Here is a 72,089-nt window from a genome sequence, read left to right as displayed (position 1 = left end):
CTTTGGAATATTGCTAGTGTCTGTACAAACCTGGTCATTCAGATTATAGTTTAGTAGAGTTAATGCAGTATACCTAAATATTTCCAAAATTGCTAGTAAATCTCTATTAAGACCTCCCCAGGCTTGTCTTCTAACCAGTTCCAATGTTCAAGTCCAAGCTATTTTAAAAATGCCTATATATTGTCAGTGGAATCTGATTTTTTTTTAATTCCTTAGGAGGCCTCATTTACATGACTTCCTTGCTACAAAATTGATAATTCTTGATCTTAAGTGCAGAAGTGCAAAAACAGTTCTTACCAAGGAGATAATACTCTGTTGATAGATCTATGGCAACTGAAGAAAACAATACACTGTCCACTTTAAAGCCACTCACACAGCTCCTGATGCTTCATCCTTTCTTTAGAACAACAACAAACAAAAGCCAGGTGACTTGATCTTTTTCTTGAGCAGGTCATTCACTTCTTAAACTTCCTAAGGTGAAATCCAGCCTGTTGGAATGGGATACATATTCGGTTTACATGCTACTTAGTCCTGCTTAAGTCCCACTTGTGTTTAGGAACATAAGTGACTCAGTTTTTGCACATGCCTTGTGCAGCCCACCAGAAGTAAGCAGTGGTTAGAGATCATAGATAGTGATCTCTGTCCTAATACAGGCAAAAATTCACAGAATATGTACTGAGGAGTTTTTTCCTCTCCTGAAATTTATGGCTCCTCCTTATGTCTGACCCAAGTACATCATGTTATTTCAGGCTTCAGCAAAACTCCTTCTCCTTCCTCCTCCTTCCTCACTTCCACCAGGCTCACAAATTGTCCCCACTCCATATAAATGCAGTAGGGCAGCCAATGCTGGTAAAATTCATTTGGCTAATACCAATCTTGAAAGCTGAAAGCTGGAAACCTACTTTAAAATTAACAGAATTGAAATTTTCTCACAGCTTATCTGATTTGATCACACAACTTAGCAGCGCAGACTGTATAACCAAGATACAATATATCCCTAGCGAATTTCTACTGGCTTACCCATTTCGCAAATCAAGTACAGTGTGATCCAGTAAAGATATCAATTAGCTTATTTTGATAATTTTTTAAAAAGTTAAAATGACCGAATGTTTTCGGCAGCTTGACCTAAGCATAAACAGAAATTTTTCTGACAAACTTTGAGGAGTGCACAAAAATATATCATAGGGCTAAGATTCAATGGAAAACCAGAGCATAAATATATGCACTAGAGAAAGAAAAGAGTCTGGAAAAAAACTGCATTTTTTGAATACTTACCAGTTGAGTCCTGCTCCAAGAGTCAAGTCCAAATGCTTCTGGAACAATAGGCTAGGGCTAAAACCCATTTTGCAGTTGCTACAGTTTTGCTTGTAGTTGTTTGAGGTCCTTTTTTAAAATCTCCTTATGCACATAAAAGAATCACGTGACTCCTTTCCTAAATTTCATATTTGTAGTGAAATAGTTTGACATAGAGACTCACAGAGAAGCAGAGATATGACTAATACAATTTCTGTTTGTTTGTTTTTCACATTTTTCAAAACTTACCTGGATTGTTTGGATGCTACCTTGTATAACTGAGTAAGCTTACATTTTTCCAGGTCATTCATAAGTTTTACTGTAAAAGAGAAAGTTAATGTCATTGCAATAACCAAGACAGGAGAGGAGAAAAAAAATATGCAAAATCTTGTCTCCACACAGCTTAAACTCTATAGAGGAACTTCTCAGGGGAGAATAATTAGTTTTTTTAGTAAATTTCATGTCAGTTGGAATTTTGAACTGTATTCCAATGATAACTTATTCATTCATTGGAGTTTATTTAAGCTTTTGCAGTTTTTCTGATGGATGGACTTGGAAACTGCCATGACACTTTTCAGCATCATGTTACAGCTAAACCAGAAAGATGATGTGGGCACTATTTTATCAGCTCTGCACTTTTCTGTATTTTCACTTTCATTTCCTCTAAGTATCAAACAGTTATATTGGCTTGGTGTGAGACACACAAACATTTTAGCCAGTAGCAATCAGGAGTAACAAAGTCATCTGGGCCCTTCAGACTACCCGACTCGAATCCCCAGGTGACCAGGAGTTAGCTCACAGCATGAAACCAAAGCAAGATTTGAGTTCAGTCCCAGTGGACCTTCAGAGAAACACCTCTGGAATGTTAAAGGCAGCAAAAAAAGTGGAAGAAGGGCAGGCAGATTTGCCACTTCAGGGAGGGACACATTACTCCGTTGTTTTCAAGGATGGCAGACAGGATACTCTAGTTTTTGGCTGTCCTGTGGTCTGACATCTCATTGGCAGCAGCAAGTCATGGGGCTTGCTTCTGGAGTGCATCTGCTGGTTTCATTTCATTCAAAAAACATCAGGTTCACGCATTCCAGGATGACTCTGCAGCAAGAACCGCAACGTGAATAGTGAGAGTGATCAGGAGATTCCCATCAAAAGCACACGTCTACAACACTAAAATCCATCTGAGTTCATTTCCTAGGGTTTTCAGTTAGACCTTGGAAAATTCCACAGGAGGGAATAAAATGATCTAAAACAATAGTCTCTCTCTCCTTCACTCACTGAAGCTGTACAGGGAAGGCTAACGATAGAATTAGGCATTATTCTACTCTTCCCGTCTCAAGGAGTTGCACAATAGAAAGAAAAATCTGTGTTACAACTGTACTGAGGATTGGTTCTAGCACTAAATATTTTCTCAGGGATCTTCAGGAACTGACATGGTTGTGAAAATATGCTCTCTGCCTAGTTAACTTTTTCCTTCTGTTCCTGAGCAAGCTCACCTGTCTGACTGAAGAAAAAGTTCATTCAGTTCACCATCATCCCTCATGTCTTTTTCTTTTTCCTTTCATACCCACCATTGCTCTAGCTTACATTTGATATACTGTCTGAGATACAGTAAACAAAATTCTAGCCAATACATCAGTGGATAAAAGTTGGAATAACTAAAAAAAAATAATTTTGAAACAACAGATTTGCAAATCATCGTGTGCCTTATGCACTTCTATCCTTTCCTGAGCCTGTTTTTTTCCACTGCAGGACCTTTTAAGAGAAGACTATCTCTTACCCTCTATTTACAGAATCAGCCCTTATGGTCACTGGAACATCCAAGGACTACCACATTTTAAACAATAAGCAAAACAATAATGCACAAAAGAGAAGAATGTGTCTATCAGACAGAATTATTTAGTTCTTCTATCTCTATTGCATAAATTTAATCAGATATGACCAAAATTTTTCATTCAAGTTTTCATTGCCAAGAAAACTTTGGTAGATCATTTTGACCCAGACAAAACAATTACAGAATTGTCTGAACTATAAATATTCCTGTTTCTTTCTTTAACCTTGGCTTGCATTTCATTTTCCTCTGCTTAAGCAATACTATTTCATTCTAAAAGGTTTAAGGGGAGTGAATAAAAAAATTAATAAATAAAACAAATAAAAGATAGATACATAACAGAACCCCTCTACGGTTTATCTAACCTTCCCTAGTCATGAGAAAAAAGTTCTGAGGTCTTACAAGGGTTATACCCCTTGGGCAGATTTCCAAAGATTGTGAAGATTGAGACTACAGAGTTAACATGAATTAATAGCTAGTGTTCTGCAATCCCTTCAAAATATGATGTGTTTGTGTGCTTATGAAGCAACTTGGGAGGTTAATGAGTAGAAGTACGTACTCCACATAATCATTTAAATTAATTATATTTGCAAAAAAAATTAACACATTGTCTGCATCTTTGTCTTTGGGCATCTAATAAAATATGTTAAATGTTTCCTGATTACTATTATCCACTTATGTCTAAATAATATCAAACACTAGGTATTCCATGACACCTTTTTCTAACAGATTTTTCTGTTACCCAATTCCCTACATCCCCAATCCCACCTGCAGAGTTCTTTGGTTACAGGTCCATAACCTGAGGCCAGGTGATTTATCTGCCAGTGCTCATATTAAGCACTTCTCTTGCCATATCAAATGTTGAGACACCTTGTGAAACCATGAGTGTCACTGATAGGTAGGAACTATCTCACAGCAATTAAGCATGACAGAACTGTCCTAGGCCACAAGTTCATAAAATCATATATTCAGTACTTACTAACAATGTAAATATATACAGCTACAAAATTAGTCATATTTTACAGTGGGAAGAGGCTATTACAAAGACTTTTTGCACTCTTAAAGACACAGACCACTGATGTGCAGCTGCACCTGGTTGCTGTGGAGTCCTTGGTTCATGCTCAACCCTTTCAGAAACTGTGTGGGATACAGAGTGGTTCCTCTGTCCATTTAAACAGTGCTGCTGGGCTGAAGTTTCATTTCGGAGTATGTACCAGTAAGAGCAGAGATGAGTGCCATGAAAATGAGGAAACAATATTATGATTTTTTAAACAAAACACTAGTGTTTCTCCATTACAGAACTTCTTGAAAGAGAAAGATGAAGCCTCCTCTACCAGCACAGCATGAATCAATGTCAAAACTTCTCTGAAAAAGCTGAAGGTCATTTCCAGTGGGATGCCAGCAAAGATGAAGCTCCATTTCAGTACAGCATCCCAGTTAATTCCCTAGTGAAGAAGCAGCAGAAATTCATGCAGTAGGATGACTGCTGTCCTGCTGGAAGGTAAAACTTGGTATTAAAAAAGCAGAGGGAGTGGAGGGAGGAGGCGGGGAAATAGCTGTAGGGAACACATTCTGGCTCTAATTCCTATGGGGGATTAAGCATTTTATGTTCTGGTTTCTGACAAAGACAGCATGAATGCAATTGTAACTGATCTGTATGGTTTAAAGAAACCTTTCACACAGTCTACAGTTCTGAACCACCTGGTCTGGCAGGCAGGACTGCTTTTTTGCTTCACTAAAAGACCACCAAACCTGGTATGAACCACAAATTATCTCAAATTTTACAAAAGATGCAGCCCTGCCAAGACTTTCAGACTAGAGAAATTCAGAATAACATTTGTGTGCATCTGAATATCAATTTCTCAGGACCCTGTGTGGCCTGCCTCCTTCCTTCCCTTCCTCTGTCTCCCTCCCTCTCTCCTAGAGGTTTAGCTGACCGCAGGCAGGGCTGTTGCCCCCAGCAAAAGCTGCTGCGAGGGAAGAACTGGAAAACGCCCTGGCCAGGGCTGTATAACCTTTATTTGGAGGCTGCCTCAGATGAGGCTCCTACTCTCAACCTCACCACTGTTTTCCTGCAGTCATGTCTGACCCTGGCTCCCCCCAGCAGGCCCATATCCTGACCCCCACCTGCCGGCCCATGTCCTGGCCCATTCTCAGCCCATCACCATCTCTAGGGAGGTGACTTCATGCCTGGTGTTCCCAGCTGCCCTGCTCCTTGCTGGGGGATAGGATGGACCCTGGCTCCTTGGTCATGCCCCAATGGACCCCCATGGTCAGGCCCACATCCCTCAGGGACTGCAGAATCACAGAATACGCCGAGTTGGAAGGGACCCACAAGGATCATTGAGGGCAATTCCTAGCCCTGCACTCATTCCCAAATCTCTGAGCCCTGGCCCTGAGCACAGGGCCCAGCCTTTAGCTCCTAACAAAAATTTGGACGACAAGCATTAGGACTGCAAGATAACCATGAATTTTTTAAGACGGGATTTAGCTTTTGAAGAGTCTCACTTTTATGAAGAAATCTAGCCTAACAAATTTTGAGGAGAGTAGCATTAAAAAAACATGTCCCTTTCATCAAGTTGCACAATACCTGAGCTACCAGTAAAAATGAAAATAATATCCTGTACACACTGTCATTGGCTATGGGATTTAAAATACTAAAAGTAATCCCATTATTATAGCCCTGACCTCAGTAAACATTTGTTGTACACCAGAAAGAACCCAGAACAACTAGTATCAATATGCATTCAGAAATAACAACAGCCTTAAAGCATTCTTATGGGCAAAACTGCCTCATTATTTACTTTACAAGCTTCAGGACTAGGATTTCTGAAGCTCTTTTTCAGTCCACTTTTAAAGTGAGAACGCACCCCATCTTTCCTGCAGGACTTCCCTATTTTTCAAGGCCTCATCACCTTACGCTTGTACATAATGGAGCTGTTTAAATGTGGCAATAGGAGGTCTAATGAAATATTACCACTCCATTTCTTCAAGGACTCCTTTGGATTCTTGTGTCATTTATCCTTCTCTGAATCATAGTGTTTACTTTGGACTCTTCTTCTGGAATCCATCTTCAGTGTGCCTGATTGATTTGATGAATCACTGAGCTGCCAGTGACCTTTGACCCCACTCAAGAACAGAAATGTTTCCCTGAGGCTGGCAGCCTGTGCTCTCTCTTGGCACTGCTCCAGGTTTTCTCTGAGGAGCAGCTCTTTGATGACACGTAGTCTGCTTGGAGGAGGCCTATTGACATCACTGGAATTGGCTTCCCTTGCACACTGGGGGTAGGAGATACAATTCAAGGAGATTTGAAAGGCACAGGAGGATGGGGGAGGGGATGGTCTTCTGCGAGTCACTGATCAAATGGTTTGTTTCTTCTCCAGAGTCAGAAACAGTTCTCTTCGAAGCGGTGCAAGGGATTTGAGGCCATTGGCCTGCGTGCAGCTGGGACTCCAGCTGAGTTGCTGTTGTCTGCTTAGTAACAACAATTTTTCTCAGTTAGAAACTTCAGAAAACAGCATGTGTTTGGAGAGGCAGGACAATGCTGTTGCTGTTGCAAAGTACGGGGTATCCTCATCTCCCTACTCTGATTGCAGTGGAAGCTGAGAGCTCTCAGCACTTTGTTGGCAGTGATCATCACCTCGTGATTAGGTCCATGGACAATTAAGGCTTTCAGATATTCCACACAGAAGTGATGAAGAGTTGCAAACATGAGGTTCTGATTCTCACTACTGTTATGAAGTGTAACTATTGAAACATTTATTTCCACTTCCAGTATTTGTCCATATGTGTTCTCCACTATGGGTATGAGGACACAGTGTGGGATTGCAATTTGAAATCTTTGGCAAGCAGGATCTGCTGGGGACATTCCTATTTCTCATATGTCCACCTCCTGTGATGCCAAAAGTGTCAAGGGCAGTTCAGGTATAATAGCAGTTTCTTCTCAGCATTCATGTTCTCCCCGGATAATCACTGGTATTTTAGTCAGTAGGTGCAATAATCTTAGCTTAACAGTGCTAATTAGGTAGCTGCTCCCTGAAAGTTCTTTAATCAGATTTAGTTTGTAGTCAGAAATCAAATGAGATTCCTCCTTTGGGATAAGCTGTTCTACGTTGGGATTGCTGGATTGAAACAATGCCCATCTTTTAAGACAGAATCACTTCTTGCTTGAAGAATGCAGTATTTTACCAAGAAGGGCCTCAGAAACTGCACAAGTATTTAAAGATGCTTTTTTCCTTTCTTTTTTTTCTTTCTTTTTTAATTTTCCCACACCCTTCCCTATTCAGTCCAACTAATCCCATCTGAAATCTCAGAGTTCAGAGTAACAGTTCCTCCACAGTTCTGTGTTCCCAGGATTCATACTCACTCCCCCTGGTCCAGGAGGCTCTGCTCACCCTTATCATTTTTATCCTGAAGGAATTATCACTCTTGAAGGGTGTGTTTTTAGGACAATGGTAACTGAATATGCAATCTAGATGAAAGAGGTCTCTTCAATCAACTTTTGCTAAAGAAATCTAATTGTTTTATTCAATCTTGTCCCAAAGGGCCTCTGCGCACAGAAATATGGACTTCAGGAAATGCAAGAGACCTAGTCAGCATCTGTAGCCATGTCCTTACCTAATTATCCACGTGGAGACTAGAATAACTGCTAGCATTGTTTACAGAGATCAGTGGCTTTGTTAAGTTCATTAACACTATATGCTTTTGTTTCTTTAACCTATGTCCGTGCTGGTCCAGAATGAAATGCGCAGCACTAAGTTCACAGTGGCAAAGGACATCCAGATTTTGAAAGAACAAGCTACTCCTGCTCTCAAATGGGTTGACCATTCCTCTAGTACACATGTAACAGCGGACAGACAGCCTGATACAGACAAGTGGAAAAGCAACCAACTGTCTAAACAGAAAGTAGGTTGCACAAAATTTGGGCAGAATTGTAGAGAAAAGCACCTTACATGAGAGATGATCACAAACTAAACTTTTGAAAAAAATAAAAACTTCATACTGGATATTTATAAACTGGAGTGTGTTTTTGCAAGACACATGATGCAATCCTTCTGCTCTGCTTGTAATCAGATTTGAGTCCCATGCATGTTAGAAATACAGAACACCTGAAAACAGTGCAGTGAAAAACAAGAAAAGTATTTTGAACCCTATAATGTGTAACTTATGAGAAGAGATTGATACTGTCTTGCCTGGGAGGAAGGGATTTAGAAAAAAAATAGGTTAGCTTTCATAAACCATATTTCTGACTTACCTTTTACTTATAGTAGGAAAAATCAAAGACAATGTATTAGAAGCCAAAAATCCAGGACGTTATTTCACTGCCAACTATAATTACAGTAAAAGATCAGTCAGGGGAATATTAACAGAGGTATATAAAATGAGAAATTAGGAAATATGTTCAGCTCCTTTGTGCTTATTTCCTTTTGTAGAATGAAATGAATGAAGAGTCACTGTGTGCTTCAACAATTTATGTACCAGTGAGAAGTGGAAAAATTCAGCTAGGACAATCAGGCAAAAAAAGTGCTAATCTGGGATAAAAAAGTTTCTTATCCAACTAAATTGTCTAAGTTTAAATGTATGTAAATACTGGAATAGACACAGAGTCAAACAGGATTAGTTTCCTTAGTTCTGGATTAAAATGCTTTGTCAAGGCATGAACCAAAGTTGAATTGATCAAAATATTTGAAGGTTCTGGGGATGCAAAAATCAGTCAACAATTACACAATTCCATATATTTACGGTTGGTTGATTCATTGGTTGGAGTGTGGTGTACATGTTTTCTTCTGTATGTCAAGAAGGAAGATAAAAATACCATGATCTTCTAAGAGGCTATGAAGAGCAAAAGTGGCATGAAACACGTTATAAAGTCTGCCAGGGAACTACCATACTGTTTTACTATTTCAAACTATTTTTTGTTGAAATATAAGTAGCAGGGCATTGAATGGCATGATTTTTTTTTCCCTAAGTCTTTCCTAGATGCATACCTGTTACTTTTATCCATTTTACCATAGACAACAATGTATGTGTCCAACAACATGGAGGAAGACAATTAGTCTAAAAGATCTTACCTGCTAGAGGACAAACTAAACTCATTTCTCTTGCCTTTTCAAATCCTGACTAAGACTTCACATTAGATGCTAATGAGAAAAAACAAAAACTGGTATTTTTGAAAACTGTGTTTTGTTCTCAGTTCCTCAATGACCTTCTGTGGAAATCTGGAGAAACCCCCTTCCAGTCTATTACATCATTCTCCATCTGTCCTTCCCTCCACTTATGGCTTCCATACAGGCTTGCACCTGTGTACCACACAGGCCACTTAACAGGTTTTCCAGGACAACAAAATGCATCTTAAACTGTGCTTGTGCAGTACTTAGCAAGTTATCCATGAAGTTTGATTAGAGCTTTCAGTACTGATACAGAACAAATAACGACAACTTGGCTTTGTTTGTTTCAAATTCATGTAAATGGGCCACTCATGAGGGGTCTCCAGGGACACAAGCAAGTCCATGGGCACTAGAACTAGTGACTCACTTCTAGTCCATTTATGTTTTGTAACTGAATTTTGCTCCATGACATTTATTCTTCTAATACATGAAAGAGATTAGAGATCTGCTAATTATAAGAAAAGATTTCAGTGTTTTTGTGACTTACTAGTAAAAAGAGAATCCACATGGAAATCTTAATCAATCGTATTGGCGCAAATCTTATTTACTTAATAAACTTTTGAAATGTCTGTCGAATTCAGCTCTGTCAAGTCAATTAAAACTGGCCAATTAATGTAAAACTTCTGTTAGTCATTTACTAGCAGATGATAGACAGATGGTTGGACCAGCTTCATTTCTTTGAGAAACCAAGATTAGTAAAAACCCTACTTTGAGTACTAGTTAATTTTTCACTGTCAGTACCTTATCTTCCTTCAGGATCTATGTAATTTGATAGTCTGTATGTGATACCAAATACGGGTTAAATATAAGATAACTGTACAGCCTCACACATATCCCTGTTTCAAAGTCAGATCTAAGTCCAAACCTGAAATCCCAACCTACTTACAGATATTCTTATTCAGTCTAATTTGCTAATTTGCTTTGCCACTAACAAGGAAGCACCTGAATCCTGTGCTTCTAGCAGTCTATATAGGAGTTCATTTATTTTTCCATCATTTGCTATAAAATCATGTAGTGGCTGAGGTGGGAATGGACTGCTGGAAAACATCTAGCCCAAACCCCCTTCTCCAAGCAGAGCCAGCTGGAACAGTTGCTCAAAACTGACTTTTGGTTTAGTGATGAGGTTCTCATATCCAAGCAATGACCTATATATCACAGCACCATTACTTAATGTTTAGGAGAGGACTTGTATCTATTCCAATATTGTTAACATCTCTAAAAGTAGCAATCTCAAGTGAACGCAGCTGCTATGATCCAAAATCACAGTCATTTGGGTCCTTCTGTCCGGTCAGAGTCTTTTTGCTTAAGCTCAGAAATAGGTCATTATTGAGTAATTCTATTTAAATGCGCCAGTGCAGCGATGTGAATAAAGCAAAGATCACCTTGGATGAAGTCAGTCCAGTGAACACAGGTAATGATTGCTTCTGAATCAGCATGTTCAATCAAACACTTGCTCCCATTTGCCTGGATAAAATTAAGCGCACCTTGAAAAACCTTTATGGAATGATTTTTGTTATGTGCCACTAAGAGTGTGTAAGAGAAATGTTCTCACTTAAAGGCCATACCAGAAAAATATAGAATATCTATAGTGTTATATTCACTTATGAGTGAAACAGGAATGATGATTTCCTTCCGCATCCTGAAGAATAGGTTTTATAAATGCATACCACTTTTGTCTTGGACTTGAACTTTTTAGCTTTACTTGTCTTATTTTATACATCTAAATTAAAATAAAAATTTTGTTCTAAGAATGCCTGTTTTTCTTTACTAACTGAGAACAAAGCATAGGTGTAGATATCCTGTTAAGCCTGTTGACACCTGTTAAGCTAGGCGTAGATATCTACTCAGATGGTTAAATACCATTTCTGGTTGGGTTTCATGGATAGTATTCTTGTTTTTTTTTTCTCCCATTTATTTACCATAATATCCTATGTCTCACACATGTGGAAATGGACCTTTTATTACAGTTATATCTGCAAATGGGGCATTTTGATACATAGACCAAATGGAATGGCCAATCCTTTATGGCCAGTATTCCTTTGGGAAATATAATTTAACAGTTGCCCTCGGCTCATCATTAACAATCTCAAACAATTTCTGTTTTGATCTTGAAAAACCTTTGGTATTTCTTAGTTATGAACATGAGTCAGTGGCCTTCAATCTCCCGAAAATATTAAGAAAACAGAAAAAGAGAAAAATCTCCCCAGCAAAAGGAATGTAAGTGAAAAATGCCACCTCTGTAAACTCAGTCTGAGGAAGATCTGTATTTTATGCATACATCAAACTCTTCAGCCTCCCTTTGCACAAGTGAAGCAAGAATTTGGCCCTCTGGTTTTACAATTATTTAATAAAAAATACACAGCTGTGAAGAAAGCCTAGCAGCTGGCTTCTGATGCACACCGTACTGCAGTTCCCCAGGGTATCCTGCCAGGCATCTTAGGTGGCTCAGATAGTGGCTGATGGTCTGTGCAGACTAAACCCTACATTTCTGCAAGTACTGACTATGACTTGAGCAGAGTATTTTTCTTCCCCTGCCTACCTTTTTCGTATGGTTGTCAGTCCCTATAAAATTTTGTGTGATTTTATTGTTGCTGCTTTCCCTGCACTCATTTCTCTAAGCCACATCTGGAATGTTACATCTCCCTCTGACAGATGTTCTGCTGGCTTTTCAATAGCTTCAGTAAAGTGATATTGGCATAGATACTGTAAAAAAGTGGAGGCCCCTTTGCAGCACAAATCATCACAATATGTCTCCATCTGCCACTGAGCCTTTAAGTATAGTACTGATATTTTTGTCCAAGACTATTTTGAGTTAGCAGCTATGCTTTTGTTAACAGGAATTGTGACAGAACTTCATTTTTCATTGTGATTTGCATTCAAAGCCCTGTGCACACGAGCATTTACTTTGTCTATATACAGGTTTGTCTATATGAAAGTGTACTTACAAATTGATACTTACAAATTAATATCCTTGACCCATTAACTAGCAGAAAGCCTCTATTAATAAACTTTATTAATAGAGTGTCCAAAAGTTTTGTGTCTCACAGTTGAACCACACAAATTCAGATGCACTCCCCTCTCCTCCTCACCACACAATATTTCTGTCTCATCACAAGGGTCAGATTTTTCCCTTCCTCCCCTGGCAGTATCTCTGGCACACATGAGCCTCCTTAACACTTTCTGAATAAGAAAAGAGCTCTCTTTGACAGTTGAATGGTTCTCTTTATAGTATACAAAATGTGTTTCATTTAGTATGAAAAGAAGGAGGATTAATTTTTGCAATGTGCCCCCTGAAGTGAAGTATCATCGATGGAAGAGAATGAAAACAAACTTTAGATGAATCAGGTGACAGATACATTTGGCATTCAAAGTTATGTACAAAACAAGTTTTTAAAAACAATTCCTTTGGCTTAATACACTTCAGGAAATTAATATTTAACCTGAAGAAAATTTAGAAATCCCTAAGAGCCCCCATCAGGAACTGCTGTTTGACGTTGTCGGACCTGGTAAATAGCTGCACAGATTCCTCCCATCAGCCTTTTTGTCTTCGTTTTTCTCTGGTTTCATTCTCAGTACCTCTTGGACTGTGATGGTGGGAGACTGACTCCCACAACCTTGGCATTGCTATGCTCTTCTGAGTGCTGTGGCAGGTAAAATGGGGAGGATATTCTACTTTTCCTGTAGGTTATCCCTGGTTATATCAGGAAATTAAAATGCTCTGAGAGCGTTTCCTTTTAAATTAATAACTCTTTCCACAACTTCAGTTTTATTTGACATTTCAAATGCAAAACACTTTCAACATAAGAAGTGTCAGGCTTTTTGCCAAAAGATTATTTATGTACTTCTAAATTATGAAGCAGTGTATGAAAAACTAGTAGTCCTAATAAGGCAAATTGACAACATTAGCTTATCCCACATGGACATATCTATGCAGTGTTTAATGAGCAGTAGAAAAGGTAAAGATGTCTCAGATACTTCCATTTCTTACTTATTATTCACAGTGAAATATTTACAGTTCCTTGCAAAAATTAATCCTTCTTCTTGAGAAATACAAGTTCAGGATCTTGAATTGTTTTGACATCACAGCCCAAAGGTTTTCTAAGCCACTTTTCAGTGTTAAAACTTTTCAACAATGTGAAAACACAACATTCATTTATTTTGAAAATATAGAAATTACTGCAGTAGTTTTTCAAGTAATCTTTTATTTCTGAAAGTACTGCAAAATCTATAGTGGCTCTCCTCTGTTTTGGGATGCGAGCATGACCTAAGAAGTTGATGTGAAGTAACAGCTGATATGAAATAGGTTGTGATTTACCAAAAGCAGTGTTAAATTGCAATATTTCATGCTCTCTTGGGAGAAAACAACACAGGGAGGAAAGTATGTATGTAATTATGGAGCTAACAATGCACACTTTTTGAGAAATAGTTGCCATCACATTATGAACTCGTTCTGCACAGGAATGAAAATGCACAGCTATCCTTCCAGTGTTACAACACTACAATGTTGTGCACTGGAGTTTTTTTAAGAACGCTTTCTAATCATTATTTCATGCTCTAGGACATACAGGAGCATTATTAAACCCCAGTTCACAGAAGAAAAAAGCCACACTGGCTTTTTCCAGAATATTCCAGAAATAAGTAAGTAAGACTGTTTAATTTTAGTATATATACATCATTAAGAAAAAAAATGAATCTTAAGTGCAGTATTCAGGTGTTAAATCTGGAACTACATTGTACACAGATGCATTGCCATAAGGATAGGGGAAAATATTTTTAGTATAGGTAACACAGCAGCCATGGAGCCAATCTCCAAACCCCAGAGCTCAGGGGCTTAGCATATATTCCCCCTCTTCTCTGTAGGTGACTGCACACAAGGTAGCTGCAGGCAGGATTTCTTACTATGGCTATTTCTTTGGCTGTCACAATACATTGAGTGGATTCGTGCCACAGGTGTGAGGTTCTGTTTCAATAACTCAGTTGTACTATCTCTCTCACCAGAAGGCAGTCGACGCCTTCTGGAAGAGAACTGGAAGAAAACAGTTCTTCCTCTCTGCAGAAAAGTGAAATGGTTCTGAATAGAACCTTCCTTCCCAGAACATGTGATTTCCATAAAAACTTAACCAGACTTCAGGTCTTCCATGTAATTAGAATGATTGTTAATAACAAAAATCATCTTCTCATTTTTATTCACAAAAAGTTACCATAGATGGAAACAGAAAAAAACCCTAATAACTGAAAAGATTTTACATGAAAGACCCTTCAATCACTACAAAAAAGTGGATATTATCCACATGTATTCAAATGTAATATATTAAATATTTTCCCCCTTTGAAAATGTTCCATAAATATTATTTGTCTTACTAAACTCAGATAATATATTAAATATCAGGATCATTTGTTAAAGTAGGCATTAGTTCTGAAACATTTTTCTGTACTCAAAAGAAGATATGTTTGAAATTCTGTGCCTTCCAGTGTATAGGTCTCATTCAAGTTAGCAGAAGAGCATTCTTTTGATCTACCTCTCCAGCACAATACTCCATGGTTGGATGAATAATTAGAACTTTCAGAGGTAAACAAGGGAATACGGAAGCATTCAAATAAGACTGCCTGTCTTAATTATTCTTAAAGGGAGATTAAATCATTTTTAGAGGAAATTCCAAACAGGAAATAACAAGAGCTGATTTTTTTTTTCATATTGCTGCCATAATGACTTGTGCCTGTTTCAAAATGGATGGTCTTGTGATAAAGACATTGACCAAGTGTTCAGAAGCCCTCTGCTTCATTTCTCTTCAGCCACAGCTTCCCTTTCCCTCATGTTTAAGAGTGGGAGCATATTATCTTCTCACACCACAGCGATGGCTGACGCTAGACATGAAGAACAATAGGTTTCTTGATTGTCCAGTGATGACAATACATTTTCTATGCAAGGTTGGGCAATCTTCCTATCTGTAATCATGAATGGCTTAATTTCTTTCCATTTAATGAATAATACTGATTTTAGGTCTATTTCAAGCTCAGATACCAGTCTGTGGTGGAGGCACCAAGTAAGCTGATACAATAATTTATCACTGTTGACCATTTTAATATTGTTGATTAAACCAAGAAAACTATAAAATCTTCAACCAAAAGCAAGAAATTAGATCCTATAGATTGATTTGGAACTATATAAATACCAACCATTTCAGTCCCCTCCATGTACAACTGAGTGTGCTTCCTTCTCAAATAAGTGGGAGCTTTATATTGACATATTAATGAAAAATCTGGAAGAGAAGTGACTCTTTACTTCTGTCTTTCTTTTAATGACTTAAAAAGAAGATTTTCAAAGAAGAAAAAGAACAAAAAAAGAATGTGGTTTCTTGCCATTTTACTGCTTGCGTATGCTCCATTTAACTGAAAATAGTGCAAATCTTAACAATGTTCTGGTTTTCTTCCTGTTCCTTTACAAATATTGGAACTTTTCTCTTTAAATGGAGAACTGCTGTTCTCTAGAACAGTAATTGCCAATATCTTTGGAACTTAATCTCACTTGAGAAAGCAAGTGATCTTCCAAGTGTCACTGGTTTCAGCTTGAGACACTGTTGCCATTTCTTCAGGCTTACTGCATGTAGTAAAACCCACTGGATTACATCCACAGCCAGTTGGGTGGTCCTTCACTTCTGACTGCAAAATTCTAGACACTGCAGCCGAATCTTCATAAATCAGGACAGACTAATTTGCTTGGGCTTCATGTTCCAACTCTTAAGTACTCCAGTTTCACCACGAAGGAATGTCTTAGCAACGTCTTTCTACTGGAGGTTGTTGCTACTTACAAGAAGGCAGCAGAGCAACTCCAGGAAGAAAACTAGATTGAATGATCAATCAGAAGAGTATCTGAGAGAAATCTGCCTTGCACGAAATTGAAAACATTGTTTCATTTCCTTCACATGTATAAAAAAGCATTGGTCAAAAAATATCCATTGCAGCTGCTGACAGTGCCTGCAGCTTGCCATCCTCTCCCTTCTTTTTTCTGTCATCATTATTTAAAGAGAGAAAATCAGCTTACAAAGGGGGTGTCAAAACTATATCTGCTAGAAGTTACCAAAAGACTAGGTAATCTCAATGACTAAAAACAATCTGTAAATTACAAGATACCTTATTACAGCTGTTCCTAAGATCTGAAGTGTGATTTGCAATGCAGCCCTCCAGCTTCCATAGACTGGTGCATTTAGCAGTGCTGAAAAGAGTCCAGGAATGTAAGTAGGTGTCTGAAAAGAAAATCACAGAATCAAAGAATATGCTGAGTTGGAAGGGACCCACAAGGATTGAGTCCAACCCTTAGCCCTGCACAGGACCTTCCCTAAGAGTCACATCATGTGACTGACAGAATCATCCAAACACTTCTTGAACTCTGTTAGGCTTGACAGAGTCACAGTGCTGTGACCACTTCCCTGGGGAGCCTGTTTCAGCCCTCAACCACCCTCTGAGTGAAGAACCTCTTTCTAATATACAACCTAAATATCCCCTGACACAACTGTGGGTTGTGTCCCTTGTGTTCTTTCACTGGTCACCACAGAGAAGAGATCAGTGCCTGCCTCTCCTCTTCCCCTCACAAGGAAGTTGTAGACTGTGATGATTCACTTGCTTCTAAAGGAGCAACACCAAACATATTCACATTTAGCTCTAAAAATATCAAGAAGAACAGATAATGATCAACAACAATTGACAGAAGAAAAGGTTATGAAAGATCTGTCCAACTCATCTGCACAAGAGCTAGACTGAGACTTGGAGAAGGTCATAAACATGGCCTGTATCAGAACAGAATTTCAACAACATAGCAGCTGATCTTTTTATCAAGCAGAGTAAATTCTTCTACCTTTAATGTGCTGCATGAACCCATTATAGACATATGCACATGAGCAGTAAAAGCAAAGTAGAATATTATTTTTCTAACATACAGTTTTATAATGAAATATATACTATTCATTCCTTTCCAAAGTCTGTGAGAAATAAAGCCTGTCAATGAAATTAAACAGTAACAGATCTGAAATCAGTAAAAGGAAATTTGTGCCGTGTGTAGTATATAATCAATCTCTAGAGTTCTCAATAGCTGGAGAAGTGGGATTAAATATCTGAGATATTTATATGAATAAAAATATTTGCAGTTATATGAGTGTAAAAAAGGTCACGCAGGCACAAAGGCAGAACCCACCCATTAACTGCTGGGGCTAAGAATGATTTTTCCCTTCTAGGAGTGTTAATGTATCATTTTTAATGATAAATATTTGACACCTTCCTCTTGTGAATTTGGTACTGGTAGGTTTCAAGAAGAAGGATAATGGATTAGAAGAACCTTTGTTTTCATCAGCTCCAGGTTTCTTTTTCTTCGAAGTCTCCCTTCCTGATCTACAGGGGTGGTCTTCTCCACAATGGAAACAGTGTGGTGCCAAGTTATTACATAGTTATATATTTTCTTCAAATGGCTTTAGAGAGCAGATGTTCTCATACAAACATTATAGCTCTTCCTCTATGGAAGTCCGCAGGACAAGCCGAACCCTGAATCTCATCCAGCTATCACTCAACTCCATAGTAAAACTCCCAGTGAGCTGACCAAGATGAAGGTTTGGCCCACTGACTGTGACAGTCTGTTCAGCTCCTGCCCCCATTGTGTAGCTAGCAAGCAGCAGACACAGATATCAGATACAATACTTGGGTAGAATTTTTTCCTTCCTTTCTGGAAGAAATTATGGCAGATGCATTACTCTTATAATGGACAAATTCTTAAATGCTGTGAGTTCTGCTTAACTTTTCAGAAGTCAGTGATTTATTCAAAGTTTATCCAAAACACCCATATTTTAAAAATTGTCAAGAAGTCTCATCAGAACTTAACTTCCGGGGGATTTCAGTATTTCAGTATTTCCTGGTTTTATGGCTGGCCCAGAAACAGTAAGATATGTAAAACATATCAAAAGCATTTTAAAGGAGAAGAAATTTACCACTGACCTTTAGTAGATGGGAGCCTGATGCCCAGGGAAATGAAAAAAATGAAAAAAGTTTTGCCTAGTGTCACTCATGACTGAGTGGCAGAATCCACACCTGCTCTACTCAGTTTCCCCTTGTGAGAAAAAACAGCCTGTCCTCAGCGATTTCAGACCTTCTTCTTCCATATCCGTATCTCTCTGGTAACCAGAAGTGCAGACGTCGCAAAATGTTTAAATATGTATTTTTCCCAGATTATACAAATACTCCTAAGTATCTTCAAAAGACTTAAAGTAGTTAGAAGAACCTGCACTCCTGGCAGCAGGGAGGTACCTGGTGAGTGGAGCATGAGGACAGAGGGCAGAAGGTACACAAAACTTCTGTTTTTCTGAGAGACCCTGTACTAGTACTGAAGTGCTGCTATTATATTTCCACACATTTCCAGTCATTTTATGTCCCTGTGTTTAGTTTTGTGGGGTTTTGTTTGGTTGCCATCAAGAGATATTTTCCCTTAGAATCATAATTAAGTGTCCACGCTCATAACTCTCTTGCAGATTCATACCAGAGTTTTAAAAAAATTGTTGAGAAAGTGGATAAAAAAGTTCTTGATCACTCTGTGAATAACGTCAATCATTGATGATCTTGCACCTCTTTACACGAATGAACATTTGTTTTGGTTTAAAGGATTCATAAAAAATTGTACTGAAGACTACATGGCTTTCTTGTATAATGTTCCAAGTACTCATACAGGAACAAAAAGCCAAGGAAACCAAATAGCTGGGATATTTGTAAGGCCAAGAAAAGTTAGAACTTGTGTCCATACCTCAAAATTTGCATTTTGACATGCTGGGCATCCTTAATTTTCCTAATTGCATTCAAATTCCCCTCCCTGCAAGCAGTTTATACATGTAGGAAAGATCTCTCGTGCTAAGATTTTTTTCTTATATTTTATTCTGTTTGGTTTATAATGACTCACTCATTCCTGAAAATCTCCAGCAGGAAGGCAATCCCCACTCACACCAATGAATCCCAATGACTCAGATGGGACCCTCAGAAGCAGCAATTACAGAAGGAGATATATTTGTTCAAACACATCAGCCAAGACAAATACAGAGAAGCAGGATCAATATTTCTCAGTAACAATGCTATAAATAAAATTTGTGATAGTTTGCCAGATAAAGACTTCATGGGGAATGATGTCTTGTCAGAGATACTGAGAAACCTGCTGCTTACAACTTAGAAGACACTGGTGATTTGTAACAAAGCAACAGATTTACTGGTTTGCTTGAAATGAACTGGCTTACAGCAAGGCAGGAGGCTTAAGTGAGGGCTTTGGAGAATGGCATATTTTCTTTAAAGAAACATTTTAACTATAAAAAAGGTAAAGAGATTTTGGTTTATAAAACCTTTTTACAGTTTATTTCCTATTATTAATTTCTTAATATATATATATATATATAAAAAATGAGGATCTGACTAAATGAAACAGGACGTTAATTGATAAAGTTCCGTCCATGTAAACAAATAAATAATTATTTACAATCTTTGGCAAAACAAAAGGAAATTTCATCACTCTCACTCTCTGACACACTCACAAGGAAAAAAAAGAAATAAAAAAAAATCATAAATAATTTACATAGAATAGGAAAATTATGATACAGTCCAAATATTAACATCTTCATCCCCACACTGATGTCTTTCTCTGACAAAACAAAAAACCCTACACAGCTATTACTCATTACATTTAATGAAGTCACCCTACCTTCTGCTTGGAACTTGGGGATGCCACTTGAAACACCAAAAGAAACTGAAATATTTAAAAACCTCATGAAGAAGATTTGGGGGAAAAAAGCCCAACTCAACCAAAACCAAATATAAAATTAAAAAAAAATTGATAATATGAATACTACAAAATGTGCAATAAAGCCAGCAACTGTTGATTCCTTTCTAATGAATGCAGCAACAAAATCTATTTCAAGGGAGAAAAAGTTGATTCAACATTTAGCTCACTGTGCCGTAGAAGAAGGCAGAGGTACTGTATTCTTCCATTACTTAACTCATCTATGAATAAAATTACACCAGCGTGCGTTTCTTTTTGTGAACAAAGCTCGTACAACTTAAAACAAAACAAAACAAAAATGTTAAACATGTCTATACTATTGTATATCTGAGTAAATGTTGTATCTGTTTAGAATAAACACTGGTATCCCTTCAGCATTATTTAAGAAGTTCTATGTACAGCAGACATAGGTAACAATACAAAAATATTAAAATCAGGGTAACTGGATATATATTAAGGTTCCATTTGTAAATTCCTTATTATTCATTTAACTTTAAAGTATACATGACTATAAACCATGAAATTATACTTAAGTGTAGGCCATGCTTTGACAATATCTACATATTGTGATATGCTTTCAAAAATAGCTTTAAAATATCATTATTTGTGAATGTATTACTGATGCATTATATGACATGCTTTAAAATAAATTATCAGAGAAGGTAGCTCCATGTGATAATCATAATAAATACTAACAAAATATTTATAAATGGAACCTTAAATTCATGTTACCAAATTAAGTAATAGTGGTGTTGCCACCTTTTCAAAAACCCACATCAGGATTCAGGATGTCAAAGTGCTTTTTGCAGCAGAGGTGGAAAAGTGGTTCTGGTTCATTTTGCTCCACATAGTCATGGTATGTTCTTTATTACAAGGCAATGCAGAATATAATGAAAACAGAGCAACTGAAAGTAACTTTTTGAAAGTCAAACAATAGTGATAGCTTTGGATATTTAAATGAATCACTCTTCCCTTTCAAATGAGAGTTTCTTGTTCAATTCCATTTGGCCTGAATTAAGCCTCTACTAGAGAATGCTCTGAGTTACAAATTTGACAATTCTACCACCTGTAATTTTAACGGATGTTATTAAGAGTATCCTCATCAGTTAAACCCCTTTTTAAATCAAGAAATGTTTAAAATTGATCTTTACTGTAACATCCAAAGCAATTTTCACTGTTGGTGTGGCCCGCCATTACTTTGCTGAAATTACACCCAGAGGCTTTGTGTTACTAAAGTCCAGTCCAGAGTAGAGCAAGGAAGTGTCAACCATACACCCAAAAAATTAGAACACATTTTTCCTCACTTAAACACAATGACTGATAATTATCACCCCCCCTCTTTTTCTCCATATATATAAATACATTAAGTAATTACATTTTTATATGTAAACGTCATTCTTTTAAAAAGACACATAAACAAACAAACAGGTTTTGCTAAGTTTTCACTCTACAAAAGTGTTCTAATGTATCAATCTGCTTTTGCTTCAGTGGCGGGTTGGACGTTCACGTTTAGGTTTCATTAGTCCTGGCTGTGAGAAGGCACTTGGGTGGAGGGATGGCTGAAGCACTCCTGGCAGCAGGGAGGTACCTGGTGAGTGGAGCATGAGGACAGAGGGCAGAAGGTACACAAGTAGAAACTGGGAGTACAAGGATGTACTGAGGTGTCTAGGTTGCATAGCATCTACAGTACTTTGCTGGTAATGCAGCAACCATTGCTCAAGCATCTGAAAGAAATGGAAAAAAAAATATTAATTGTGGTTGGGCTTTTTTTTTGGTTAGGAAGTCATTCACACAAGAACAGAGCTCCAGCATGGTACGCTATAGAGATGCAGCACAATACTTTCTGTTCTAAATTTTCCTACAGATGGGAGGACGTTTATATAAAAATACATATATGCCTATATATATAGAAAGAGAGACACACACACATGTATGTGCAGCTATGTATCTAAATGTATATAAAAATAATATATAAGAAAACCTGGGAAAGCATTTTCTGAATTCCAAAACATTTCAGACAAGGCACTAGAGATAGACGTGCTCATTAAAGATATCTGCTCTCTCCTTTATGCCTCTTGAAAAAGGGGTAATCCAGAAGTAGCACTCTGCCTGCAGAACACACTGAAATAAAATACAGAGGACAGTGCATATGCAGAGAGAATTCTAAGCACCGTTCTCTCTCAGAGATTTTTACCTCATTTTTTCCATGTGGATAGTATTAAACATCTGGGTTTTACTATTCAAATTGAGTTTACTATAAGGGCAAGGGGTATTTATGCCATTTCAACAAATCAAGGTTTATGCCACGCTATGATATTACAGACTGCCTTCAGTAACTGGAGGATACTTTTCATTTCCACATTTTGTGTTTGCTCATCAAGTTATTAAAGGCTTCACCATTTTCCAGACATTTTCTGTAACTAACCTCTGCATTCATACTTGAGGTCAGAGAAATAGACCATCTCTTGAGAGAAGACAAAAAGACCTAATCGTCCACCAGCAAAGGTTGTGTCATAGATTGGTCCAGAATCCACCATGACTTGTTTCCCTTCATACACTAAAACTCTGTAAAGAACATATTTTAAATTAGACAAGGAGGATAACGCAGTGTCTAGTGTAAGAGCTGGTAACAGTCCCTAAGAACTGAAACAGAATTAATTTTAACAAAGCACCAGAAAACCCAACTTAATTGTAGAAATCACTTCTTATCTCTCTCACACACCCACCTGGCTGGCAGCCATAACACATTTATCAGAAAGAGTGGGCTGTTCCAGGAGTAATTTTATGCACACCATCTGCAAAATATTTCCCAGTTCTTTATTTAGAACATTCGTGTCTCCTGGAATGAACTATGTCATGTACTAGAATTCACTGATAAGCCCTTGTCCCTGTGAACTCAGAGGTTAGCACACGGCCTTGTCACATCACTGAGCAAAGCTGTCTTTACAGCTGTGTGAATGCCTGATTTATTTATCTTTAGTGCAAGGGCCAACATCAGAAATTGGAAGAACCATTCCTTTAGAGTCAAACAAAACATTAATTGAAGACATGCTGAATCTCATTTTCAGACATTTTAAGAGCTTAATGAAAGCTGGACGGATTTGGATACAAATAGCTAGACTAATAATAAATTGGAAAAGAAGGAGAATTTGATTTTTTTTCCTCTCTCTCTTTTTCTTTTTAGCATTTCGGGCATCCTCCCTAGAGACAAAAGACCTCTAAAGACATCTCTTCATTTCCTTCTCTATCAGAGAGACTGCATTTCTTTGAACTTGGATTCTCCACTTTTCATGGGAGACGTTGAAACTGTCAAGGTTCTTAGGCTCTCAGCCTCTTGGGCCAAATGAAGTTACTCTGTAGTTTGTTAATTAGAGCAGTCTCTGGAGGGAGGGATTATGATCCTGCTTCAGTACATTAGTTATACACAGCAAAATGCCTTCGTATAAGGATGAAAACACTTGAGCAGCTTCTTATAACTCAGGGGTTAGGGATAGATTTCTGCTTAGGTAAAAATATATTCCCAGCACTTGCTCTGTCTTGAAGTGTTTTATTTCCTGAAAGGTGCACAAAGACAAGTGTGAAACTGCTCCCTGAAATCAATATTTAAAGGACGGCAAAAAGAACAGCAAAAAGGAATGATGGGTTTAATATACTTCTCAAAATATCAAGAACCCGAACAGTTTAATGGGAAGAGTTTAATGTTCATCCCACCAAAAAAATTACATAGCTCTAATCATGTTCATATGAAATTGATATTTCTGTATAAATAAAACTTTTTCATGACCACATCAGGAAAATAATTAATTTATTTTCTATAACAACACCCTGAAGTTAAATGAAGGAATTTAATGCCCTGGACCACAGAATTTGTCATGCTAGATTAATGAGATACCAATGGAATCATGCTTTGTCTGACACTACATAGATTCTGCAAAGGAAGTTACAGGTAACAGTAACATGAATCAAGTTTCCTTTTGACCTGTATCAGTCAATGCTTTGGACTGCAATAATTTGATGCATAAAAAAGCTCTTTCCAGTAAACAGGTAGAAGTCTATCCAAATTTGTCTACACTTTTGTCTTTCACAGACAAATGAAAATCCCCTGCTCATAAGCACAAAGAAACCTTTAGAAGTAAGGTCTGACTCTGTCCCATGAAAAATGTTCTTTACAGTTCCAGTAGTTCGTAGAAGATAAAATTGACATGGACAGTTAATGCTTAATCTCTGCAACATCAGATAAACAGCTGGGTTCTAAGGAAAGTCACATGCCATAGCTCCTTGTTGTGTGCATTACAGATGTGCTCATGGCCACTTCTGCAGTGTCTTGTATAAGACACTACAGGAGACAGGATGCTGAAGTAGACAGGCTGCTGGCCTTCTTCCCTGTGGCGATGCTAATGTTTCTAATTAATTTCATTCACTGAAATTCCAGAGGCTGGAGAGCAATCTCATGTTCTAATCTTGCTTTGAGTTTTGCTGGGGAATTTTTGGTATCTTTACAGAAAAGCTATTGAGAAAGCTTTTTAACTTAAGAGTATTTAGCTGATGTAAATATTGAACAATCCAGACTAAATTAAATATATATGAAAAGTAAAATAACTTATTCTGAAGACAACAAAATGTCCCCCAAACTGTCACAAGTATCACAATTATCAGAACTAACAAAGAAACTGATAACGTAGTTTTTATATCAACAGAGACAAAAGTTTTGCTACTGGAAAATATATAGATGCAGAAATATTTCTTACTTTATTAGTCCTGTTTTAGGCCTATGAATCAAATGCCACCTGTAAGCCGTATAATCTTTCCAGCCAATGTTCTTGGGATCATGCCACAAAGTACGCACCTACAGTAGGAATAAAAATGCCTTAGTAGAAACACACCACGCTCCAGTAGCCAAAGCTTATTTTCTGCAGAGCATGAAACTGAAAATAGAGTTTAATATTTGACCGTATGATCAGAAGACTTCTTTTTAGAGTCAGAGTAATGGAAAGTTCTGTCTTAAACTGGTGGTCACTTACTCATCTGCAGTTCCATAGCTAAGACCACTGAAGACCACTACAGCATTGAACCTGACTTCCCTTATGAAGTCCTTCGGGTTTGCAAATACACACCCATGCTGACAGACTTGATTCTATTTTTTCTATCTGTACAAGTGTCTTCAATGAGGGAGAGGGACTGCAGCTTGCACAGATGTTACTGCCTGTGACTCACACTCGGTCATGGTCCACGATCAATTCCTATCCATATGTGAATCCCCACTAATTTCATTTCCAAATGGCACAAGTTCCTTCCACGGTTGGACACTATTTGGAACAGCAGCAGTTTTTCTCTCTTTAACTTTTTTTTCTCTTTTTCTGTCACTGGTTACTGTACTCTAAACCATGTATAAGTCAAACAAGCTGGAACACCAAAGAAGCAAGTGCCAATACAGAAGTAAGAAAGGATTTGTGGATAACTGAGACCTCTCACTCCTTTCCTTTTGATCACCTCATCTTCCTTTCATACATGCAGTATTCTTTGTTATTATTGACACTACTAATATGGGAATTGAAGAAAAGCTGATAAACATCTCCAAAAAATTGAGGTGTGAAAGGAAATTCTTTTTGAGACATCTCCCTTATTTTTCAAATATTAGTCATGCACTGTTGGCCTGAGGTTTTAAATCTCTCACCTGTCCAGGGGTGTTTCCTGTGTGCCAGAGAGCATTCCGTAAGTGTTCACCAGTACCAGTTGTTGAATTCACTACTTTGAGTGACACACCAGAATAGCCATAAGCCCTGGTGGGTTTGTCCTCCCAGTAGGTCTGAGTGACTTGCTTCCACATCAGAACATAAAACCGACTGCTGGACTGGTAACCAAACACAAAGCCGGCATAGTCATCATCGCGGTCTGTGTTAACATAGAATGTCCCACTGAAGTCAACAGAGCTGAACTCATCGTAGCCTGGGAGAGTACAAAGAGACAAACCACTGAGTTACAATCCTGTATCCAGTTGTCCACACCCAAGAGTCCCAGCTACATCCTGAATTTTGGCAGGAGTGGTAAACAGCCTTTCTCAGTTTCCTTACCTATAGAAGAAAAAGTAGTTACACTTGTCCACCTATCACAGGGAGACTTCTGGAGAGAAATAATTTTTTCAGCTGTGTATATTACGAATGTTACAGTCAGTGATGAGATGAGTGGACAATAAACGCAAACAGCATTGAGCTGTTTTTATTTTGGGCATATACATTGTCTTTGTGCTTAGTCCAAAGTTTGCAAGAAGTGCATTTATCTACCTTTTTTTCCCTTTCCTTATCACAGGATCACTCGTTACTTTTCCAAAGATGATGACTGACATCTGATACTCACCTACAGCTATTCCAGGATCAGAGTTGGCAGTCTGCACCAGTTCCTTCCCTTGGTGGCGAATAACCCAGTTGGGATCAATCTGAGCTGTTCCCTTGGGGTCCAGGGGGACCATCTGGAACTTTCTGAAATCAGTTTCACTGATGGCATTGTTTTCAGGGCACACATCATAAATATCTGGAACATTGTCATTGTCGAAGTCATCTTTGCAAATATCACCTCTGCCATCACCTGTAAGCAATGTGAATAAGTAAATGCAACTTTTAGCAATTTATCCAGCCTAGTCTGTACACCACTTTGGAATTAGAGTGGGAAAAGTTGGATATTTGCTATGTCAATGTAGTTCACTAATGTTTGCATTGCATTTTCAGTTTTATTTGTCCTCGATGTGGATACAAACCCACATTTTAATATATGCTGTGCAAATTAATTCAAACAATAGCATTAAAATCTTTATCTTACCACACATTACTACATCTTTATTTACTGTTGATCATATTAAATTTTTTTCAGACTCTTTTATCACTGTCTCAAGATTCTTTCTGCAACAAACCATCTAAGGTGCTTCAGATTGCAAAAGTGTCACCTTTATTTCAAAAGAAAGTGGGGAGAATGTTGCAGTAAAATATGCATAGATGCTTGGTTGCTCTTTCACTCATAGGTAAAACAATCTGACTTATAAAAAACACAATGCTTCAGAAAAATGTATGAGAAAAGAACGCAGCACTATATCCAATAGGACTAACCTTGGAGGAATGAAAAAATTAAGTTTTGTAACATGAATTGCAACAAGTTTTTTAGAGAACCAAAAATACATCCATACAGCTAATCTACAGTTGTGCTTCTGCTCAACGCTTTTACTACACTCAATATTTTAAAAAACCTACGAATTATTTCCTTTCTTAATTTACCCATACTATTGATGGAAACCAGGAGATGTGACTTGCCTCAAACAGCAGGCAGTGAAAGGAGGCATCTGTACAAAAATATCTCATTGCCAATACCACTGTTATTGCAAGGCATACAAAAGTACAAAGACTAGAAAATAAGGCAGAAAAACTTGGCTAGACAAGGATGGAAACAAATTCACAAATGGTTCCAACTTTTACAACAGAAAACACTGGATATTCCACTGGGTAGTAACGTAAAAGCAGTACTGTCAGCTAATTCTGTTTCTATCCTCATGTAGCTGAGCATTTATTATTGCTCTAAGAACATGGGAATTAACACAATGGGAAATAGCAATGATGGAGCTCATTCCATATTGGCCTACTACTAGATGCTTCACAGAAAAATGGAAAGCTCCATTACCGTGACTAACATAGCATTACCCAAGTATGGAGCTTTCAGAGAGAAAGCAGAATGAGTTTTAGGCAAGAGCCAAAAAGAAAAGAGCAGTTAGAGACAGCTGAAGCATCTAATATCTCAAAGACTTTCTGCAGTTCAGATACGTGATAAAATGGTCCCATTTTCCACCCTGGATATCTGCCATGGAGAACTCCAAATCCTGACCAGCTGTGTGCTCCTCCACCTGTTTGTCTTAGCACTTATTGAAGAAAAGGGAATGAATTTCCTATCTTGTTTCCTTTGCCAAATCACAGAGCTAATTCACAGAAGAATCTAATTATTCACTGGAAGTCCAGCTGATGTTCATTTGGTAGTGAGCTGCTGCTGACAACATTGATTCTCTGTCAAGGAAAGTTATAAAGTGTTTGTTTACCCAGTCACATTGAACAGCTCTCTCCACAGTCTCATCTTCATATGCTACAACTCACATCTTCAAGAGCATGGGAGCAATTTTTGGCTTTACTTACCCCTTTTCCAAGACTTGTTGGACCTGCCACTAATGACAGTGATGAGCTGGCTAAACCAATTAAATATATGCTTTTTGTGAATCGTTAATCCATACATAAATGTAGTCTTCCTTACAAGATCCAGGTGACAGATGACTATAACAAACTATCTCAGCTTGGGGTCACCCTTATTCTGGATTTATGAAATAAAGGGGCTATTCCAGAGTCTGGCAAGTACGAAGATATTCCAGATATATATTACGGGACTGAAAGGTTAAATAATTTAAGAACTACTACTGACTACCAACGAGAAACTACCTACTGCCAGCAGCTGTCTTACCAGGAAATCAGTCAGGGCTCAGTATTTTATCTTTCTAAATGTATGTAAAACTGTATTGTGCAGATACTAAATTCTGCTTTCACTTCCAACAGCATAACCATGGAATGACTTCAGCAAGTTGTATAACTTCAAAGAGAAATTGCTCACCTGTATTTATTGCAAGGGTCATTATTTGTAAACATATTTTGTAGTTTTCAAAGGATAATAACCGTTTTCTAAATTAAATTCATGAGAGTGAAACTGTCACTGTTTCATCATTTAAATAATGCCAAGCATACAGAAGGACTGTTTGAGAGTAACCAGCAACACTTTACCACAGAACTGGAAAAAAGAACAATTATGTATCCATTTTTTTAACACTGACACATCCACCCATCAAGTAACTTAAAGCAACCTATGTGGGAAATTTGAGAAAAGCTGCTCAGGAGTCCTTTTTACAAAAATAGTTAAAAATTAACATGACTTTGTTAAAGGTGTTCTATAATTTGTGCATATTTTATCTCCTGTCAAAGATGATTCCTAATGCCCTAACCCTGGACCAAGCTGGCCAGTTCAGTTCCATTGAAGTCTGTGGTGTCTAAAATAGCAAAAGCAGCTCAGTTTGATCTGAAGTTTTTATCTTCACCAGATATTAATATTCCAAGATCAAAATTGGATACTAAGAACTAAATGAAATTCATATGATCTTGTTCTTACCATCTGAGTCCTCCTGCTCAGGGTTGTATCTGAGGCGACAGTTGTCCCTGTCATCTGGGACACCATCATTGTCATCATCAGGATCACAGGCATCACCTTTACCATCTTGATCATGGTCAGCCTGGTTAGCATTGGGGATGTAGGGGCAGTTATCCTGGTTGTTCTGGTGACCATCTTCATCTATGTCCTCATTATTGTCACACTGGTCACCAACAAGGTCATTGTCTGCATCAGTCTACCCCAAAAAAAGAGTAATTTTATTATTTTAATTAAACACAGAAGTACAGCCTGATACTTAACTGCTCAGCACTTCTCTTCAAGGACTTCTGTAGACAAGTGATACCTAAAGCAGGAACATAATTTCAAACTAGCGTGGCTACTTAATTCTTCTAGACAAGACAAGATCTGGTCCCCAAGATATTTCCAGGGCAGGGCTTTGACAGTTTTCACTGTTGTCATTCTAGAGATGACAGGGTGGTGTCAGTATGGGCAGCACATTTTCTGATTGCTTCTGTGTATGTGATGTTACTTATCTGCACATGGACCAAAACACTCAGGCATGACAAATGCAGCCCTGAAACTGTACTCACTTGCCATAGGGGAAGAAAACAGTTCACCAAAGTGTTGCAGATGGAATGAAGGCATCATCACTCTACTTCCCTTTCATCTCATACTAAGAGATCTCACAGCCTGAAATGTGAAAGTGAGCAATATAGATCCACCTCTTCAGCTGTCCAGTAAACAAGGACTGATAGCAATTCCTGTGCTCTTTTCTCTGCCCTTTTTCTAACGTTACCATTAAGGAAACTGTTTTCATCATTTACCTGGTCTGGATTATGCATCAATGGACAATTATCACACTGATCACCAACTCCGTCACCATCTGTATCACTCTGGTCTGTGTTATAGACGTAAGGACAATTATCTCGTTCATTAAAAATGTCTATGAGGAAAAAAAAACCAACAAAAAATTGAAGAAATCAGAATTATGTAACATCCAACACAGACAGCCATAAACTATAGGACTCGCCAGTAAAGAAGTAAGGCTCTTAAGGGGTTCATAGGCTTTCTGATTGCTACATCATTACTACTACACGAAACAGTTAGGACGTATTATAAAGAAAAATTATGGTATTAATTCCATTTTTATTGCTATGATAAAGTCTTCTATATGTATTTTTCTAATGAATTTTGCTAGAGTAAGGGCTCATTATGCCTTAAGAATTTACTCCTTTTTTAAAGAATGACAGATAAAAATTTTAAATAATTTGGTTTGGATTTTTTGCCCACACTCTAAGAAATGGCATAGAATGCATAGCCATATCAGGTTTGAATTTCTGAAGTTTGGTATAGTAACAACTGTATTAATGTTCAGCTGTCTCAGCATTAAATACTTTAATTTTACCAGAACATGTTCATCATTTATTGCATAGCATCCCAAAGTTTCAAAAGAAACTGCGTTTCCTCAGGAAACTTTATTAAAAAACCAACAATCTCCTTCAGAATTATAGTAAGATTAAAAGAAATGAACACATATTGGTATATCTGTCTGGAAAAGATACAAGGACCCCTTCCTATTTTATATGGTCCCTGGATATTTGTGTAACATTTCAGCCAATAACAATATGATTACATTTTTCTTCAAATGCAGAACTACCATGAGTACTATTATGACCCTGATGATCAGAAGAAGAAAATGTTCAGAAGCTGAAGTCAGATAGGCATCCAAAAGTTTAAAACATTACTGAAGGAAACTCAAAACTAGATTTCTTCAACTTTTAGTATTTCTGGATTCTCATACACTTTAAATGCTGCAGGGATATGATTTTTGAGAGATATTTAAGTGTTTTTCCCCCTTTTTAATTCTCATCAAATCAGGGTCATATAGGCATGTACTGGTAGATGAAATAAATACCTTTAATAATATTTTAAAACATGTGTATTTGGATTCCTGTGAGCCTTGCATACATTCATAGAAAAGCTGATTACTTTCCAATGGATATTGTCTTAACCATATGAATGTTCTGATGTTCTTATCCCTCCCTCAAAGGAAAATGAAAAGTCAACAAAAGTGTTATATTAGACCCTGATTACTTTGGAACACAGATAAATGAAAGATATTTTTTTTTAAGACTACACTGATAAAAGACTTGCTGTGATTTATTCTTCAACAATATCCTTTATAGTCATTTAGGGACTATATGGGCAAATATACTACACAGGACAGATGAACCTCAGTCTTCTCTTTTTTCCCCCGCGTTTCTGAGCTGCTAGACACAATTTTATTCCATGTATAAAAGCAGGTAGCCAATCTTACTGGACATAAAGCAAAGTGCACTTTTGGAACAGTACTCAGTTCTCAAAACTGAAAGCATACCATCTCCATCAATATCCACAGCACATGAGTCACCCTCCCCATTGTTATCTGTGTCAATCTGAGCGGGGTTGTGCACATAGGGGCAGTTATCACAACGGTCACCAACTTCATCCTTGTCATAATCAAACTGACGAGGGTTGAACAGAAGAGGGCAATTGTCCTAGTAAAAAGAAAGAAGATTCCACAATATAAATCACAACTCATGAGAGAATACAATGAAGTGGTAACTCTCCTGTTCATCTTCGACAGAGGTCAAGAATCAGAATATTAACCCATTATTTTTTCAATGGACAAGCTGTACCTACACAGAAGATCTTGGTGGTAACAGAATGGCATGTGGACAGCCTGGCTCACTGTCTGGTTTTGTGGTTTTGTACAAAGCATGTGAATTGTGCTCCATATCTCACAAGGAGAGCAACAGGGATTTTAAACTGGATCTGTACTCAGATACTTAAATAAAGGTGCATCACTGGTACATGTCTTTAAAAAAAAAATAAAAATCAGAATATGTTGCAAAATCAGGCCAAATTTAGCTGCATTTTATAATTTCTGGAACACAAAAAAGACAACTAGAACTGTTATTCTGACTTTTTTTGGAACAAAGTAGTGTCAGTATTTTAAATTTCATATCACATATTTTGATTTTTCCATTTAAACAAGGATTGACTTTTTTGTTGGTTGTGTTCTTCTGCACATGATAATAAAATTTTAAAAGCTTTATAAAAATTAAAATTAAATACTCTCATTTACCAAAAATATTTTTTTCCTGAGACCATTCCTTTTAAATGGACCTGTGAAAATTTCCTGTCAGTTTAGTCTATAATTTCAAACTCTGTCAGAAGAAGAATGCTTATGTTTCACAAATCCCCAAATTACAGATGCTCTTTTGCACAGGCACAAGAAACTACTCAGTGTGAAAAGCAAAGAACAAAATCAAATCAAAGCAGTGGGAATGAGGGCTACATCAGCATCATCAAATTTGAGAGAGGTCATAAAGAATAAGTCTTTCAATTACTTTTTCTCTGCTAACACAAAAAAAAGTTACTAGGAAATAATTTTTTTTAGCACAATATTTATAATTCCCCAGGAATACATTTTATATAATCAATGACAAGATATAGAGGCAAATCAAAATTTTATACTGCTCACAGAAGAAGTTCTGGCTACAATTTAAAAAAAATACATACTAAATCATATCACTTTATCAAATTATTCTTTGGATTCTTTTTTTTAATATTCCAAATAGAGAACCCATGAGCATAACTCTAAGCCAGCTTTAACCATCTGAAACTCTAGAACATCTAGGCTCCCTCTGAAGGGAACAAAGAGGAACAGTAAAATTCTAAAACCAATTCACTCATCCTCACTCAGAGGATGAGTCATTTTCACTCAGAAAAGTCAGAGTGAAGCCCACTCTGGAAGCGTCTCTTTCTTTTTACTGGATATACAAGAACAACAGTTTTAGATTAACTGGCTATCTTTTAGGCTCTGCAGGTAATTGAATTTTAGTCTTCTGGGAAAATCTGAAGGAAAGTATGAACCAGGCTAGGTATTTTCCTCCTGTCATTTCCCCTTGATACTGGCTGTGTTTATTTTTATTCATCAAACATGTTTCTAACACATCTCATATATAACACTTACCAGCTTTTCAAATACAATAGATCTGTCATTCTCCCATTACAACATAAAAAATTCAATGCCACTTTCCATTAAACTGTTTTCATGTACGTAACTGAACTCAAATCTGATACAGAGAACATAATTCATCCCCAGGTTCCCCAGGCTGCTTTGCTCTGCACAGTGCTCCTCTCCTTTGACTGAACACAGATTTACTCTGCACTACAAATCTTTCAGTGCAGAATAACTCAGCTGAAGCTCTGAACAGTAAAGTTCACATCTATTGTAATGGTTTTCCTTAAAACCAGATGTTTAGGCCAAATGTATTACAGACAGACACACATCTTACTTTGTCATCTTCAACACCATCATTGTCGTCATCCTCATCACAGGCATCTCCTTTACCATCTTTATCAAAGTCTTCTTGGCCAGAGTTAGGCAGAAGGGGGCAGTTATCCTAGCCAAAATAAATAATCAATACATTATGTTTACATTATGTCAGAATAACTTGCCTGGGCAGAAGAGTAGATATGGTACACCAGAGACTATAAAACAAAAGCAATCAGTCACAAACACTTTTTAAAGTGCCTGTTTGTTTGCTGCCAGAGATAGTAGTTCATTTGCTGTTTTCATATTGTAAAGTAATTGATATACATCTGCAAATCATTCTATTTCTCAGCTCCTATTAAAATGATGTTTCCAGTAAATTTTAGAAGAAACTAACAGAGAACATACACACCGCATGCACAGACATGCACTCTTACATCAACTTTTTATAGATAATTCCTGAAATATGCTTGAAGATTACATAAAAAATGTGCAGGTTTGGTTGCCAGAAAAATAAAGATAAAAGCCAGGAGAAGGTCTTCAGAAATAGCTGTTCATATGGAAAGTTACTGGAATGGAGTAGTACACAGCAATGAAGGGGAACACTATAAGAAAGGGTTTTGAAAAAAGTGTCTTTATACTGTTCTGCAAAACAGTAACTTTGCACTCCCATGGCTTTGAAACCAAAATCTCTTTATTTTTATCAGCTTTGTAAAGAATGACTATTTTAAATGAGCAAGTCTTATGATATACTGAAAAAACTAAGTAAAATAGCTTGCTCAACTTTTAAAATGCATTTCTTTTTAAAATAATGAAATCAGTTAAAATGGATTGCAATTCTACCACTTGCTATGAATAAATACACTTAGAAAAACACACCATTATTCTCATTTTTACTCACATTCCAAATATACCTCAGCCCAAAATTGAATCTGCCAATAAATTGTGGAAATATCTTCTTTGTAACACATACTCTAAAAAATGAATATTATAGGAAGATTGCTAGTCCTGTTTTCAGTCTCGGTGGTTCTAACAGAATAGATAATTTAAGAAAAAGAGAACTGGAAAATCTGTGATAATTACCGAAACCCAAAAATTTTTACCAAATATCTGTGAACAGTCTTAACTGTCCAGCTCAACACTGCTCACCAGTGAAAAAAAAAAATTTGAAATTATGAAACAAAATAATAAAGATGGTAAGTTAATTTTCAATCATCATCAGCTCAAGGAAAAAAGCTTTTTTAAAATCAAAGTACTCAACTAGGATATTTATATATCCTTATATTTAAGGATATATAAGAACCTGAAAATATGTGGTATTTTTGGGGAGGTTGGAGGCGTCCTCTTAAATGAAGTACTTGTGTCAATGAGATCAACACACATAATATAGAAAACATGAATCAATATTTGGAAACAGTTTTTTTTCTGAATGGGTTCAGCATGCTGGATTTAATAAAAGCTAATCCTTTGTGTTACATCATGGGTCAACATGTTGCAGATTCTGATGACAGGAACCAAAAAAAAAAATATATGAACTGCAATAGCCAAATTGGCTGAATCCACAATAAACAGACACCAGTTACAGTGCGGAAGATCAACATTTTGGGCTCAAATTTCCATCCATATCTGAAACTCTTCGGCTGATAAAGTCCAGATTCACACCTTCAAGTGGATTACACGAGTAATATATTCTCTCAAACAGCCCAATTTCAAAATTTCCTAGTCTCTTGATCTGTATTTGTTTTAACCACTGTAGTGGGCTAGTACGCATTCATTTTTGCATTCCTTTCCTCATTTTTAAAGCAAAAGTTATTGTGCTAGAACTTCATGAGGGTTTAGAGATAGATCACTTTAACATGGAGAAAGAGGAACCAGGGAACGTACCACAATGGGCATGCATTGCTAAACCTACACACCACCATTTTTAGGGCTCCCTGCTGCTTATTTTCTCCTTGGTGTAGTAATATTTCATTTTTCACTACAGCTGCACACCTGCACAACAAGATCTAGGTGTAGAGTCAGTGGTGGCAGGCAGGTCATTCTCTAGGAGAAGGTGAGAGCTGGGACTTCACATCTCTGAAGGGTGAAAGAGGTTGAATCTCCCATCCTCTCCCCCTGAGCTTTTGCAATAAGGAGAACTCTTCTGTCCAATTATTCATATTCATTCCTCTCTTAGGGTCCTATTGTCAAAACTTGTCTCATGCTCTAAATCCAGTTTTCACAGAGTGTGGTCTGCTTAACTCTTTTAAAAGGAAGGGGTAGTTCAAGAAAGGATTTCGAAGTGTAGCCCTTACGTGGCTGTGTCTTGTTAAAAGCCTTGCAGGTGGGATTTCACAATAACCTGGGGCCCAGAGATTCCTGTTTGGTGTTCACATGGCGTGTGCTCCACGCCCATGCTTTAGGCGGCTCCTGCTCAGTGTGCTAACAAGCATCCCAGTCTTCCGTGTATTCTGAGTAGGAAGAAATCCAAAGCAGAGGACTCCGGATTTAATTTTGAGAATCCCTTACTAGATCTCACTGGATTAAGTGAATACACATTTCACAGCATCTCCTAGAAAATGAGCATGCTGTAACAGTCAAAAGTCAACGAAAGCAACCACCGGCTTCATGAATTAAAAGCATTACTCACAATTGTTTAGGAAAAAGAAAATATTGTTATCACATGGCATTTTATCAACCTTTTTCACTTACCTTCACACAGTGGTATGTTGCATTAGCAGCACAGACCAAGTTATTATTAGGCCAGCCATCCAAATCCGAATCCTCACCACAGATGCGTCCATCGCCAGCATAACCTGTCCTACATTCACATTTGTACATTGGATCACTGAAATGGCCCAGATAGATGCACTCGGCAGACTTATGGCAGCTGTGTGTCTTGTCCTTGCACGGATTCTCAGGTTCACAGACCTATAAAAGATAGAGAATATTCACTGAAGTTTGATATTCACAGCCAGCTGTGTGTGCCTCACCTTTGTCAAAATCAAGCCAGTTATTTAGAGGCCTGAAGACAGCAATTTTGTTTTAATTGTGATTAGTAAATCATACTGCTCTGTCAGTTCACAACTCCAGCAAATGTGTAAAATGAAAATAATTTAAAAAAAAACACAGGAAAATGTGGACATTATTAAAAAAGCAATTAAAGTGATTAACACTTTCAGAACTCTATCTGCCTTCTTCCAGATGTCGTTAATCCCCAGAAATGAACTGCGACAGAAAGTAGACAGTTCTCACCTTTTTCCTTCAGTGTTCTGCCTGACAGTATGCAAGGACTCTTATTTTCTTAAATCAAAGAGACCCTAAGGAATTCTCATGTTCACCTCCACTAAGTTTTTGTTACCTCTTTCCTATCACTTTGCTTATTTTCTTGACAGTATCTGTGAATCTTACACAGATGTTTCACATGTAGACTTCATACGTTGAGCGAACCACAGACTGATTCAACAGCAACAAAGAGAAGGCATCCCATCATATCCATTTTAATGTTTTTGTTTCGTCTATCTAACTGCAGTCTTCAATGTCACTTCCTCTTCTTACTGTCTTTCACCACTGACAGGCTTTGGCCCAATGGAATTGAGGGAGCGAGAATGTCAAACATATATGTCTGATGACATCGACATTAACAGTAGTACAGTTATGAAGACAATCCTAATTCTTTAGTTTCCAATCTCCAGAATAGGTATACACACCCCAGTGAAAGAAGTGCAAAGCAGGGAAATGTTTGCTCCTGGAATTTTAAACTCATTTGGTGAAACTGTGCAGATGTCTAGAGAAAACAAAATCCTTAAAAAGTCCAACCCCAAATTCAGTGTTTTGTTACTCAAATCAAAAATACTCTGGAACAGCAGTTATCTATTTCAGGTTCTTTTTGTCTGGTATTCAAGTTTATCATATGCTGTCATTAACAGATATATTCAGTTGAGAATTACTCAGTTTCAAAGCCATTAAATTCTCTTCAACATCACTTACTTGCTTCTCCGTCTTGGCAACTTCCAGCCCTACTCCATAAGGCTGACTTCCTTTATAGCGTGGAGGACATGGCAAGCAGTGGAAACCTGGATTTGTGTTAACACAGCGATGGACCTGATTCACTTTAAAGCAGACATCTGACACAGCTATACACTGCAGGTAAAGAAAGAAAGAGGAAAACAATTAGATGTCTGCGTAATTCCTAGATAATGAAAATTTCACGGTGATTTCCTAATGTTAATGGAAACAAGTCCATACCTCATCAAGATCCTCACAGGCAGTACCATTGCCAAGGTATCCTGCTGGGCATGGCCCACATGACCAAGACCCATCTGGGTAACTGCTGCATTCTGCTCCAGGAAAACAAGGATTTGACAAACACCCATCTGGCAAAGACACACAAAAGTGTAAATTAAGTAAGGAGCATAGAAGGCATTTAAAACTTCATTTAAGAAACAGATATTCTCTGTTTACTAGCTTAAATGACACCTGATGCAACAGACTCCTACAAAAACCCTTAGAATTAGGGTTATTAAGTGCATTTAATATACTATTGATTTAATATGAAAAGACTACATATTGCTACATCCAGCTGAATACATTAGAGTATATTGAATTCCTATTTCAGAAATGAACACTTGTTCAGGAAAAGTCAGTATCAAGAATATAAATAAAATTCCACTAAACAGCACCCAAAATAGTTAAATATATATATAATTAGTGGATTTCTGTAGTGTCAATTCATAATTGCTTGTTATAGAAATAACAGCATCAATAACTATTCAGACTGAATAACGAATGACTAAATACCAACCAATTGGGCAATCCTTCTTATTGCACATATCATGTTGCTTGGTATCTCCCACACATGGCTTTCCTCCATACTGTGGCTCTGGACTGTTACAGAGGCGAGACCTCTCCCGAATTCCTCCTCCACAGGTAACAGTGCAGGCAGACCACGGAGACCAAGGACCCCACTGGCCATTCACTAAGAGATGCAGAAGAGAAGAGCATCACAGGCAGTACAGCGGGGACAACATTTGGTGCCAATGACAACATCTCTTTCTTCAGATCCCTGGAGAAACTGGAGACAGTTTCTCACCATGTACATGGAAAGATGCTGGCAGAGCTTTGCACTGAGATAGAAATATTTCAGAAACAAACAAACAAATGAAAAATACCCAACTGCTTTATAGGCATTTTTTGGCCAATAAATAAAGACAGCATGCCATGCCAACTGGCATGGTGTATTTCTATTTAAGTTGATCAGAACCAGTATGATGCCTTCAAAGCTCCCTGCTAAGTTTCCACTTTGTACAGAAAGCAAGGTGTGACCACAGGATAAAACTTCTTCCAAGTCAAATATGAGATCTATGGCTTTTTTTTTAAGGCAACAGTAGGGTTTATGCTCAGTAAGGTTGCAACTATTATTCTTGTTTTGTAATACATTCGTCAATATATCTTCAATAGTACTTCTTGATTCAGTATAAATAATTAATTTCAATGATGCTTCTGCATGTTTTATATTGGTAAAATTCTACTGATCCTGTTGTCATCAGTTCTGGATTTTCTTGAAATACAAACATCTTTGAATCCAATTGTTTGTGCTTGGTACTGAAAAAAACCCCAAACATAAAGACAGTGGTATGCGTCCTTAACTTAACAAACTTTCACTAACTTCATATGCATAGATAGATCAAAAAATAGATGAAGTGTTTTTAGCTATTCAAGTACGATTGGGTTTGAAGCCTGACATCAGTTTCAAGCTCATATCCTGTTAGTAGAAAGGAAAGGCTGAAGAAAGGAAGGACTGAAGGTAGATATACAAAGAGAAAAAAGTGAGGGAAAATGACATGAAAGGGAAGCGAAAGTGAGTGGAATGAATGGTCTCTAAAAAGGTTTAAAAGTGTAGATGAGTAAGAAAGAATTATAATAACAACTGAATGCGGTGACTATGTGTAAAATATGTATGCATACTTCCAAAGAAGCCTGACTATTGGGGGACTCTGTATCTGTTCTTAACAAGTACAGTGACAGCTTCCTTTTAGATAGAAAGTGGAGGTTTTTTGGATATGCAGAGATAAATTGCTAAAATGAAAATTTCTCAAACTCTTACTATTTAAAGCCAAATTATAGCTTGGAACATTTACAAAATCTCTGACTGCACTGTTGTCTTCATTTTCAAAGCACCCTTTTGTACTATTTAAGTCAGAATTAAATTTTCTGTTACAGAAAATCACTGTAATTTAGATCTGAATAAAGAAGAAATTCAGCTGGAATATTATTGTATCATTTTTGATTCAAGACCACAGACATACCTGGACATGGAACCTTCTCACACTTCTCTGTTTCACGCCCATTTCCTACACAGTTTTTCCCACCCATCTGGGGAATAGGAGAATTGCAGAGGCGGATGCGGGTGATATTTCCTACTCCACAGGTAACTGAACAGGAAGACCAGGGAGACCAGTGACTCCAGCCACCATCTTGACGTACTGTCAGAGAAAAGTGCAAAACTCAAGGAAATAGCCCACTTGCAGCTCTAATGAAAACTCACTTGTGAAGTTAACCTTCTAATGAGCCTCTCACTACATTTGATATATGTCCAATCCCTTTTCCATCACTGTCATTTACAAAGCCCAGCATGCCAGCTCAGGCATTCTTAGGAATTTCAGTGACCAACATATGACTAAAATTGATGTTAGATATTTAACTTAAAAAATAACTCATTTCAATGAAACAAATACTTGTTTAAAATGCACATTTGGACATCTAGCAGCTTCAGCTGTTAGATACTGTCATGGGTACTATATTAGCCTCAATATAGCAGGTACCTGCAACAGCATTAACTACACTTCTGGAGTATGATCCCTCTAAGTGCCTTAAATATAAAAGCAGTTTGATATTTTGGAAAAGTCTTCCATGATTATTGCATTCCTAAACACAACTGAGCTAATGGAATGGGCCAATAACCATGAATGAATGGCAGATCTAAATGTGGCCCCGTATATCATGATTTTTGTTTCTAAACTGAATTTGAACAAGAGACTCCAGTTCATAATGCTGAAGAAAGGATCACTCACTATCTTTTTGTTTAACAGAGCTGAGCCCAAAATGAACATACCCATTAAATTGTCAGGAAAAAGGATGATTATATGAAAGGGGGAAGATGACACAGAATCTAAGCATAGCTACTTTACGCATATATGAGTGTTTAAGTACGTACTGTCCTGTCTAAGCTTGGTTTTGCTTGTCCAAAAAAGCTTTTAAAAAGGGAGAGATTTTATTACTTACTTCGATGGTCACATTTCTTAAAGCTGCACATCCTTGTCTGGATGTGTGGACCTGTACATGCACTCCTGGTGACATCACATGACCTTCCTCGCATCTGAGTCCCAGAGCCACAGGTAACCGAGCACTTTGTCCAATCTGACCACGGTGACCAGCCTTCCTCACTGTCATCAGCTGCAGAGCAAAAGGTAAGAAAAAGTGCTTAGTTTCAAAAGTTGCTCTATTATCCTATTCAGAAGATTTTCACTTCTCTTTTTCTGTAGAATATGGACTTTATCATTTAGATCTCTCCTTTTCCACTTTTGCTTTCCCAAGCTGCCACTGAAGTTAGGGAACTATCATTTAATATGAGAGATTAGTTCAGATAAGAATCCTGAATCTTTATGAACTTGCGTGCAGTTTGTTTGCACAAGGCACTGATCTCCAGAGGAAGAATATTTTATCTCTAGGATGGACTGAGCCAAAAACTCGAGTCCCAGCTGCCTTTGACTTCAGAAGATAGGTCAGTATGATCAGATGTGGCCCCACCTTTGAACACTAGATAACAGTGAACATGATTAAGAGCTCATTGTAAGAATATGCCTTATGCTCTGAATGGGGAAAAAAACCTTCCAAGTATATTATGATGCATTTTTATTTAGAACTTCTAAGCAACCATTTTCTTCTGTAACAGACCTGTCTGGCACAAAGTGAAACATAATAAACCCACACTGAAGTCAATTAGTTAGTGAAGTTCTTAAAACTACTGTCAGTCCAAAGTCTAATTCACGGTCTATGATGCTGTCACAAATGTGGAGCACACTGTCCAGGTAGTCTAGATTTATACGTAAAGCAATACACCAAAAAGAGAATATATGACAGAGAAGAAATAAAACAGAGTAACAGAATGACAGTAGAGAGAAAAAATAATTTGCACTCAATAAATATTGCATCAAACTGCATAAAACTTGTGGTCTGAAACGTAAACATCCTCCATAAGGAGTTAAGAAGACATCCTAACATGTTAGTCTGTTTTAATTAGGTAGTATGGAAAAGAAACAGTAGGAGACAGTGCTACTACAAACCAACAAAAACCAGAATGTCCAGCCTTGGAAAATACAAATGGGGAGAAGGATGCTTTTACTGTTTTGTGTCCAAAGTAGCTAAGCAGGTTATCAGCTTAATTCTAAGCAACCAATATAATCACTGAAGAGAGAGCAACTCTTCCAGAAGGTAACTTCAAGAAGCCAAGTTACTTCATCTGATCTTTGTTTATATAAATGTTTTATATTTGATCTTACCTGCCTTGGTCTCTTACTCGTTTTGACTTTTCCAAAACACTAGTAATGATTTTAAATATTGTCAAAGACTATTTTTGTCTTTGGCTAAATACTCACAGTGAGAGCAGACTGGGCAGCATTCACCTTCAACAAAAGATGGATCAGCACAGGAGACTGCTGGGCAGGTGATTTGATGGCACACAATTTTAGAATCCTACAGGCAAAGAAATCAACTTACTGACTTATGCTTACATACAGAGGCAAATGAAAGTGGGCATCTGGGAAAGTTTCATGTGTGGAAATTCTTTGATTTGTTTTAACTGTCGTGGACATGGAGACTACTTTTTATAAATATCAGTAAGTCCAGGACAAGATCTGAGTAAATATGACCTGACCTGCACAGCTGAGCTGGATTAAATCTGCTATCCATTTCTACAGAGAAGATGACTGTTTCCAAAACCTTACCTGGCAGGTGCACTTGGTGCAGCTATCTACAATCCAGCTTTCATTATCTGCAAAGACACGACCATCTTGCCAGCAAACTGACTGGTTCTTCAGTGTTTTGTTAGGCCCAATCAATTCCCACATAATTTGGTTCTCTTCAGACTAGAAGATGAAGTAAATGAAAACAAATTGAGTATTTTGTAAGTAAACTGTTTTAACTAAACAAATTGAGACACCACTGGATTTAATTCTTCCATTAAAAATGTATATTTTCACATATTTCTGTACATGAAGAAGATGATCTCAAGTATCGTAATACTGCATAGCAATTCCTCTAGTAATGGTACAAACACAGTCACACAATATTAAGGAAAATCTGTTCTTAGAAGTTTTGCTTTCCTCTAGTATATCTCATTTTTAGATGAGAAGATTTTAGTCCTGAGACATATGGCATAGTAATAAAATTCCTTCAGAAATAATTAACTGATTCAGAATAAGAAGAGGGGCGGACTTCTGTAAAATGTTGCCATCTACTTTAACTATGAAAATCCCATGCATTTACTTACAGTTTAGGTACCCTGTGTAGCCACTTACTGATGTAATCATAAATGGTATAAGCATGGTAACAATGCCTTAACACTACAAAGGCAAGGCTGGAATTGCTAGCTTTCAATTTCCAAACCTGCAGTAACCTTTAAGAGGATTGATTTCCCCTGTGTACGAGTGCATGTGTGTGTGCTCTTTTAAATCCAGTCCACGAAAACCAAGCCTTCATCAAAGTGCTATACTCAAGAACTGCATAACTAGTCACAATGAAAACAGGACTCCTCTACACCATGTAGGTATACCAACATGTAATACAGAGATCTCTATTAACTGTCTCTGGCATAAAAGCAAGAGGAAAGAGCACTTCACAGCAGGCTTCTTTCAGTTTTTCAGACTTACAGGTACCTACCACTTTTTGGAGATTATCAGCTAAGTTGTTCACCACAATGCGCAGGCCAGTGAGCTCCGTGAACATTGATCCCAGCTCCTCACAAGAGCGGTCACAGAACTCAGCCTTTCCTGGTTTCTCACCCACATACTCCGTTGTGATCTCAGGGCTCAAGTGAAGGATTTCAGTGCTCTCATTGATGGTGTTCACTTCAGCTGGTAGCAAGAGAAGGAAAGGGAAGAGCAGCATATACAAAGTTCTTCCACAGATTATAGATTCCTGCTGAAATCACAGATTGGCACCCATGGGTAGGATTTAAACACATCTATTTTGGCACAGCTTCATGCTTATTATACCCATGAATAAAAGAGAGGGGTTAGATGTCAGCTGGTTCCAATTACAGGCTTTCTCTTTTCCAAATTAAGAGCCAAGCTGTGTCTCACATGGCCTTCACTTTAAAACTGTTGGCACTGCAACACATTCATTTAAGAAGAAGGCTAACGAAAGAACACAGTATCAAAAAAGCAAAACCGTTTTATCTACTCAAGAGACGTGAAAGGTTTCAGACTTTTTCATGACCTATCACATTTTCTTGATGCAAACAACGCAGGAGAAAGTTTTCTTGCAGAAAGGTATTGTCCTTGTTCCGTCCATAAACTCCATAGTGACCCGGATGACATTTGGGCCACTATCCAATTTATACCAGACTTTGGGCTGCTCTATATTGCACTGCCTTGGTGCTCTTATAATAATAGTTTAATTCTGAAGTGAAATGGAGGTCAAGCTAAGATCAGACAGAATATTTGATCTGTCACTCCAAACAGTCCTCCAACAGGCAAACTGTAATTAAAACAGAACCTTGCATGCATTATATAGGGAGAACTGGACATATTCTAATACTATTTTAGAAGACATCCTTGTCTACAACAAATTTCTGAAAAATAGTATAACAGAAAGCATAATTTTTAATTAATAAAAAAATCACATAGATAACCAAATAAAACAGTCTTTGCTCTGTTGTACACTCAAATTTGGTATCATCTATACTGAAATCCACACTGCCCTGTCTCTCAGTAAAGACTTATTTACCAGATTTAGTGATGTTGGAATGGCTCAAGGCTACCAACGAGAAAAGGCAAGCAAAGGATATAGCAATTTAAAAAGAAAGAATCAGCATAGGAATGTGTGTCATAAAACACATGATTCAAAACACCCCAATACCATTCTGTGTTGACAAGTCACAGAAGGTGGCAAGGCTTCAAAATTTTAAGGGCTTGATTTGGTGCTTTACCATGCAATGTAAAGTGTATATTTAAATACAAAAGGAAATGAAAATGGGAGCAAAGTACTCTTCATCCATTTAGAAGGCTAGAAATAAAAGAACAAAGGACTAACCCATAATATGACATTAAAGGATTACTTCTCAACCATAGTTAAAATTATTGGCTTGATGTGCTTTTAAACTAGCTATGAAGCTTCTACCACTAGCCAAGGTCTACAAAAAATTATTCACAGTTTTCCAAAGTTGAAATAATTGTCCAGCTTCATTTACAGGATGGGAGAAAACCACATAGCAGACCAGAATTCTGTGTCATAAGAGTTTACTTCAGCTGCTTTTTGATTCCCTGGAAAGAATGTAATTTTCCTACCACATTGAAACACTAGATTTCTCAGATCCTCCCATAGCACTTCTCAGGTCATTAGTTTCATATTTTTCAAGCCAACATGGAGTGTGCCTTGACCGGAACATTCTGAGGACATTAATAAAGCTGCAATCTCAGCAGGAAACATAAACCAAAACTATGTTAGAAGAACTAAATCCACACTTCCTACTGGTACTTGGCAGTGACTGAAATAAGATGCCTGAGGAACACTGGGAAATCAGTTCTCTGCTGCTGGCTTCCTGCTAATTTCCTAAGGACCACATGATTATCTTTAAAATGAGAAACCAGAAGAGCAAAATGTGAATCCTTTCACATATGCAAATGACATTCTGTTGATATAGCTCAAGAAGGGATTTTATTGATGTTTTTAGGCATGTTTTTGTCATCTCTCCTATCCAGTGCTGCACACAAATCCTGCCTAAAGGATTTGCTACCACCACACTACAGACATACTTTCCTACCCTCAACCCAACAGCAATCCCAAGCTACCATTTCACCATACCTCACATTCTCATATTAGGATGAAAGATACATTGGAAAAACACAGTCCTGTCCCTTTTTTTGTGTCCTCAAAGCTGAGAGCACTTCATTGGTAACATCTGCCTTGCTGTTACAGGACATTCACACATAAATATGGCATCTTTGTGCCCATACCTCAGCTCAACGAGTGGACCATCAAAATGGGGAAATATGTACCTTGTGGTCAGTAACATAGCACCCATGGTTTTTCACCTGTGGTAATTGTCACAAGCAGTGTCCCCCAAGGTTCAAAACTAGGCACAGTATCATTTAACTCATTCATCAATGACTTGGATGAAGAGGCAGATGCCTCCTCACCAAGTGTGCTGATGACAGAAAGCTGGGACAAGTGGCTGATACCCCAGAGAGTTGTGCAGCCCTTCAGAGCGACATCAACAGGTTGGAGAGATGGACAGACAAGAACTGTTTTGCCCATCTACCCAGCCATGGTGAGGCCACATCTGGAGTGCTGTGTCCAGTTCTGGGCTCCTCAGTACAAGAGAGACACGGAGCTCCTGGAGCAGTTCCAGCAGAGGGCTACACAGATAATTAAGGGACTCAAGCATCTCCCTTACAAGGACAGGCTGAGGGATCTGAGCCTGTCCATCTTGTGAAGACATGGCTGAGAGGGATCTCATCAATGTCTATAAGTATCTAAAAGGTGAGTGTCAATATCTAAAAGGTGAGTGTCAAGAGGATGGAGCCAGGCTCTTCTCAGCAGTGCCAAGCAATAGGACAAGAGGCAGCAGGTAGAAACGGATGCGCAGGAAGTTCCACTGGGATATGAGGAAGAACTTCTTTATTGTGCGGGTGACTGTGAACTGGAATAGATTGCCCAGAGAGGTTGTGGTGTCTCCCTCACTGGAGATACTCCATGTGCTTTAGAATGACTCTGATGGAGCAAGGACATTGGACCAGAAGACCCACTGTGGTGCCTTCCAAACTTACCCATTCTTGATTCCGTAATTAAGCTGGATAGGAAATGTCAGAAAATCAGACATGCACATAACAATCCTCTCAAGTAATTTTGATGGCCTCAAGCCAGTGTGCTTTCTTTTTGTTGCTGCACAAGAAATTTCCATCTTGTAATGTTCTCTTCGTGTTGCAAAGCAAAAATAAAAATACTGTGAATTGAACTATTTGCTAAATACTTTCAAGGAAGTATCTGTATCATTTATAGGATCAATATAGGTAGTTGACAAATGTGATAAAAAATACATTAAGAAAATATTATCTGTTGGTTATAGCTGCAACAGCTAAATGGTATAAGAATTCCTCCTAAGGTATGTATCAGAACTCAAATTATTCTTTTAGGCTCCCATAGGCTTCCTCTTCATAGTAGAAGTATAGTGATATCTCATTTCTGCTTAGTGATATTTCAAAACATTGGTCACACTATTTCCCTTTGTGGTAATCAACCAATAATAATATAAAAGATTTGTAGACGTTGACTTTCACTGGCTTTCCTGTTGCAATCCACCTACACTTAGGGATCCCATCTACTTGACTGAGACTGTTCTGCCTCTGACTGCTGGATGTGTCCTCAAAGTTCTACCTTGACTTCTAGGGTTTTTGTTTCCTCTGATAAATGTCAAAGGATATCTTATCTAACTGTATCCTTCATGAAATCATCCTTTTATTCAGACTACAATTGGACCTAAATTTTCCCACAGCAGTTCTGCTTCTTAAGCATTTACTTCCACTAACAAAGTTGAAAACTAGTAATCAGTAGTTCCAAGTAATTTCTGAGTACAGAAAGCAGCTTGGCTGCGAAAGATGACAGCCACCAATATCAGGCCACGTCTTCTTGCCTGTGTCATTTAAGGTCACTTCCATTCTAGCCTATTTGACTCATTTCTAACACACCATCACGCTTGTGACTAAGATCCTGCACCAGGACACATCTCTGAAACATATGAAATAATCAAGATTCTTTATCAACATTTAAAAACTGACTAAAGAGCTCAGTTAATTTTTCTAGGCATACACACTCCTATAGATACATATATATATATATATATACATACACACATTTATATACCTTCTAGAGTGTTTTTATTACAAAATCTCAATACTCTGTCCCCCTTTAAAGGAGTCAAGAACTGCTATGGATTAATTTCTGGATTTTGCACAAACAATGAAAAAAATTGAGCTCAGTCTGCTTAACTGATTGGCTCTATGTCACATGTTTTAGCAAAGTGACAAAAATCATGGCATTTCAGATGGTAAGAGCTTCAAATAAAACCCTGAAGTCCTGAGTGGCTTGTGCACCCACCACATTCCTCTGATAGACTGAGTTAGATCTGATTCTTGTCAGTTACAGATAATGGGAAGTAAAACAGACAGAACCTTCCATGAGCTCCAGTACAAACCTTAGTGCATACTTGACAATTAATCACAATTCTTTCATGAGGAATCCAAACACTCCCACACACAGAGGAGTGTACACTCCAATACACTCCTCCCCTCCTGGTGAGGTCAGCATGAATTGGACTAAAAAGAACATGTCAGCTTGTCATATACATGCTTTCCATATCTCTTCCTTTTACTTCTTATTTTCCTGAGGTTGTTTTGATTAACAATACTTTGGGATTCAAACCCAAAGGCTCTTCCAGTTAATGAAGTTATTGCCAAGGAATTCAGTGTCTCTAAAACTGGCAGACTAGTTCATGCGCCCACTGACAGTCAGAAGCAGAATTCAGAAGCAACATTACTTGTCTCATGCTCAAAGAATCACTGAAAACTCATTGAAGAATGTAGATATTTTTACATATACGCTTTTTTTTCCTTATATTTCTGTTAATTTCTTGCTTGACAGCTTTTCTCTCAAAAACAAGAGGCTCAAAGTTGTAAACCTAAGCAACATGAACTAAAACAGTAGTCTAGAGAGTAGAAATGGTATCTCAAGATAGCTAAAAATATGCTTCTATTACCGCCATGAAGCAATTAATTCTCTTTTTCATTTCAAAGGGATTTGTTTTAGGATAATACATCATCACTGACATTTCAAATTTTCAGTCAACTGAACAGTATAGTAAGATAAAAAAAAGCCTTACTTGACTGGCTTCTCTGGCATCCTCTTTTATGCAGAACATCCTCTATTGAAGTATCAAAGATTAACTGAATATTTTGCAAAAGACCCTGTAATAATAATTTGAAAATCAATTAAAAACAGTAGGATCAATCTGGGAGTAACTGATAACTGATCTGTCTCACTCCCATGCTACTGACTGGATTCAGCTATAAGTAAATATATTAAAAACAGTCTACAAGGCATTAAACCTCACACACACAGAAAAAAAGTGTTTATGGTTCTGTTATATACAATTTCAGAACTAAAAGCAACAAAACTAGGTATGTTCTGAAATAAGTTCTTATAAAAGTATTAATCTGCTATGAGCTCAAATCTCCATTTTCACAGTGAATTTTAGACTGTAGTTCTACAAGACATTAATCATAAGGTCAGAGCCAACTTTCCTTCACCACTGCACTTCCATCCTTAGCCAGTTATTCCCAGGCGCCATAGTTCACTGCTTCCTCAATTGTGCTGACACTACCTGGAGACAACACTATAAAACCAGACTGTATCCATTTCACTTAAAAAAAACTCAAAAAAACCCCCCAAAACTAAAAAACAGATTGTTTCAGCAACCAACTTAACAGTATAGCTTCAGAATCAACTCTATAAGCACAACTGATGGAGAAATTTAGTCACAGAAGCTGTGGCAACAACTTCTGATGTCCTTGCCAGAACTGGTCACCCCATGGAACCACTCCAGCATGTCATGCTCTGGCTGAAAACTAGAGGGCACAACATGATGAGAAAGAAAGCCTTTTTGACATTTTGAAGCCATGAGTTCAAGTTTGATTTCAGCTGTCAGCAAAAAGATGTCATCCTTAAAGCACTTGCGCCAGATCACATCACTATATGAGGCAGAAGGTAACTTTCATTTGACAGGAAAACCAGAAAGTTTATAATTGCTTCATTTTAAATGCTTTCCACAAAAGGAAAAAAATCCTCATTCACAGGGCTGATCAAAACATTTTATTCTATTTATTTTGTCTTCTTTTTAAATTTTTTTTCAATTTAAATTGAAATTAAAGTGGCAAACCAGGATGTTCTGTTAGGGAATGGACCAACACCACATACTTCAGCTCCATTAAAAAGTCATTTTTTTCTTCTTCTTTCAAATAAGACATAAAAATATTGATGTGCTTTTATGATTGGAATAGATAGATTTCAGTGGAAAAACAATTCTTCAAAAAATTTCCAAAGAATTCTATAAATCACCACAAAAATGCAATATGTCTAGAAGTCTTACATCTGGAAAAGAAAATGGAAGGCTGCATAGGAAAGCCCAAAAACTGGTTTTGTACATTTTTCCTGGACTTTGACTTTGCTTTACCAGTCCTTTGCTTTCAGGAACCCCAAATTCGCAGAATACAGACCCAGGAACTAATGAAAACACACTCTGAAGAAAGTCTGTTTGAGAACACCTGCGACCCCACCAAATCCAAGAGGTGCTAGAAAAAAACTGCGCCTATTGCACCCTCTCAAACTACTTGCAGTTACCTTCTTACCTCACTAGAGACCTAAGCTTCTGCAGGTCACCTACCCTGAAATGATTCTCCCGAATGGATCCTTTTGCCACGTACAGTCTGCTGTTCTCTGCTTTCAGCTGTTCATAGAAAGGCTCCTCCAGGATGAAGCTGTCAATAAGGTCACAGCCAACATAGAGGTTGTAGTTTTCCCCTGTTATTTGCATGGTGAGGTTCTTCCACTGTGAGTCAGCAAGGTCCACGTCTTCCAGGGAAATCACATTCTGGAAGCCATCCACCCAATAGATAAGGTCCAGGGTGTTGGCCCGGCCATTGGAAATTATCTCAAATTGCCTCTCACTGATGCCAGGACCCTCTAAAGCAAGGATAGTGCCTCTGGATTGCCTGTCCTGCCTCAGGGTGGCTGAAAGGATAAAGCCCTCATTCTGTCGTATTAGTCTGACAATCTTTTTTAACTTCTCTGGTTTACATGGAGGTATATGGTCAAACCGAATGAAACGATATGCTGGGACAGTGGGGTCTGGACCCCGAAACACTTTTGCTCCGATTGTCTTTCGGTTTATGTTACTGACTTGAAGTAAATCAAAGGTAGTCTCCTCTTCCTTGTCACCATCTGAAAAAAGTTAACAGCGTGTGACAATGTGGCTACAAAAAGTTTTACAAGAAACAACTCTGCACATTATACTCACTAACTGCAATCATATGACAGATGAAAGGACCAGCAGAGTAAACACAGTATTTTCCTGCTTCCACAAACAGAACTTTTTCTACTAGCATGCAAGTGAATCATATTTTCTACCTGTCATTTTCATCTACATGACAATTCTCTCCTTCTATAAGTACAGATAAAAATACTTTTGATTATATAATCAAAAGTGGCTTTATATTTTATGGTACCATATAGTACACACTTGTAGATATATAGAGATATATATATATATGCTGCATACCATGTATATGCCTATGCATGGATGTGTATATTTTTAATATATATGAATGGATAAGGAAGCTGAGGCAATTTCTATGTTTTGCTTATCAGCTAATAAAAATCAAATTATGGGAATCCATGTGGCTATGTGACAACAGGAAGCAAGGGATTTGTTTTTTAAAGATTCCAACCAAGAAGTCAGACATAAATGAGGGTTTGGCACTCTGCCAATTTTCATTCTACTTATATTTGGTCTGTAGATGTCTATTTCTCTACCTCTGTCTTTTTAAAATGTCCATCCTACTCAGTGATTCTGTTTATGTTGCTTTCATCATACATTGCCACTGCACAGAAAAGTATAATAGCAATTATTTCTGAGATTATATATATTTTGATCAATAATTTTTAAAAACAGCAATTTTTGGATATTTATTGCAGAACCTTCACTGGTAGGATACGCCTACCAAAACTAATCCAGGCACTTCTAAAAAAATCTTTTATGATTACTTTGCCCATTCTAGCTCAGGTAAGCCAACATTTTACACCAACTTTTTGAAAGTTACTCTATATCTAGTTAAGAAGTGTCAGAACTTACCCTGAGCATTTGAGGAAACCCACAGGGTTATCAAGACAGCAAGCCACAACAGCCCTCTCCTCTGCAGCATTACTCCTATGAATAAACCAAAATGTAGTACGTATTAGAGAAATAATATTTATCAACTTCAAATATTTTAATTTACCTCATGAAATGCCATAAACAGCAACTATACATATAAAATCATAATTTTTATCTTGTCTGATTCTTTTAATACTAATTTTGGGACTATTCTTGATGCTAGAAATAAAACGACATCTAGTGAAGAGGAATTATAGATGGTAAAGCTCCATTTTATCTAAATGCCTTTAATTAAAAAAAAAAGGAAAGAAGTACAGAAATATACATTATTATTTTCTCCACAAAATTTCAGTAGCTGGCAGAGACCAGATGATACTACAGGAGATATAGCATATTGCTAGTTATACCTTTACTTTGGAGCACAACATTCAGGTAAAAATCCTTGTAGGATAATGGGATCTCACTAGACGTTGGTTCTGAGTAATAGGGGTACTTTTCAGTACCAGCATAAAAACTTTTCTTTCTTGTGTGTGTGTATATATGCCTATATATAATTTATTCATTCATGCAATTCTCCATACCCATCCATAGCTGGATAAAGTGACTTTTAATGTGATGCTGGTTTTGCCGTCTGGCACTGTGCAGTTATAAGCCACATAACTGCATTTCCATATGTGTCTGCACTCACAATGAATGGAGCAGAAGCATTCCCCGGAATGCACAGGCATCCAGTCCTCCAGATACAGCCAAATCACTTCAGCACTGCCAACAAATTTTTGTAAGGACTGAGGGATACCGCCACCTCTTACTGTCTGCATTCTCTTTGTCCTACGGGGAATCCTTATTACCTGTCAGCCCCAGGGTACCACCGCTACACCCAACTACCGTCAGGCGCCAGGACGCCTGCCTCCCCTCTCGCACTCAGCGGTTCCCCGTCGGTCCCTGCCCGGACGGGGGGCACGGAGGCGGGCAGGGCTGCTGCGGGCAGCGAGGGTGCCGCACACCGACCCCCGGCCCCTTGCCCGCAGCCGCTCCCTTCATCCCGCTCCCCGAACACCCGCGGGGGCGGCAGCGCGGGCGGCTGCCCACGGCGAGCTCCGACCGGGCGGCGGGCGGAGCAGTCCCCGCCGCCTTCCCTGGCCCCCCCGGGCGGCAGCCGCTCCCCAGGGACCTTCGCGGCGGGGCACGGCATCTCCCCGCCTTGCGCCTCACCTGGCATGGGGAGCCGACGGTGCGCTGGGGCTCTGCCGGGGCGAGGCCGCTGGGGAGTGGAGCGCGATGCGATGCTGATGCTGCCGCCCTCGCAAGTCCCTCCGCGGCCCCGCGCCCCGCGCCGCCGCCTTTATGGGCTGCGGGCTGGGCCCCGCTGTCAATCAGCGGCGCCGGGGCGCGCCCCAGGCTCGCCCCTCCGCGGCGGTGACATAACCTCCCACCGCCCCCTCCCCACCTCGGCTACCTGCGGGGCCATCGCAGACCCGGGCCCGCCCTCGGCGGGCGGTGCATGGGCGGTGCGGGAGGCCGGCAGAGCAGCCGTGGCCTCCCCCCGGGGAGCGGAGCGGCGCGGAGGGGCGGGAGTGGCCCGAGTCGGTGTGGCGGGGGCCCGAGCGCGGCCGCCCCGGCGCGGAGCAGCCCCCGGGAGGCGGCGCCAGGCCCCGGCAGCGGGGACGTGAGCGCGGCCGGGACCCGCCGTCGGAGCGTCCGATCCCGGTTCCCGCGGGAGGGAAGCGCGTCCTCGGCCCCTCTGGCCTGTCCTGCCTCCCCCTGGGACTTAGCGGCACCCGGACGGCTGAGAGCTCGGTGCTCCTGCCGCCACCGCAACAAAACCCAGCCTTCCCGAGGGCTCAATTCCCTATCACTTTTATCCTTTTTATTTGTAAATTGCACGGCTGCTGGAATAAACACAACCCCATGCAGCGCTACAAGCTGGGCACATAGTGGCTGGAGAGTAGCCAGGTAGAGAGGGACGTGGGAGTTTGGATTGACAAGAAGCTGAACATGAGCCAGCAGTGTGCCCAGGTGGCCAAGAAGGCCAATGGCATCCTGGCCTGGATCAGGAACAGTGTGGCCAACAGGTCCAGGGAAGTGATTCTTCCCCTGTACTCAGCACTGGTGAGGTCACACCTGGAGTACTGTGTCCAGTTCTGGTCCCCTCAGTTCAGGAAGGATATTGAGGCGCTGGAGCAAGTCCAGAGAAGAGCAATGAGGCTGGTGAAGGGACTTGAACACAAGTCCTATGAGGAGAGGCTGAGGGAGCTGGGGCTGTTCAGCCTGGAGAAGAGAAGGCTCAGGGGACACCTCATCACTCTCTGCAACTCCCTGAAAGAAGACTGTCACCAGGTGGGGGTTGGTCTCTTCTCCCAGGCAGCTATCAGTAAGACAAGAGGACATGGTCTTAAGCTGTGCCAAGGGACGTCTAGGTTAGATATTAAGAAGAAATTCCCTGCAGAAAGGGTAATCAGGCATTGGAATGGGCTGTCCAGGGAAGTGATGGATTCTCTGTCCCTGGAGATTTTTAAGATGAGACTGGATGTGGCACTTAGTGCCATGGTCTAGCAACCACAGTGGTAGTGGATCAAGGGTTGGACTTGATGATCTGAGAGGTCTTTTCCAACCTGGCTGATTCTATGATTCCATGAAAGGCGAGACTTGTCCCAGTGACCCCCCCCACTCCATTGGTAAAGTGCTCAGAGGAGGTCAGTCAGCAGCTCCTCAAGTGAGCTCAGCACCTTGGTCCTGCTATTCTCCACAAGAAGCCTTTGATTCCAAGGAAGGTGTTCTGGGCTTACTGAAGCATGCTCCTCTTGGAGGGAATCTTGCTTTGGGGTAATGCAAGTGGCACACAAGAAACCTCACTGTTAGGCTGATCCCACTCACATTGGGAGGACTGGGAAGTATCTCCAAAGGCAAGGACTTCAGTTACAACTCTTGAATTAAATGGTCACCATACCGAGGAGTAGCCAGCGCAGCTGCCAGCACTATGCTCTGCGTGGAACAGGAGAATGGATCCCTGCCGTGGGTCCACAGAACCTGCCCTGACATGTGGAAACATTTCAGAAGTCAAACGAGAAGACCAGGATCCCATCTGCTGAGTCCTGAACTGGGATTACAGAATATCCGTGGAAGGATCCTTCAGCCAATTTAAAGAGGCATGGATTTGGCTCATTTGCCCTCAGAATCCAAGAAATGGAGCCCTGCCAAATGTATAGGTGGACAAATTTCACTAATGTTAACACAAAAAAAAAAAGGAAAGAAGAAAGAGCATAGGAAGTCACTAACTTTGCTCATCACAATTTGAAATTCCAGTAGAAAAAGTTGTTGAAGTTTCAAAACTCAGAAGACTTCAAAAGTTTCAATCTGTCACTAGAGCAGAAAATGCCAACGCAAGCACTGCTCCCTTTCCTTTTGCCATGGAATCTCCTTCCAACTTGGCTGGCCTTGGCCCTGCAGGGGAGCAAGAGCCAAGGAGCCTTCCCCTTTCTCACAAGGTCCAGGGGAATGAGCCAAACTAGGAGGGAGAGGGCATTTTGTCTTCCCAAGACATTTGGTTTTCAGTTTTGCAAAACCTCAAGAATTTTAAAAAATAGCTAATGATGTTCACAAAACCTCAAATTCTACTAAGTTTGCTCATTCTCCCTGCTATAGTAAGAGTCTTTATATCTATATATGTAGCTGTATGGTGTGTTTTCCACAAGACTTTGAACAGCACTGGCACAACTCTCATCAGGAAGCTGCTCTGGGATTATAGTTGGAGAAGAGAGTGCAGCAAAGTGTTTAAGAGACCAGGAAAGTATCTTTGAGATAATGTGGTGCATTATTTGTACATGCATATGTGAAGCATTTTTACATTTTTAAGTCAGTAAAATGACAATAAAGAGACATTTTATTGTGACTACTTTTAACCAGCTACCTCATAGCAAAACTCTTGTTTCCATCTCTGTGGGTGTTACAGGAATGAAGGATTGATAGCATATTGTTTCAAGCTTAGTTGCTTATGTGTAGGACAATGACCTTTGAGAGGACAGATTTGGTTGTGTTCTTTCCACGACTGTGAAAATGCTCACTGCTCACTTTCCTCTGGCCACCTCAGAAGAGGTAATAATCTTCTTTCCAAGATTCCTGATGGAAAGTCTCAAGGAAACAAATATGCACTTTGCTTTCCTCAGCTAGCCAATGTGCACATGCAAACATTGGAATTACGTTCACATTTCTCAATCTACCTGATTTTTCAGTACAAGGTGAAAGTGAACAATGATAATTAGAGAGATTTTTATAAAGTCAGATTTACTAACATCTAGGAACACAACTGAGGTAACAGTAGATCTCATAGTAATGTTTTTCTGTAGTGTTTTACCTTCCATTGTATTTTGCTTCAGACTGGCACATCAGGCACGAGCAGAGTTCCTTAAGTTCTCACTTCTTTATGCACCTCCCTTTGCCTTTTTCATTCTACTATTTTCCTTCTGCACCAGCCCTAGGGGCCCTCCGTGTTGGATCAGGTGAGCATCATGCGAGGTGACATGCATTACTGAAAATCAGTATGGGGAATGTCATGACTCTGGTATGGCACTATCTCAGAAAGAACTGCAATTTGATGGATCTCCACCAAATATTCCATGGGTTTGCTTAGGAGTTATCACTGACATTCTGACTTAGCTTGACTTCAGGCAAGGCTTGAACTCTCCTGCATTAGAAGAAATTCCAATAAAGTCGAATATGCTATACATGCTAAAAATTTTGGTTTACTGCTTTTCCGATAAAATTGAAGCTTCATGCCTTTGGCACGATCCAAAAGACAAAGTCAGTGACTTTACCTGAGTGAAATTCTTATCAAATTCTTTTTCTTTTTTCCCACAAAAGCATCCCTACTAATTGAAATGGATCTAATTGCATGAACATGATGAGGAGTCCATCAGGTTTTATCCTCCAGTCCTGGATGTTCACCTGATGCTGATAAACATTCTTTCTGAAATGCTGTCCCATAGTCCTGAAGACTTTTTCATTTTCTTCTTCCTGTGGTGAAGTTTGATTCTCATAATTCACTATAGCGAGGATCCAAAACTGAAACCGATGACTTGAGATGAGCACGTGACTCAGTCATTCAGTTTTTTGAATGAGCTAGTAGGGACAGGGAGAGAGCTGGGTGTTTCCTCAGACATCATGTTGTAAGTACTCCAGCTAAATGCAGATTTTAAGTCCTGGTATAGAATACACAAGGGAGAGTGAATTCATCTATGATAAAGGAGAAAGTTATTTTTGACAAAGCTTTATGTATGCTTTAGTTTAAGTTCCGGTGCTAGTTAAAAATGTGCATCATAATCAGGTACTTAGTTTTCTGCTCTTTGATTCGGAGGGAGAAGTACTTTGGTTTGTTGGGGTTTTTTTAAACCTTCCTAAAGTAATTTCCGTGTATAAAATATATCCAGATCCCAGGTATAAAATATATCCAAAATGCCAACACATTCTATCAGAACAAATGGCCGTAGGCTGCACAAGCACAATTGCTGTACTTTTGCAACAAACTTGTCAAAGAGGGAAGTCTTGCTACCACCCATTTACAAACTTCATCTTTACTCAACAAAGTGCTGTATACAAAAGCTTGTGCAGTGGTTTCAGCAGGACAACATTGAGTTTTAAGGTAAGGGCACGTTTAAGTGTTTTGGTAAATTGGTTCCTATATGATTTAACTGGTGTCACAAAGTAACTCATGGAAAGAGCCGTAAGTTGGAACTCAAGGCTTCCAACTCATGGCTGGAAACTTTAATCTGGAAACTTTTGTTCCCTGTTCTTACAGTACATATGACAAAGCAAATATCCATCTACAAAGAGTTGACTTTGTCCTTAACCATTTTATAGAATTTTTGTATTTTTTCCCCACATGTGAGCTGCTGAATATATTAGGACTGCCAAGTAGTTTCAGCCTCCAAAAAGGAACATTCCCCTACCAAGTGCAATGCAAATGAGCACTGAAAATGTTCAGTAAATCCCACATTGTTGCACTGGATTCCAAAAAAACCCTTTTACCAGATTCAGAACAGATTTATTACCCAAAGACCTGCTTTTATAATGACATTTTTACATCGTTTCACATTCTATTACAGAAGTATTGATATTTTCACTTAGAATACATCACTACAGCACTGACTTTTAAATAACAAAGGCTATCCTTATTGTTGAGGCTGTAATACTGTAATTTTTATTTATTTGCAGTACTGTGCTTTTTGTCTGTCAAATGGGATTTGGTCTGTTGTATTTATATATGTTCAAAGGCAACCCAAATCTCAAAGCTTTTAGATGAATGGGATTCAATCCTTATTTACAAGGAAAATATACTGAAATAGATGGTGTTTTTAGCAGAGGTGCAAATGAATACAACTAAAATTTTAACTTGAGTAATCCAGCTGGATTCTAAAAGTTGTACAGGGTACAAGATGCCATTCATTTCAGAAGGAGGTAGAGCCAAACTACTTTTTAAGGCTTGGGCCTAATTTGGTTTTATTTAGTCAGGTGAAATAAAGTAGTAAATGCTTGCTGAGAGCTTAACAAGTTATACCAAATGTTTGAATGATTTCAACCTAAAAAAGAATTTTTTTATTGCAATGAGACCCTCATTTTTGTTTCACCAGTATCACGATGGGTCCCTGCCTTACCTGAACAACTGACATGTGAAATGTGGGTTATTTCCACTGTTGCATGTGTGTACTGCTGAGGGGGCCCATTCTGACGAGACTTTAGGTGCAAACACAGGACAGGAGTCCCTTTCCTCTGCTGACATGCAGTCCCATGCCTGACAGTGATGCCTTTGCTATGCTTTCTTCCCCCTCCCAGCAAGGGCCCTGGGCATCTGAACCCTTCACCTTGACCCCCATTTTTCTGTAGGTACAGCAGGGTCTCTAGCTGACAGCAAAGTATGGACTCACCAGGTAGTGTGTCTCTGAAATGTGGGATTCATGGAGTTTGAAGAGATCAGGAGGCACAACTGGGTAGAGAAACTGAATGAATGAAGGTTCCAACAGGCCAAGAAAAAAACAAACTCAAAAGAATTGAAATTGATTGCAAAAACTTGAAAGGCCACAGAGAACAGTCTGGGGGTTTGATATCTCTCCATATGTTCAAAACTCCCACAGATGGAGTCATGAGTCCCACAGGATGAAGTGAAGAGATGAAAAAAGGCAGTTCATGAAACTACTACAGCTGGCTATGTGTCTCTCACTGGGAGAAGGAGTGTCACTGAGCTGTGGCCTGATAATAATTATGAAGAATAAAGCTGAACAAATAATTCCTATATTATTTTTTTAAATTTAATATATGTTTTGTCTCTTTTTCCCAACATAAGAACATCCACACTCAGACCACAGCTTCCCCTAGCACATTAATTATTTGGGTGTGCTCATATAACTATTACTTGCATTGTTGATGAACATTTAAAATCCAAATCATCTTGCTTATCTATGAATGCTCAGAGGACTCAGATGGCACCATTTCAGCTCCACAGTTAGCACACCATCACTTCCAAACAAATATTTGGCCATATGTATTAAAAGTGGGGCCTTTTATGGTACTTGTGCTTATAAGCATCCATTTTGCTCTGAAATGGCTCTGCAAGACATCATTCACATAGAACTAAGTAATTTCAACCTCTCCTCTGACATAGTTCAAAGGTGAGGAAAATCAGTTTTGCTGCTATATTCTCTGTTCCACTAGTTCTCTTGCAAAGTGAAAAGGGAGAAATTTGCCCTGATGATAACCATAGACTACTCAATTTGGTAAAGTCATATAATGAAATGCTGGAAAATATTCATTACAGCATGCACCAGAAACAAAGCCATTTATCTCCACACAGTGACTTGCTACTTCTTGCCTTTAATTTATTCATTAATTTGTAATTAGCTCTATGTTTTCCTCTATTCAAGAAGTAATTGGCTTCACATCAGTGACTAGACTATAAGAAAACTGCAATTTGCTCCCCTTCAAGACATTTATTCCTCTTTTTATATTTTTTTTCTCTGGCAACAAAAAATGACAAGCTAAACAAGAGTGATAAAATTCAACCTATGCATGGTTTACTGATTTTAGTATTTTTACTTGTTTACTTACTTGACAGAAATTAACTGCATTTCTCCTGCAACACTACTTTCTTAAAATTACATCACTTTCCTTTCCATGAATGCTTGTATGATGTGTTGGACACAGGCACAAGGGAATGGACTGATACTCAGCCAAATGAAGAGAGACATTAATATTCATTATTGTCTTGCATTTATTTAGTTATTTAGTATTTTCGTATTTTATGTTGTGATAATGTTCACTTCTATGAAACCACAAAGAACAAAGCTGGTTTTAGTTCAAGAAAAGCTCTGCTGAGCATAAAGCTTCTAATTTTTCTCTCAACTAACCACATACTACATTTTAAATTTACATGGCAATTTATGTGGTTCATAACATTAAGGAAAAGAAAAGGAGCTGATGATTGTGGCATTTTTGCAATTGTATGAATGTTTTTGCAGGGGTGAGGATGAGCCTGTGTGCATGTTGCTGGTGGTGGAATCCAACATGTTGGTGAGGTTTGCATGGTGTTCTGTTACTGCATTTGCAAAAGCATAAGTATGTGACTGCTCAAAGGTGAGTCCTTCGTTGCATTATCCCTGTAAACTACTTGTGTTATGCTAGATTGAAGCCACTGAAGTTCAGCCACAGCTTGGGTAAAAATATGTAGCTTTACTTCTCTTTGTTTTGGTTAAATATATTCTATATGTTAATCCTGTCATCAGACACCCTTTGTTCAAATACAGCAGAAAACCTTTAGTTTACCTTTAATTTGAATTTAATACATTTTTCTTAAAAATAAAATAGCAAACAAGCCAATTATTCATTTAATTTGAATTGTGCTTACTGCTATTCCTCATTTTTCTGCCCCCACTCACAGGTCTAACCACTTGCATATTTATAAAAATCCATCCAAAAACCATCTAGAAACCAGCTCAATATCAACCTTCAGAAAAAGTCCTGGCCAAAGCAGTTTTTTAGCTACTTATCTACCAACCTGGATGACTCTTCATTCAAAAGTCCAGCTCATGTAGCAGTCTTCATTTCCTGAAATTTAATGGATAATTCTCCATTTGCCACTGGGGCTTAATGTTTTGCTAACAATTACAGAATTAGATATTTTGCATTTTCCTTCTCTAAAAGGTCTTCTACATTTTGCATTTTCCTTCTACAAAAGGTACCATGGGCTTCCTTTGGTAAATACATCTTGCTTTTATCCAGTTTTTCTTCCTATCTTCATTTACTCTTTGGTTCAGTATTTAAGTTCATTGCGCTTTACTGAGATCTGATTTGTTCTCTCTTCTCCTTTATGAAATATATATTAATTTTACCCATTTCCTGTGAGACTGTCCCAGATGAGATAGATTCACTCAAATGACTTGCTTCTGGGTTTGGAGCCTTCTATGCCAGTTAATACCCTTTATTCATTTTTGCTTTTTTCACCCTTTTTTTTCCTCTCCCTTTTTTTCTTTTATTTTTCCTTGTATTCAAAATCAGTGTATAATTCTTGAAATATGAACACCAGAAATGCATGTAGCTTTGCAGTCAAAGAAGTGATAACAATATTTTCCCTGTTCTAGTCCGTATTCTCCTATGTACATGTGTCCAAGATTTATGTGCTTTTCATAATCTTATCACAGTGCTGGATGAATTGTTCAATTAATTATCGCATCATGACCCTTTGCAAATCTTGATTAGAATTACTGCATCTATATTCTCTTATTTCACTGAATTAAAGTATGTGTTCTTAAGGGAGACCACCTCCAATTTTTGTGTAATCTGAAGACCTCAGCAGTTTTGGTATTTTGTTTCAGGTATGTAGAACTATTGAACATAGCTGCATTGGGAAGACCCCCTTACGGGACCTCTCTGCATTGCTAACTCTTCAGTCACCCATAGTGAAGATCTTTCACTTACAACTATTACTACAATTAAAACGGCTACTATGCTCTGTTTACAACTGCTTTTTATCTATGGTGGATCTATGTTGAAAATATTCTGGGGGCAATAACTGACAAACTCCTCGTATACGTGTTAGCAAAAGGAATAAAATTTTGTTCAGAAAAGCCTTTCATTATTTTCTGGATCCTTTTCTCCAGGAAAATTAAATTTCTGTCCTTGAATTAAAAACAAAATTCTAAAACATACAACATTGATGAAATTTTATGTTAGAATCTGAAAGAAATTTTTTGCTAAAAATCTTCCTAGTAGTTGGCAAGATATACTCCTCTATATCATGTCTATAATAGTTCTTCCTCACTGAACTGTTCATTTCATAGATTAGTCATGTCTGAGGTGTTTTTGTATTTTAAAATGGAAGATGTCCTGAAAATCTGAATAATTTTAATTAGGTACTGTTACATCTGTTACACTTATCGGGAGAAGATATCAGTGACTCTGTGTACATATGTATATTCTTATCTCTGACTGAAGTGGAACCTGATGTATAGGTAAGGCTATGGTCTTGAATGAGAAATGCCCATATAGAAAATAAGAGAACATTTTTGCACTGGCTTTCCTCCTAAATTTCTTATTAAATGCTTTCAGTACTGAGATGGAAAAAGTCAACCATCTTTTTCTTCCCAAGTAAATAATTTAATTTTGATCAATTATTTTGTTAAATTATGCAAGTGCTTTCTCCTTTCTTTGGGCCCCAGAATTACTGTGGCAATTTGATATACTTGAGGATGGCAGAGGAAGGTACCCAAATGCCACTTTCTGTGTCCCAGAAGTGTTGAAGTCCTTTTTACATGAAGCTGGCTATATATCTTTATTTATTCTTTCAGACATCCAAAATCATACTAAAATACCAGTGGCTCCCACATTCAAAAGCAGCTAGTAACTGAGCCTCCATTTTTTTAGCAACTCAGCACACCTTCAGAGCGACTTGTTACTATAGTATAAATCTATGGACACGTAATCCGATAATTCATTAGAAGTAGGCTTCTATGTGGGCTTGTTTTTCAATTTCTTTATAGAACATGAGAGAGAAACTGATATTCCTGCCACTGAATTTTGGATACTAGGTGAAAAATAGCATGGCTGTTTGAAAGGACTTAAAGGTCTTAAAGACTTTTAGATATAGTTTGAAATTTCAGTTTTCTGTATGGCTTGCATAATATTACTATGTGTTAAGAGGATGTTAATAGATAGTCGTAGTCCTGTTCAGATTAGATCTCCAAAAAACATTCCTGAACAACTGTGATTAATTTCTCTTCAGAGAAGAAGTAAAGTATGCAGCAAGGCATATTCCCTGCATCAACATCTTTGACTAAGAACTGTAGCTACAACTTTCATTAAGTTATATGCCTGAGTCCCCTTGAGACCACATTCTTACATGTAATGAGGAGCCATTTTCAAAATAATAAAGTTTGTGTTTTCAAATTCCATGAAAGTTTATTAGATATCTAAGAGTTGGTTATTTTTCACACCAACACGGATGGTTAGTGAACTCCTGGTTTGTGTCCTTTATTAAGTCAGTGCTCTCTTGTTATGATTTTCTCAGATTCATTTCACTGTAAGTAAATTAGTGCAATAGTTGGAGCATAAATAATTATGTCTACATTTTGTGTGCCAAAATTAGATTGAAGTTCTTTGTTTGTTGGAAATCAAGTTTTTAGTAATTAATGAAAACCTAATTCCCTGGCCTTCGTTTAGAATTACTATTTCAGCTTCTTGGGTTGAGAAGTAAAGCTAGATACTACCTCTAAAATAGTGCATTTCACTCTGTAAATGGAAGGGCTGCAAATCTCTTTAGCCAGCCTAGGGTTCCTTGTAGGAATATATGAACTATGAAGTAGGATATATTCAGCCAAATACTGCTCCTAGTGTCTTAAACCACCTTCTGAAGGGAGCTAATGGATGACACATAACCAGAGGATGAGGTGATTTGCACCAAATGCCCTAATTGGCTCTTACAGAGTCGCTTTTTTATGCTGAAGTGTAAACTTGTCTTTCCACCCTGCTTTCTCCTCAGAGGTGTGCATCACTCCAGTATGAATAGGATTATGTGTGTGCCTCTGTTGTTGTCACTAAAAGACTGCTGTGAGATGATCAGTAGATTGATGGCTTTAACATGTCACGGAGAAACTGTACAATTAAACTTACCACGCTGTATTTCAAACAAGCTTGAGAGACATCTGGCTAATCACGTGAGTGGTGTAGCCACAGGTACACAAGTTGCTCATGGACCATTGCTCCTATCTCAGTTAAGGAGGTGTCTATCGTCTTTTAAACATACAGTAGTGATTTCTGCTCCTGGTAGGACACAGTCTGACTTTATCCTATAAATCTGCAGTGATTAGTTCTGCCAGGAAAATCACTGGCTTCCAACTGCCTTACACATATGGCCTCCAAAAATCAGATCTGCAGAAGAACGCAAAAAAACTTTTCTCAAATTATTGTTGGAAAAAAGACAATGGAAGCTCTTTTCTGAGAGTTGGCCTGGTTAGAATGCTGATTTTCTTAGAAATTCAGTCCCAGATATAATTAAAACGTCATCAGACTCCTGCATCATTGAAGTCTGTGTTAGGTTGAACACACAGCCAAAAGGAAATGTGGTTTAGAACTTTCATAACACAAGGCCAGACTGAGATCTTCTTTGATCTTTACTGGATTCCTTTATAGGCAACCTATTTCACAACTGCATTTAGTCATCTGTCTTCATGATAGAAAGCAGATTTTGTGTACATTTGTGCATTGTAAAAGCGGTAAGCAGGTCATGGCACAGGATCATGGAACAGTGTCATCTCATGGATATTCCCTGTTGAGATCTATTCTACAGCTTCATGACAACTTAGATGTCAAAGAGCATCTGTTCCTAGGTAAATAGTAGTAGTAATAATAATAATAATAAAGTTGTTTTTCTTTTTTGTCTTATTTCCATGAGGAAAAATAGAAGGTCCAGAAGGAGAATTTTAAAACAAATGGGATTATGCTTGCTAAGAAGCTAAAAATGTCAAGTAGAAAATTGAGATTTTGGAAAATTCCAATTGTGATGGGTTGAGAGCTGCCCTAACTATAAAAGTATATATTTTTTTCTCTTAACTCAGAATATAGTTATACAACTCTTAGCTAGTCTTTCTGTGGCCGACAGAGAGACACAGGCATTTCCAGAGGATGACCCCTCCCCTCTTAAAAGTAAGTCTAAAATTAAAAAGATCCAAAGTTTAAAAGCTTACCAAAGACCAAAATGAACAAAACATGACTTTAAAGGTTACAGTGAAAGTAAATGAATGAGTTGTCAGAGTTCACGCATTGTTCTGATAAGCCTGAACACATTTTTTTCCCCTTATGTGTTGCCATCTATTTAAACTTTTGAAGATCCCTTGAGTCTTTCCTGTTTAGTCTCTGTGAGTTAGTTCTGTGACTGGCAAGTTTTTACCTGCCCTCACAATGCAAGGTGTAGCTAAAAAAACAAATGTGAAAAATGTAGATACTGAAAATTAACAGTGAAGACAAAGAAGAATGAGTACTGAAAGTCCTAGAGTGAGTGAATGAGGGGGTTGAGCCCATCACACAGAAGAAGGAAGGTAAATGTGCTAAATTCAAGTATAGATCTGGACATTTAAGTCAATGCTGGACTCAGATTCTGAAGGGGAGTTAATTTCCCACTGACCTTCTAAGCTCTGTAAGAGCAAGATAAACCCTTGAGAAATTCAGGCTGGTAGGGTAAAAAGTACAAATTATTCCCGCTCTTGTGTCAACTCATTATTTAGAGTTTCAAAAAGTGATACAAGACCCAGTGAAAATACCCAGGAACTCCTTCATGTCAAACCACATTTGCCCACAGGTTGGATAATCAGTATGGACTTCTGCCAAAAATTGTAGATACTAAAGAGTGGGAAAGGCAGTGCCTGAGTAATGATGCAGGCTTTGGACAAGGATGGTCCTATCCTTTCCTGCAGGTTTCACACATTCCTCTTGGGAACTATGAACTCGGGATTTATACGTTCAGTTCTGCAGTGAGGGTACTAAAACTATAAGAATTCTCTATGAAGTCAGTATTTCTCTTGGACATCAATTTCTTATTCTCTTGCTACTATACTCCAGTGTTTCTCTTAAGGGAGTGCCATTATCTGTTCCCTGTATGTGACACCAATCACACGATGCCCTTCCAACCTTTATCTTTGTTGTCTACTTCCCAAATCTATTGTCCTTTTGCTGTCTCCTGACCAACACTACTTTCCCCCACTCCTGATTTGCTTGGTCTGCTTTTCAAAGTAACTCCCAAACTACTTTCTTGACATTTACAAGTCAGGCTACTTCTCTTTTAATTGAATTTTGAAATTTTATTTCAAAAATGAGGTCACAAAGCTGCTTCTAAATGACTTTTTTTTTTTTGTATGAGCGGAGTATATCAGGTGTAAGATGTGTTCATTCAAACCTTAGAACAACCTTACCAAATATCTTTTTCTGAAAATTCCTAAAAATTTTTCTCTGAGACAGCCTGAAACCCAGAAAATTTTAGTTGAGAGTATTATCATGGGAAAAACTTATAATCTAATTAAAAAAGAGTCAGATACCCATACTACAGAAATGTTGTTATCTACACTGTCTGTGACATTTCTGTCACATATATAGCAGTTGTTACTGGATGCCTTGGGATAATCCACAAGTATCAGATTATCTACACTACCAAATATTAAGCAAACAGAAGAGATTTATGTCAGTAGGAAATAGAAGTTGACCCTCACTATGTAGGAATGTTCCTAGGAAGGGAGGATCAAGGAACTTTTTCTAGCCAGATCATGATCTGTTGAGTGATTATTCTAATATGAAATATATCTCTAAATCTCTGCCTAGTCCAAAAGGTTGAAGTTAAGTATGGTTGAAAAAAAAAATAAAATTCCTTGAATCCTATTAAAAAATTAGTTTGAACTTACTTTATGGACAGACACAAACTGAACTGGCATCAATACAGTTTTCTAAAGCTTAAGGCATGAAAGAAAATCCTCAGTAAATAGACAGTTCATGTTTCATGCAAGCAACATGAAGATAAAAAGTGATCCATATTGTATTAACCTCTGAAAGTAGAAAGGAGTCTTGCAAGAAAACTTAGATCTCCCAGAAAAGTGGCATATACTTCTCACAAAGTCATAAAAAACTGCTCACAAAATGTAGCTTATCCTTTATATTTTTCATGAAAATTTTGTATGCCTGACGTATTTTCATGTCAGTTCTGTGTATTCAATTTGCATAAAAATGTTCAGCTAAGAGTAAAATCTACAGGGGAAAGGTCTGAAGGTTCTTGCACCACAAACATATAAGATTTTTCTTTGTTGGTTTTTTTACCCATGAAACTTTGGAAATCTCAAATGGCAACTTCTAAATTGCATACTAGAGACAGGCATGAAAACAACCTCTCAACTTAAATGGATGGCCATAAGTAACTCCTCATTACAGCTGCATTTGGCAGGGAGTGTGAAGAGGTCACTAAACTATACATCAAATTGGGAAGTCGTGCCAGGAAAACTTGCATTTCTGGAGTTGACATAGCAGTGTGCAGTGCTTCAGAATTATAGTATATGGAACAAATTCTGATGTCCCTACTCAGTTTTTAATCATTCTTTACTCAAAAAATGTCACAGAATGAAACAGGAACAGTGCCAGAATAAAGACTGCGTTATAGTTGGGATTAACAATTGTTTGCTGTTTCAAAGATGACTATTCCAAGTACTCTACAACTCACATATAACCCTGACTTTTTGGAAAATCGTTGGTCTCCTGAGGCTGCAAAGTATAGTTAGCGTCCCAGGTTCACGGTTATTTAAGCAATTGATTCCAAAGTGCTCCTCTCCCGTACCTGTAGAGCAGTACACAAAGCCATTCAATCCTTCATTTTCTATGTACAACTAAGGCTCAAACCTTGGCCCAACCTTTCTCAAAATGAACCAAAACCTTGTGGGTGTGTCTCAGGCACATAACAGCCATGGCCTTTTAGGCAAACAGATAGTGGAAAGGGGTATAAAAACTTTCTCACGGTTTAAGTTAGCAGCCCAAAGCCAGACAGGAAAATGAACCGAAAGAAACAACACAGGAACATTGAGGCTTAGTGTCTGTTGAGGAGCAAATAAGCTCCACGCATGCACTATCTCAGAGGCTGGGAGGCTCAAAGAGACAGGCTGATGGTAAGCTAAACTTTACATTTGGCACCTCTGGAGGACCTACAGGTTTCCTGACACCTGCCTAATGGGTATCTTCTGGGAAGTTTCACACGGGCATGTATGATGGTACAGAACGCGCATACCTCTGTTTCATAAGCCACGAGTCGTGCAGTGTGGGCAACGACAGAAATGTGCTATGTTTATGTTCTGCCTGCAAGCTGGATTTCTCTTCCAAGAAAATGAGAAAAAGAGAATACAGGAGGTCACAAGGAAGGGCCTAGAATTTGCGTGGATTTTATCCCGATGTTGTGTTGAGCCATGAATTATGTAGAATCATAGAATATTTTGAGTTGGAAGGGATCCACAAAGATCATTGAAGTCCACCTCCTGCCCCTGCACAGGACAACCCCGAGAGTCACACCATGTGCCTGAGAGCATTGTCCAAATGCTTCTTGAACTCTGTAAGGCTTGGTGCTGTGACCAGTTCCCTCGGGAACCTGTTCCAGTGCCCAACCACCCTCTGGGTGAAGAACCTTTCTCTAATATCCAACCTAAACCTCCCCTGATATAACTTCAAGTCATTCCCTTGTGTTCTGTCACCACAGAGAAGAGATCAGTGCCTGCCCCTCCTCTTCCCCTCATGAGGAGGTTATAAACTGCAACTCTGTCTTCTCTTCTCCAGGCTGAACAGAACAAGTGACCTCAGCTACTCCTCATACGGCTTCCCCTCAAGGCCCTTCACCATCTCTATTGCCCTCCTCTGGATGCTCTCTAAGAGCTTGATATCTTTCTTACATTGTGGTGCCCAAAACTGCACACAGTATTCAAGGTGAGGCCACACCAGTGCAGAGCAGAGCGGGACAATCCCCTCCCTCGACCACCTGGTGATGCTTTGCCTGATGCCCCCCAGGACATGGTTGACCCTACTGGCTGCCAGGGCACTGCTGATTCATGTTCAAGTTGCCATCAACCAGGACCCCCCAGGTCCCTTTCTGTGGCACTGCTTTCCAGCATCTCATTCCCCAGTCTGTACGTACATCCAGGGTTGCCCGATCCCAGGTGCAGAATCTGTCATTTTCCCTTGTTAAAATTCATACAGTTGGTATGTGCATGCAGAGCTGAAAGCTTGGAGCATACAAAGATGTCATAGTGTAGCTATAACCCAATACACATAAAATCAATGGATTTGGATGCCAAAGACTTTTTCAAAGTGTTTGAAGATCTATATACAAATTCCAGATTCATTTTCAGAATGCTTTCCAAGAAAATTAATGTTGATGTCCTAGCTAGGATTATACTGGCATGCTTCCTGACAAGTAAACAAGGCACAACAAGTCACTAGGTAGTGTAGGCAAGGGATCCATCATATAGATCCTGTATAATGAGCTCTTCGTAACTCTTCCAGATGGTTCTTAGATATTTTCTTCTTAGATTTTTTTTTCAGATGTACAGTGCAAGAGAAGAGAAGGAGAGTGGGTACACTAATCGCATTTCCTTGTTTTCAGAGTGTGAAGTTTATATTACATTGAGTAGTAGCTTTTGTGCCCTAAGCTCTGTAATAACAAAGTTCAGAGAATTTTCATTAAAATATGGTTAAGGCCATAAAATTTTAACACTGTACCTGCTCCAAGCTTTTTTAGAAGTGTCTTGAAGGAAATTTGATATTCTAAGACATTTCAAAAAAACTTATCATTTGTTTCTGAGTTCTAACCAGCCAGACAGTCACTGAAGAACTCCCATAGCTCTTTCAAGTCCATGTCATTTAAAAATTATGAACCATGAAAAGCTAAAAGTCTGCAAATAGTGTGAATACATCAGTCCCCTGGTTATGTAATGCATATTTTAATTGAGAAAAAATGGTATTTATATTTATCATAACTGTATGTTTATATATTGTGGTTAGCCAACTCTGAAAAATATCTCCATCAGCTATTTCCCTTCTCTATCATGGTTTGCAAAAAGCCTTCTGGAATATTTTAGACAAGAAATATGAAACTACTTTTTCACATATTCCATTAGGACTATTTCCTCAGTCCAAGAAAGTGGTAGAGAAAAAGTTGAGCAAAGAGTAAACTCATCTAGTCAGACGTTCACTGGCTTGCGTGAGGTATCTTGGATAAAATCTTGACAACTTTACAGAAACAAAAAAAAAAAAGGCATATCTGAAAAATATAGACTGGGGAAAGAATTAAAGATGTGAAGCATTCTCCATAGTATATAACAGTATACAAGGTGTTCTTTGGCCAACAAAGCAGAAAGTGCATAGTACAAGCAAATTTTTTCATTGACTAGCTTTTTGGATTTGGCACAAAGAAGTCTTTACTGACATGCAGTGATTGATGCTGTACGTGACGACAATAAAACTCCCTTCACTTTCTCTCTCTGCATGAGTGATGACTGTAATGACTTTCTTTGTTCTTTTGTTCCCTCCTTGAATTGCTCCTTGCAGTTGCCAAGTTGCCTTGCACCTGATTTATCATAAGAAAATCTTCTCTCTAGCTCTCAAACCTAGCAAAAGAAATCATATGAGGTTGGTTCAGTGGTTTCCAGAACAACGCAGAGTCCTCATAGGCTACGTGTTATTTCCTTGCCTTTTTCTCTTACTTGTTCTATGTTTTTGATTGCTTCTGATTCCTTTTCTTCTCTCTTCTTGATTCTCTTTTCTTCTTTGTCATTGTGGTAGATGTAATTAAATTTTTGAAATGAGAGGGGTTTGCCTGCTATGAAGTAAAAGAATGCTTTTGGACCTGAATGGCTGGAACGCAGCATTTATTTTACTTCCCATTAAACACGTCAGAGTCTGAAAAGTTAATTGTTTGATGCTGAGAGGAATTCCCTGCTGGGAAAATGACTATATGCAGAAATGACACTGGCAGCTTTTTAGCTCTTCCCAGATGAGATCCTTCTCACAGTAACATAAGGGGCAGAATTTCCAGATGTCACTGTCTCCAAAGGAAATAGGAACTTCCGCTTTACATGACCCACAAAACATGTTTCACTTCAGTGCACACTACGATGCCAGGAGTGCAGATTGCATCAGTTCTGTGTCCCATAGCCTTAGGGGATGACAAAATAGAGGACTACAAAGAAAATCTGTAGTGGGTGAGGTACAGATCAGTGGTTCAATTCATGTTATGTTGAATCTCAATATTTGAAATCAATTGAGGAGGGTTGATTATATTTAAACCCTGGATACCCTTTCCAAGAAGAAAACAAAATCGTTCATTAGGAAAAAAACCCCCACCTGTGCTCTCTGAATCTAACAAAAGAAAAAGCGCTCCTTGATACAGCCAATACAAGATATGTGACTGCTATCTACTACATGACCTGAAGGATGTTGCGAAAAAGCACAGTTAGTTCTCTGGATGAGCTCAGCTAAGACTGTTTACACTAACTTACATGTCAAATGGGACATATGCACATTCAAGTGCTGTTTTGTTGAAAAAAAATACTGTGAATGCATGCAGGCATTTTTTGTTCTAGTTACTGAATTTGCAAACAGCTAGGAGAAGATGAATCTTCTCATTTAAAACATTGAGTACAACTTTATTTGACTTTTCTCTAGTGACTGTGTTAAGGCTGTGTTGGTTTATTGCAACTGAGGAATGAACCTGATGTGCATTACAGAAAAAGTACAGATTTCTTTCTTAAAAAACAGTACACAGTTTCAATTAAGACACCATTGTATCTCTGTATTCCACTTGGGATGATATAAATATTTATTCTACACATCTGTCTGAGTGCATTTCGAGAGTTAGCCCCCAAACATGGTCTTTAGAGGGCAGATTTTCTCTATTCTCTGTCCAGATTCAGGGGTAGTTTGGTCACTTAGCAAAAGGTTTCCTGGTTTTTGAAAGACTGAGTGTTTAGATGTGTACAAAACTCATTTTGCTTTCTTTCTGGGTCACACACTGAACTGAGATTGAATCCATGATGCTGGCATGCACTTCATAGTGAATATTGAGACCCCTCTGGGACATGAACAGGAACCAGCATGCTGTAGGTGCAGGGCCTAGAGTAACTGTAGTGCTTTCTGTGATATTGGATACTGTTATCTCTGTATTTCCAGCTTTTTGTCCAAGTTTTGTGCATAGAATATTTTTAAAGGCTGTACAGAGCTGTTGAAAGTACATTAAGAAAGTAGCATCTCCTTAAGTACCTTCTCTGACTATGCAG

At 38.4% G+C, this 72,089-nt stretch overlaps 1 protein-coding gene and 1 long non-coding RNA gene across 3 annotated transcripts in view; both read right to left on the bottom strand.

The window, feature by feature from the left end:
• The window catches only part of LOC135411413 (uncharacterized), a 2,956-nt gene extending 445 nt beyond the window's left edge, over positions 1–2,511 (bottom strand). The window contains exons 1-3 of the long non-coding RNA XR_010429140.1: positions 1,543–2,511; positions 1,276–1,398; positions 1–488 (exon numbers count right to left, since the gene is read on the bottom strand). The exon at positions 1–488 is cut by the window's left edge and continues 445 nt beyond it. This is a non-coding gene — a long non-coding RNA (uncharacterized LOC135411413). The remainder of the gene's footprint in view (positions 489–1,275; positions 1,399–1,542) is intronic.
• Positions 2,512–19,303: 16,792 nt separating this feature from the next.
• On the bottom strand, positions 19,304–53,324 carry THBS2 (thrombospondin 2). Of its 2 annotated transcripts, none has more exons than XM_064648903.1 (22): positions 53,222–53,324; positions 51,745–51,819; positions 50,278–50,834; positions 48,718–48,802; positions 43,500–43,693; positions 42,566–42,706; positions 42,218–42,314; positions 40,845–41,015; positions 39,869–40,045; positions 38,365–38,538; positions 37,809–37,936; positions 37,551–37,703; positions 36,273–36,491; positions 33,604–33,711; positions 31,638–31,797; positions 30,085–30,203; positions 29,261–29,495; positions 26,435–26,662; positions 25,755–26,026; positions 24,829–24,926; positions 22,506–22,645; positions 19,304–21,804 (listed from the first exon to the last, which is right to left on the bottom strand). In XM_064648903.1, the coding sequence occupies exons 2-22, from the start codon at positions 51,812–51,814 to the stop codon at positions 21,797–21,799; spliced, it is 3,534 nt and encodes a 1,177-aa protein (XP_064504973.1). In that variant the 5' UTR covers positions 51,815–51,819; positions 53,222–53,324; the 3' UTR covers positions 19,304–21,796. The 2 variants fall into 2 exon arrangements, with proteins under 2 accessions (XP_064504973.1, XP_064504972.1); XM_064648902.1 differs by lacking the exon at positions 53,222–53,324 and adding an exon at positions 52,978–53,166.
• Between the last annotated feature and the right edge of the window lie 18,765 nt (positions 53,325–72,089).

This window comes from Pseudopipra pipra, chromosome 3 (genome assembly GCF_036250125.1).
Source record: "Pseudopipra pipra isolate bDixPip1 chromosome 3, bDixPip1.hap1, whole genome shotgun sequence".
In the NCBI taxonomy this organism is placed as follows: Eukaryota; Metazoa; Chordata; class Aves; order Passeriformes; family Pipridae; genus Pseudopipra; species Pseudopipra pipra.
This window is presented reverse-complemented; position numbering and strand designations above follow the sequence as displayed.

Excerpts from the sequence above, each read along its gene's own strand:
- THBS2 (XM_064648902.1), bottom strand. Across the intron at positions 43,694-48,717 it reads ATGCCAGAGAAGCCAGTCAA|CTGAAGTGAACACCATCAAT; the intron begins GTAAGGCTTTTT and ends TCTTGCTACCAG. Across the intron at positions 29,496-30,084 it reads TGATGCATAATCCAGACCAG|ACTGATGCAGACAATGACCT; the intron begins GTAAATGATGAA and ends TTTTTGGGGTAG.